This window comes from Papaver somniferum, unplaced genomic scaffold (genome assembly GCF_003573695.1).
Source record: "Papaver somniferum cultivar HN1 unplaced genomic scaffold, ASM357369v1 unplaced-scaffold_43, whole genome shotgun sequence".
In the NCBI taxonomy this organism is placed as follows: domain Eukaryota; kingdom Viridiplantae; phylum Streptophyta; class Magnoliopsida; order Ranunculales; family Papaveraceae; genus Papaver; species Papaver somniferum.
The window spans coordinates 293,154-355,856 of record NW_020646860.1 but is presented as its reverse complement, the minus strand read 5'-3'; the positions used below and the strand labels follow the sequence as shown (position 1 = coordinate 355,856).

The following is a 62,703-nucleotide window of genomic DNA, read 5'->3' as shown; positions in this document are numbered from 1 at the left end:
CCCATTTGGCCGTATAGCCTCTTAAAATACAAGTCAAGAGGATTTCAAGGATCCTTCTGATGCCGAGTATAATCCTCTATTGGACATATATTCGTAAATTATGTATAGTGCTTCTATTTGGGAAGGCTTCTGCTCCATAGTAGGCTCGTGGCACTAACTAGAGTGAGGGAGATACCTATGATAGTTGATTCGCACTTCAGCCTAAAGTTAGTCAACTATAGGGTAATCCTGAAGTATAGGACATCATCTGACTCGTGGTCGAGATGGCATTACCTTAGGTCAATGTGTCCGTCTCGGGTAGCTTGAGCATTGCTCGCATCATCCTGTTTGAGGATGGAATGGTGTGGCTAGCACCTTACCATTCGTGATGGTCTTGAGAAGATGTTTCCTCGCATAGGGGTCATGCCCCTGTTACCATTCGTGATGGTCTTGAGGAGATATTTCCTCGCATAGGACTAGTATCCTGATTACCATTCGTGATGGAACAATACTAAGTGAGTGAACCTGCAAATAACATATATAATTCATGCATTCAACAGATCAAAATAATGAATAAAACAATCACATGGAAACAAATCATATGGCATTGAGAATAGGTTTTCTCGTATGGGGCTCATGGCCCGATTACACTCGTGATGGTTTTGAGAAGATATTTTCTCGCACGAGGGTTTGGTTTACCCAGATACCATTCGTAATGGTCTCGAGAAGATGTTTTCTCGGATGGGGATCGTTCCCCAATTACCATCCCGAGAAGATGTTTTCACGGATGGGGATCATGCCCCAATTACCATCGGTGATGGAAAAATTTCATATTAAGAACACTAAGTTACCCTGCAGGAAAACACAAATATGACAAGAGGAAGATATTTATATCACATTCATTCAACATTCATCAAATGTCCCTGCAAGCAAACACATACATATATAACAAGAGGAGGATGTATGTATGATACACCATTTAACCATGTAGGAAAACACATATATATAACTAGCAGATGTACCATACATACATCAAGTGTACCTGCAAGAAGACAGAAACACAATAATAACTTTATTGCGGATTACGACTAATCCGACTCTAACCTTAGTGCATGATAAGCATGCCTTTATGCATATTTCAACTAATCCGACTCTAACTTTACCTAGCACAATGCTAGTTCCTAATGCATGATACGCATGCCTTTATGCAGATTACGTCTAATCCGACTTTTTCTTTATGCGGATAATTAATCCGACTTAGCTGGATTCTCCAACCATAATGGAGATTTAATGCAAAACATGAAATGTTAATACATCATAATGTTAAAATAATTTAATAATTTTAAAGAATTTACTTTAAGTAAACAATTTCTGTTCAGTTTCATGCGATAAGGTGTCACATTATCATTTAATGTGATGCTCGTTGTGGAGCAGTCGCGCTAGATTGCGTCACTTAATTCTGGATGTACCAGTGCGATACGTATATCGGCCTGAGTCTTTGCTACTAGCTATTTTCTTAGCTTTCTCTTAAGAAAAATTGTTCCTTGGTTAGGCATTTATATATTCAATATATGAGTTAGAAACTGCACTGTTTGTCCTTAGAATGACAAGAATGATAGGAGAGCGTATTGTCCTTTATCTTTGTAGCCTTTGTCATGAGGTTGTGTTTTGCCTCTCAAATTCCTTAGCCTGCTGTTAAGCTAGATAGTTGCTTATTGGATCTTGTCCCTCGTTTCTTTGTATTGGAGACTTATTCCAACCCCTTTGTATTTCCATCAAAGGTTAATCGAAGAAGTTAAAGACAATATATCATGTTATAGTAGATTCTATTGTAGCTTGTGAGCTTGATAGATTGCATTTGTCCACTTTAGAGATCTGCAATATAATAGATTTCAAAGATAAAGAGATAAGAATTTCTCATGTTTGGATTTGTAGCTCTAACGGTGAGCTTGGTGAGTACGGATGCATCGTCGTGGATGACCCGAGATGAATGTTTTCGACAGCATAAGATTACTGGTCTTGAAATGACCATCTGAAACAGACGCTATAAAAGAGTCCTGATGTATAGTATGTTATCATGTACCTGTTGGTCATGAAATGTATCAAATTTCTCTTGATTCAAATCATTTAGGCATATAAAGCATCTAGTTATTTAAAAGAAATCAAGAGATAAGGTAAGAGAGGAATGATATCCGATTTGGTGCTCGGAGAGGGACTGTTGAGTCCGAGTTCGTGCTCCATTCACTTGGGTAGTCCGAGCTCATGCTCTGGTTGAACATCATGTGAGCCCGAGTAGATCGTGCTCGCATCCGATAACCTCGTGCGATCAGAGTTCGTGCTTCATGACCGATGACTTGGTAAGTCCGAAATATATTGAGCTATGGTTGTTCGTCCGAGCCTGAATCCATACCTTAGCCCCTCTGTAGAGCATTTCATCATGCAACTGTTGGTCATGAAATGTATTAAATTTCTTTATATTCAAAATATCAATCATTTGTTGAATGTGAAGCGTTTAGCTAAAACTAATCTAGCAACTCATGTATGCAAATAGAAAAGTAATTCAGAAATAGATGTGGGATATAGTGTTATCCGAGTTTTGGTTGGGTGACAAGTCTGAGCTGATGCTCCTCGTCCGAACCCAATGTACGATCCGAGTTCGTGATTCTAGACCGATCAACTAGTGATGGTATTTCAAAAGAGATTGTAGTTGTAGTGGTAAAAAGGGGTTTTTTCAGACTTGTGAAGAAAACAATTTTTAGATTTAAATTAAACAAGCAAATAAAAAGAGTTGTTCAAAGTTACAGAGAAAAACACCAAGACTTGGATTCCACCATTGACCCATTAGATTTTTGCAACGCTGTATAAATGTTACAGCGTCACTGTTATAATGTTCGAATAAGACTGCCTGTAAACGATACTTCTGAACTGCAACAAAATAACGACACAGTAATTCTGTTGTAGGTACTATTGAAGACGACGCTCCAGAAGCGTCTGTTCTTCGTTCTTCGTCTTCCTCCTTGAACAGCAGCAGCAACAGCAACAATCAATGTTATCTTCCTCGTTTCGGCTCTGAACTCTCTCCTATTTCTCTCTAAACTTTTCTTTGATGTAAACCAACACTTATATAGCCCAACAGATCCATAAATCTCGACTAAATATGCGATTATTCTTTTTCTTCTTCTCATGCAGTTGAAACGATAATCGCTTCTGTTGAGCTTTTTCACGTGTTGTTAGCTATAAAATAGCTACCAAACTCTTCCATATTCTTGAATAGGACCATGTACATGTTAATCCATCGTCAAAGTCCTCCAGGAATCTCTCAAAAATATTCTAAAAACCAAACAGAGAACACGTACTCTGTTTTCCCTTTCTTTGCTTCTCACGGGTATTCCAGCCCAATTTTCCGGGTCCAATTGATTGTACTGGGCTTGTAATGTCTTCTAGAGTCCGTAAGTACCAAATATGCCCATTGAATCTCCTCCTAAGTCGCTCAAATCTCTGATCAAAAACTGCTGTCGTTGCTGCCTTTTTTTTCCCGCCAATTTCTGTTTTGAATTTTGAAGATGACCTCCCCCTATCCAGTTCCGGTGTCACTTTAGTACATGCCCTGAAATGGGGTGCCTCTTATCCAAATTAGGGGTGCCTTTAGCAATTCTTATGGGATGTTTTTCGCACTTTTCAAGGTTTCTCCGGGGTATTTCCGGTACACTTCTGGGGCATTTCCGGCACCTATCAACGACGATCCAAGGGCCACATTTTTAGCCAATTTTTTCCTCAAAGCCTTATTTATCCAAAAACACCTATAAGGAGATTAAAACCAAAATAAGTACAACAATGGACACTAACAATATACACAATTGAGATAAATTAGACAGTCTATCAACTAGTGAGTCCGAGATCATGCTCTGACTGACTCCCATCGTGCTGGTTGTTCTGTTAATTGTTTGTCCGAGATTGGTGCTCGGAGATGGACTGATGAGTCCGAGCTCTAATAGGCTCCACGAGTTGGTCTCGAGCTGGTGATTCATATGTGATTTCGACCACCATCGTTTTTGTGCAGCAACAAGCCAACTAGATTAGTAATCACATTATCTATTGATTTCGTTTAACAATTGCTATGCAAGACATCACGAAGAGAGAGTGAGGAAAAAGGCCCAAAATCAGGCTAAGATAGTGAGACATCCGAGTTCATGCTCTGGTTGTCTTGTTGATTTCTCGTCCGAGATTGGTGAGTACGAGATCTTGCTTTGACCGGCTCCCCTCGTGCTGGTATTTTCTTCACGAGCAGATAGGAGGTATCTTTCCGATCTGAGGTTGCGGCTCTGAGTTGAGCAGTACTGCCAATACGAGTATGGTTCGTCCGATTGGATGCTCTTATCGTTTTCCGTCCGAGATTGATTCTCTTGACTGAACTGTACGAGATGACTGGTCTTCGTTCTGACGTTTGTCTGTTGCTTTACTATCCAAGATGAATGCTCTAAATTGGTCTCCGAGTTGAGCTGTACGAGGTAACTCCTCGAATTGGTCACGCTGCTAGTGAAGAGATTTTATCCCGATTATCATCTTGTTATAGTAACAAGTCAATTCAGTGAGTAATCATAATATGGAATAAACTCTTTTAGGAATTAGAACGAGAAGAGATTAAAGACAAATGGCCCTAAATCAGGCAAAGCTGTTGATGGCAGCCGAGTTCATATTCCTGTTGATTGTTTTATCTGATATTTGTTCTCGTCCGAGTTTATGCTTTGTCTGAGATGTACGAGATAGTCTGTCCGATTGGATTAGAGGTATCGCCACGAGTTGGTCTCGAGATGGTGGCGATGTTGATGATGACCTATGTTTCTGAGCTGCTGTTGCTGCTCCGATCTTACTCGTGAAACTTCTTCCATCTTCGTGGTACAGCTGCAATCAGCAAATCGTTTGGGTTATTAAATCGTATGAAGAACGAGATATATCATCAATAGCTCATTGAATTTCATTCACAGGGGAAAACTAAATCAGGCTAGAAATCCCTATTTTTGTAATATTTAGAGAAAATCCCTTAATGGGTTTGTAGAACAAGGTTTGTTTACTGCGGATCTACAATCAAAACTTGTTTTCAATGAAGACTTTGAAAGAAATTTTCAGATTTTCATGAAATCATATTGAAATTTCCCAGAGATATTTTTCTCAAAACTTATAGATCTGAAAGAAAAAGAACAATAGAAGAGAGATAGGAAAAGAATTTTCGATTCCCAATCGATTGTTGACGATGAATCTGCTGATTGCAGTGCTTGAAGAAGTTTTCTTCATCTTCTCCGTTACAGCCTCTGGTTTTCACGCCTTTCTCTTTCTCTTGCTTAAGCTTTGTTTGGATCGGACGAGACGCCTTGTTTTCTGAAAATTCTCGATCTTTGACAAAAATGCCCTTAAAGCACTTCTTTCAGCTGGATCTCTTACAGAACTTGCTGGTAGTGAAGTATTGATCTTCTAAGGGACTAGGTTGGATAAATCCATCACTCTAGTCCCTGTTTATAGCTCCAAAATGTAGTTGCATATTTTTTGATGTTTACACCCATGATGATTTAAACCATCAAAACATACATTAACACACATAAAAAGATAAAGTGCAGAAATATAAAGGGAGACCGATCTTTTTACGTGGTGCGGTCAATTGTGACCTACATCCACGGACTTCACTATGTTGTGAGGTGTTTACAAGATCTACATTGGAGAGGCTATCATGGAGCTCCAAGGAAAAAGAAGAAGAAGACATATGGAGGCTATCAGAGAGAGAGGGGGCTAGCCTTAGCTAACATACCATCCCTTCTAACATATTCCTCTTTCTATTTTATGGGGTAAGTGTTTACATTAAATTACATATACGCCCCTACACTAGTAAAAAAATGATGTTCGGTAACAGTTAAAAACTGTTACTGTATTATTTTTGTAACATTTTTAGTTTTTTCTGCGGTGTTCCTAAAGCCCCTGTTACGGAAAGTTTACAAAACCTGTTACGGAATGACTATGGAAAAATGACTCATAAATTCTAAAACTGTCTCTGTTAGTAGTTTTTGGTAACAGTTTATTCAATATGTGTTACTGAATAATTGTTGCGATAACTGTTTTTCATAAAACTGTTGCTATTGTCTGAATAACTGTAACAATTTTTATGAAAACTGTCATAAAAACAGCATAAAGGTAAAAATTTATAGTGAAACTACCATCACCTCCAACACCAGCACCACTAGCGACACCATCAGGCCACCATTCCACAACCATAAGTTGGGCTTCTTGAGCTTGAAATATAAATTTTATAAAATTACTCTTCACATGATTCGACCTTGAGACCTATTACACCTGACTATAACTCTTGAACCACTATTCCATGCTTTATTTTTGGTTAATGTTATCCATATAAAATATTTATCCTCATTAAACAATAAACTATCGACCTCCACCACAACCTTCGTTACCACCACCTTCGTTGTCACCGCCCACCTACAACACATTATATTGTAGTATTTCTACATATCATACCACTTGTTTATTATTTTTATTAGATTTGAGTTTCTATTAAACCTGAGATAACCATCCATGATCTAGTGCACGAAATTGAATCAACAAGTGACTTGTGTCGGTCTAGAGGTAGGTAATCCTTTTGAAATGGATTCCAGATAACTAGTTATGTGGAAAAATAGTAACAGTTGTTTTATAGAAATGTCATGATAAGGTCAACAATAGTGACATATTAAATATGTTACAGTAACATTGGTATATAGTAACGGTTGGTATAAAAAATGTTACGATAATTTCAACTACGGTGACATATTAAATGTGTTACTGTATCATGGGTATATAGTAACAGTTTGTCTAAATAAATGTCACGATAATGTCAACTATGGTAACATATTAAATCTGTTACAGTATCATGGGTATATAGTAACATATTATAAAAGCTGTTACAATATACAACCTAGAAAACATTATGTAACAGTTCTTACAAAAACTGTTACCATTATTTAACAACCTAATATTTAGTAACAGGTAATTTACGAACTGTTACCTTATGAAAGCTTGAACTGTTACTAAATGTCACTTTTCTACTAGTGCTAGGGCTGACTAGATAGGTTAAGACTAAGTGGTTGGGTGTACATTGTGTAGTACGTTGTATTATAGTAGGATAATTCGGCTCTTAATCTTGCGCCACGTAGCGAGCTCATCTTTTGCCCTCACAGTACCACCTGTTGCAACTTCATCGGATATTCAAGAAGATATAGTTACGGCTTCAGGTGTCCCAATAGCTACGGCTCCTGCTCCTACTACAACTGATACAGGTGCACATGCAACATCTACTCCTTCTGTTTCTTATGGACATCCTATGATTACTCGAGCTAAGGATGGGATTTATAAACCCAATTCTAAATATGATCTTGTAGTTAATTTTGAGCCAACCTGTTACTCGCAAACTCAAACAGATCCAAACTGGCGTCAAGCAACGGACAATGAATACAATGCGTTAATTCAAAACGGTACGTGGATTTTGGTACCCTATCACTCGTCCATGAATCTTATTGGGTGCAAGTGGGTTTTTTCGTATTAAACGTAAAGCTGATGGCACTATTGAACGTCATAAGGATCAGTTAGTTGCTAAAGGATACAACCAACAAGAAGGTGTTGATTACGGTGAAACTTATAGTCCGGTTGTCAAACCTTGTACTATTCGTATTATACTTACTTTAGCACTTTCTAATAATTGGTCGATTAATCAGTTTGATATTCAGAATGCTTTCATACACGACAAGTCTTTTAGAGGAAGTTTATACGAAACAACCCCAAGGTACATTGATCCTAATTTTCCTACACATGTTTGTAAGCTACAACGCCCTCTTTACGGTCTGAAACAGGCTCCAGGTGCATGGTACCATAGACACGGTACATTTTTAATGCATAATGGGTTTCTTACTTCCAAGTGTGACCCATCTCTATTTCTTCGACGTGATGACACTGGCATTGTTTTATTACTGGTTTATGTTGACGATATTATTCTCACTGGTTCCAGTATCACAGGCATTGATGCAATACGTACTTCTTTACAAACTGGGTTTGCAATTAAGGATTTTGGTCCACTCTCCTATTTTCTAGGTATTAAAGCCACACATACTTCTTCAGGATTATTCCTTACACAAAGAAGATATGTTCATGATCTTCTTATACAAGTAAAAATGGATGGTGTAAAACCTATTCAAACTCCACTTAGTACAACTAGAGATATGTCATCTGATCGTAGAACTTTCCTCACTGATGCTACAGAATATCGCAGTATTGTTGGTGTCCTACAGTATCTAACGTTTACTCGTCCTGATTTAGCCTATGCTGTTAATAAGGTCTGTCAATTCATGCATAATCTAACTGAACATCACTTGGGTTTGGTTAAACGTATATTACGTTATTTGAAACACACTTCTACGTTTGGGATACATCTTAAACCAGCAAACAATATACAATTGTCCTTCACTGCTTATACAGATTCCGACTGGGCTGGTTCGTTAGATAATCGTCGTTCTACAAGTGGTTATTGTATTTTCTTGGGTGGTAATCTTATTTCCTGGAGTGCTCGTAAACAAAAGACGGTATCTCGTTCTAGTACTGAAGCTGAATATCAAGGTCTTGCAATTGCTATTGCTGAGATCATGTGGATTCAATATATTCTTTCAGAGTTGCACGTATCCACTCAATCTCCTCTTTTCTTATGGTGTGATAATCTTGGAGCAACTTATCTTACTGTTAATCATGTTTTCCATGCTCGAACAAAACACATAGAGATAGATTATCATTTTGTTCGTGATCAAGTTGCTTCTAAACAGTTGGATGTTCGATTTATTTCTTCTAAGGATCAAGTAGCAGACATATTCACTAAACCTTTGTCGAAAGACCGGTTTAATCTTCTACGTTTCAAGCTGACGGTTCAGGATGACCCATTGCGCTTGCGGGAGGGTGTTATGACATAGAATGTTCTAGAGTTTGTTATGTATATGTTTTGTATTCTGTTATGTATACGTGCACGCCAAGTCTTTTAGAGTTTGTATATACATCTGTTCCAATTGTACGTTCTCCAATCATTGAAATCAATAACAGAACAATTATTCTAAACCTCTTCTGTTCTTCTCTAAACCTCTTCTGTTCTTCTCTATACCTAAACAATATCAAATCTCGACTCAGTATGCTACACCATGTTCCATCACAACAAAAAATTCCAAATATGGTCAATTAATTATCTTGATCACAATAAAAGTGATTTGGGTAGCTGGAGCAATGCTTTCATCATCTCATCACCTAAAAAGGTTGTTTCATGGTCCCATATTGGTAACATGTTGTTTGCTGAATTACAAACTCTTACAACTTTTGAGTTATTTCCCATTGATTCAACTCAGGCAATCTTTCATGTGGATGAAGATTTTTCCCGTGTAGATTTGGAATTCAAGTTCACATCAAACGAAGTCACCTATTCTGTCTTTAGATGGCATGATAAGATTTGGGGCTCTCCGGCTATTCACCAGAATGATTTTTACATAGAGATTTTCGGAATTCCATTCCAGTTTTGGTCCCTAGACGTCATATATGCCATTGGTAAAATATGTGGTGAGTTACTCCTTGTCGATGCCTCCACTTTAAAACTGTTGAATCTTCGTGCTATGCGTATGAAGATAAGAAATATGAATGGGATCAACGCTATCCCCTGAGTCATCAAGATCTTCTCTGGAAAACAGGTGTTCATAAGTTCATTGCCCATGTCAAAGTTACAGGAAAGTCTCCCATCGTTGACTGCAATTTTCTTATTAAACCTCCTGCTAATCCGGATCTGGTACATTCAAACTTCAAAAGCGTAACTGTGATTCCGGACTTGTTGGAAACCAGTAATGCAAAAAAGAGAGTTTCTACAGAGCAACTTTAATATAGCTGCCACATGCAAGGATTTGTCAACTCCGGTTGATTCTTCAGCAGATTATACGGACAACACAACAAAGTTAACTCGACCTTTGGTGTGTCATGTTTTAAAAAAGAAGAAGTCCAAAAAGAAGAGGAAGTCCAGTAAGAACAGGAAGCCCATATCAAAACATGTTACACAGATATGGCAGCAGGTTCATAAACTTAGCTTATCCCCTGGTAGTTCCGGTGATTCCGGTAATTCTGTTACTTCAACACACTGGGCAGATGATGTGGCGTCTGACATGGATATAGATGAGACACATCCTTCAGCTGCCTTCAGAATTTCTATCCCTGAAAACTGCGAAGAACCCATCAACTCTATTCCGCAAACAAACACTATAACACAACCTTCATTCACATCCCCTCCACTCAGTACACCCTTCAAATCCATCATTGAGAACTTCATCCGTTACCCCAACCCTTCATCGCTCCATATCCCTCATACCTCTACATCCATCGTGCCATATCAATACTCACCTCATTGCCCAGATATGTCTTTGCAACCTGCTATGCAACTACAAAGGTCTCAAACCACTGTCGTCAGCTTCAAGTTTCATGCAAGTGATATGCAGCAACATCATCATCTCACAATTCCGACCCGAATAGTGAATGAAGTTAACAGGCTATTTGATCTTGGGGTAAAAATTGGCATTAGTTTTACTTCTATGCCAAATCACTCTAGGAAATTCCTATTTTCCAGAGTTTCAACTTCAGGACCTATCCTAAAACCTATACCAATTTTGCCAACCAAGAAGCATATTCACAAAGATTTTGCAGTTCAGACATTTGTTAGTATTGAAGGGGTGAACAACATAACAGTGCATGAAGAAAAGCAATCAGTAACACCTCTCATGGGACTTGAAGACTCTTTTTTTGAGCACATTGATGATACTGGTTTTTCATCTTCAAAAGATACTAGCACTCCAACGTTTCCTCCTGGTTTCGAGCCCATCGGTCCAGACTTGTCAGACGATGCTTGCTCAAGCATTAGTCCGGATAATGAACCTCAAGCTGTCATACCTGTTAGGTTGAGGAGTGAATATAAAAGACTAGGTATCTCGGTGGAAGTACTGAATTCACCTACTACCAGGACAAAAAGAGCTGCTGCTACTATGGACATTTATGGTTCAAGATGAGTCTTAAAATTCTAACATGGAATGTGAGAGGATTGAATTCCAGTACTAGAAGAACGGTGGTTTATAAAATGATAAATCTAATCAGGGCTCCTTTAATCATTTTGCAAGAAACTAAAATGATGAATTGCACTGCTTGGGACACTACGCAGATTTGCGGGTACAAGAATGTTGGTTGAACAATGCAACAATCTGTTGGGAGTTCTGGTGGTATGTGACTCTCTGGGATAGAGATTTTGTGGAAGTTCATGACTCTCTTGTAGGTGATTATACCCTTTCTATACAGTGCACCAATAAGTTTGACAACTTCCAGTGGGTACTTACAAACGTTTATGGTCCAAATAGTTCAGTTGAAAGAACTGATTTTTGGATAGAGCTTGATAATGTCTGTCGATATTCTCCCAATCACCCATGGTGTATTGGTGGAGATTTCAACACAATCACCAAGTGTGATGAGAAAAAGAATTGCAAAAAAAAAATCACAAGAAGTACGAAGAAATTCAACAAGTTCATTGTGGATCATGATCTAGTTGATTTTCCTCTTAAGGGTGCTGGATACACCTGGTCAAATGGTCAAGCAAACCCTGTTATGTGCAGATTAGACAGGTTTCTTATTTCTCCTTCTTTTGAACAACACTTCCTGTTTGTATCCCAACTAGCCAAAGCCAGACCTACCTCAGATCATATTCCCCTTCTCTTAGACATTTCTGACCCATCTTGGGGACCTAGTCCTTTTAGGTTTGAAGTTATGTGGTTCTTGGAGAGTGGATTCTTACAATTGCTAGAGGATTGGTGGATTTCTTTTTGTTTTGCAGGTACTCTTAGCATTATGTTGTGGTTGAAATTAAAAGTTGTTAAAGAAAAGTTGCGAGTCTGGAACAAGGAAGTTTTTGGCCACACTAACACAAAGTTGAGTTCTATTCTCTCTGAAATTCTATCTGAAGAGGAATTGAAAGTTAAACTTCAAAATAAAGCTGACTTTAAGAAGATTTCAAAAATGGAAGAGACTGCTTGGAAAATCAAATCTAGCACAAAGCGGCTGCATGAAGGTGATAGAAATACTTCTTTCTTCATTAGTAATACTGAAAAAGCGGGGGTACAACAACTACACCTAATATTTCGCTTAACAATATGTATGGACAAACTCTGATACACTTTCTAGAGAATCAATTAGACAGTCAGACTCAATCTAGAATAAAAGTATATCAAAGAGTTTATATCTCAATCTCTCGATTTGATACAGACTCAAGCAAATAGAAATATGAGAGTCTTTATCAAATACTAGAGAGATAACTTGGATGGTACCAAAGACCAATATCCAAGTGTCGATCAATTTAAATCAACAACCAAAAGGTCGGATTTTCTAATTGATTGAACAACACAAAACCTGTGATATTTCAATTATATAACAAAATAAAACGCGGAATAGAAATAACACAGACACCAGAATTTTGTTAACGAGGAAACCGCAAATGTAAAAAAATCTCGGGACCTAGTCCAGATTGAACACACACTGTATTAAGCCGCTACAAACACTAGCCTACTTCAAACAAACTTCGGTCTGGACTGTAGTTGAACCCAAACCAATCTCACACTTATCCAAGGTACATTTATGCTCCTACGTCTTTGATCCCAACAGGATGCTACGTACTTGATTCCCTTAGATGATCTCACCCACAACTAAGATTTGCTACGACCCAAAGTCGAAGACTTTAATAAACAAATCTGTATCACACTGGAAAGTCTACGGTAATAGATAAATCCGTCTCCCACGAATATACCTACGAGTTTTGTTCCGTATTTTGATAAATCAAGGTGAACAGGAACCAATTGATAAACCAGACTTATATTCCCGAAGAACAACCTAGTATAATCAATCACCTCACAATAATCTTAATAGACGCAGCGAAAAAAGATATTGTGGAATCACAAACGATGAGACGAAGATGTTTGTGACTAGTTTTCTATCTTTCCTATCGGAGATAAAAATCTCAAACCAATCGTTTCGATTGTACTCAAAACGATATAATCAGCAAGATCAGATCACACAACTACAAGAAAGTAGTATCGGTCTCGCTTCACAATCCTAATGAAGTCTTTAAGTCGTTAACCTGGTTTTAGAAGAAGAAACCAAAGGTTAAAGGAGAATCGACTCTAGCTTATGCAACTAGTATCACACGTAAGGTGTGGGATTAGGCTTCCCAGTTGCTAGAGTTCTCCCTTATATAGTCTTTCAAATCAGGTTTTGCAATCAATATTAGCTTGGTAACAAAGCATTCAATATTCACCGTTAGACGAAAACCTGATTAGATTCAAGCTAATATTTCTCAACCGTTAGATCGAAAACTTAGCTTGTTACACACAAATGAAATGTACTATTTTGGGTTTATGTAACCGTACCCAAACATGAACATTTGTTGGTTCAACAATAATTAACCAAATGGTTAGCCATATGAGTAATTTCATATCAACCATATTCTTCTTCACCATAACTAGTTCAAATGACTCAAATGAACTAGTTAGAGAGTTTTTCAATTGCTTAGATCTTATGTAACTACACCAGACACAACTGAAACAAAAACGGTTTGATTCACTCGAATCGGTTCATGAACTTTATAGCCACGGTTTGCAAAAGCATTCCTTAGTTTATATAAACATGAGTTCAAGAACAACCGTTTTTAGATATAACCAACTCAAGTTCGCGGACTTAAGTTCCCGGAAGGAGTTCACAAACTCCAGCAGATTTTCTCGGGCCGAGAACTTCCGCCAGTTCGCGGACTGAGTTCGCGGACTTGGATCACGCCACTATTCCGGTTCTCTTGATCAATAATTTCGCAACCTTCGGTTCAAGAAATAAGGACTTATACATATCTGTGTTTCCACACCAATGCTTATATAATCTAAACTCTCATTTCAATCATTGAAACATTCTTAGAGGACGTTATATAGTTGTTATTCACAAACCATTTTTCGTCAAAGCAATTTTCAAAGTGATTGAAACATAACATGACTTTCTTCACTAGGTAAAGATGAAATTGGCTAAAGCGAAAGCTTACCAACACATATTTCGAGAAATAGATAGGCGAGATAAACTCGGATCGAAATACCAAATGTGTATAATCAAAGTCTATATAGCTAAACGACATTTGTATCAAGAATATGAGATAGAGTAAATAGAATTTTGAGTGATAGATAAGTTCAAGTCTCCACATACCTTTTAGTCGATGAAGTTCTACTAGTTCCTCGAGTAGTCCTTCGTCTTGTATGATGATTTCCATGGAGTTCTTGAGCTCAATTACACTTTTTATCCTAGTCCGAGACCTTAGCTATAATAGGCTAGAAATCAATAATTATAGTTTTGATCACTAACATTGACAAACATGCTTGAGATAGCAACGCATGCGAGTTTGACCGAGCAATGATCTAACAATCTCCCCCTTTGTCATTTTTAGTGAAAAAACTATTAATACATATGGAATACAAAAAATAAATAAATTAACTTTTATAGATCCTATTCCACATGTTTAATCTTCAACATTACTCGAAATCTTCGTCACTTCCAAGTACTCCAATGATCCCAAAGGTTGTAAGTTCAGCATTATCGTTGTTGAAAATCCGTAGCTATAACAACGAGAAAACAAGAGTTCTCAATCATTATTATACAGTGCCATAGTATCATTATACAACGTCAAAGTTCAATTGTATCACAACTTCAACAACAATACTATGGTGATATGTATCACTCCCCCTTAGTTAATACTCCATCTCACATGGAAACCACTCCCCCTTACATAATGATCCGAAAACCATATGTATTTGTACTGTGAACTACATATTAATTCTACCCCTTTTTGTCAATAAAATTGGCAAAGGTACAAGAACGGTATCCTAATGAAATTTCCGAAATAGATATTTCATGACCAAAAGAAAGCAAAATATCGGCTTATTTAGATGCAATCATAAAGCCGAAACTAAATGCATTAATCAAGGAGTTTAAAGATACAAGATAACCCCTATAATATTCCACAGCCGTACTCCCCACAAAGATTTGGCAATTAAGCACAAGTTCAATTAAGAACTCTCCCCCATAATATGTCATTCCCGAAAGAACAACAAGAGCGACTTTAATTTCGAAAGAAAAGAAGGGTTTCTTTTGACACAACACACAAAGAATTCTGACAGAAAAATAAATCATACGGAAACAAATACAGAATTGAAGTAAACACTTATTGGAGTTTCAAACTCAATTGCCCAAAATATCGAGATAAGCACAGGGGCAAGAGTCATAGAAACGATTAATGAACCAAAACAACACCAATAGACTATCGTAAGTGTTGAAAAGTAGCAGTGTCTAATGGTTTGGTGAGAATATCAGCCAATTGTTGTTCGGAAGGCACAAATTTCATACTTATGATACTATTTTCATAGAGATCTCGAATAAAATGGTACTGTTTGTACCCTTAAATATTCTACACCAAAAATGGGCTAACTTAGGCCTACAAAACTCCTCCTATTAGCTAGGTATGGTTCACTGGGCCTAATATGCTCATCTAGTTAGCCAAGTATGGCTAACTAGGCCTTACAAATACCTTATACAGAAGCCCATGTGCATAGGTCCAAATCAAGCAACTAAGGAGCCCCATCACCAGAGCCACGTCATCGTGCCACACCATCAATTTTGACCAACTGACAACTGCCACTTCAGCAATATAGTGCCACATCAGCGTGCCACGTCGCAAAGGCTGGCCTACCAACAACTGCCACGTCAGCACGAAATGCCACGTCAGCATAATTAACACGTCATCAACACCACAACACCGGTTTTCTACCGACCGGGGGTTGCCACGTCATCAGCATGACACGTCAGCTTTTCCACATCACCAGGACGGACCAACCAAAGACTGACACATCGTCAGCATGAGCACGGTCAGCAGCTAACTGGACACTGACGTCAGCAGATGCTAATTCTGACAGAATATTCCGTTACAGTAAAGAGACGCCGTTAATTTTTCCGTCATGACGTCATCATCGTCAGCAGCAGATTTCCAACGCCGGTCACCTTTTTCGGCAACGGTCGTCTTCTCCGGCAACAGTTGCAGGTACAGGTCACTTGCGGCCATTGCCGGAGGCCATTACCGGCGTCCTACCCCGACCGGCGAGTCAGTTCTGCTTCAGTATATCCCAACACAAGTTAATCTCATGGCCCTGATTCCGTGCGTCTCAGAGCAAGTTAAGCTCATGGCCCCTGGATGTTTACACCCCGATCATTTACATTAGAAGATGTTTACACCCACCTAGTCGAACCGAGTCGGCTCACCGAGCTAGCCGAGTTGAGCCGTTTGCTAATAGATTTTTCATCCCACGTCCATATGGCTTGCGGATTTGTACGCCCCTCTGTAGGCTTGAGAATATTTTCTTTCTTGGGCTAGGCATTTTGCACTACTTCTTGGGCTTGATATTTTTGTGCTGGTCTCTTGCATCCATTTTTGCTTGGCTACCTCTATAACCTAAAAGGACATTCCAAAAGGGTCTACAATATATTCTGGAATATGCAAAGATAATTAAGTTTAATTTATGTTAAAGAGCCATGCAGGGAAAATCAATGTGATTTATGCCAGGAGGCATGCAAGGGCCAGTTATTGGAGGAGGCATGCAGGGCCAGTTATTGCAATTAACGCCTACCACGAAATTAGAGAAAAAACGAAAATTCACACCATATAAATACAGGGGTTCACAACCCCAAAAGGTATGGAATCTTCCACACAAAATTATCTGTGAAAAATCCTAAGCTAACTTAAGCATCAGAGGTTTTTTTTTTTTGCAGATACCCCCCCTACACTGTTCAACTGGAGAATAAAACAGCGGATTTATCTTCAAAAAAATCATCATCAAAATCGTATGGGTAAAAGTAATTTTACCATCCAAACATTGGCGCCGACCAAGGGTTTCGAGAAAATATAATCGTGTTTTACCAAATCAAGTTATGGCGATAATGAAACAGATTGCACCAAGGGTCGATTCTGGTAGCGATTCTCAACAACACAGGAGACGCGAAGCTGAAAGGCAGAGATTGAGGTTCAATCAGCTCCAGCAGTACCCACTGGAAACATGCAGGGTCAAGATCGTGCTCATGACAGAGCTCTGGATCGTGATCGAGATCGAGATGGAGATCATTCTCATAACAGAGCCCTAGATTGTGGACGAGATCGAGATCGTTTCCGTGATAGAACTCCAAATATGAATCGGAGAAGAGAAAAACAACCAGTGATCGAAGACGAAGTAATGGATGTTGATGGGGAAAACCCACAAGTTCGAGGAAATAGAGATCGTGTATTCGGCAGTCCGTTAGGGAAGAATAACGATCGACTGGACCCGCGAGACGGACGAACTGCAACTCCTAGTATAGAGGAAGAATTATTGCGCAATCGGCTGAACGAGGTGGAGAAAGAGAACACTCTCTTGAGACTAGAGCGTGAGAACCAGTCTCGACCTAGGACTGGTAATCTGAACAACCATAACGGTAGGTCTGTATGGCAGCGCCTTGGAAGTCGAGTTAACCCGCACGCTGCTGACCGAAACATAGAAGTGATCGATCTTGATCGGTCGGAGAAAAATCTGTTGGTCACTGGAGATCTACTTAAACGAAGGCGTGTACGACCCCGGCAAGCAAGGACCCGGCCAGCTGCGGCTCAGCAGAGTGCGGCCAGAACTACCACCCATTCAAAACATCTCAGGAATGATAAAGATGAGGTTCGAGATCGTCACGATGAGAGAGAATCTTCGCCCGATTACTATGGTCGTTCGGATCAAGGCAGAGCTGGAAGAGAACCCACTGGACCCCAAAGGAAAAGAATGAGATCTAAATCTCATATTCCAGAGGACCAAGATTATGAGCAGGAAGACAGTTCCTCAGATGGCGATGTGGACGCAATAACAGAAGCTCGCCTTTGCAAGATGACCGATAAAGTAATGTCGAAAAAGCTTTCCAGAGAGGAAAAGATGGACAGGTTTCATCGAGCCGCTGGGGATCCCTTCAAACTTAATATATGAGAATTCAGACCGCCAATAAATTTTCAAGTTCCCAAGCTGCCAGAATTCGATGAGAAAACAGATAATCCAGATCAGCATGTTTTACACTATGAAACTTCCATGTCCGTATGGCAATACAGTGATGAGTTGATGTGTAAGATGTTTTCACAGTCATTGACTGGAAGAGCAATAACGTGGTTCAATCATCTTCCGACACAGTTGATCGGGACTTACCATAAACTGAACGACGAATTTTTCTCTAACTACAAATAAAACAAACTTGATCGGAAAAGATGCCATTCATTGTTCCTTTTGGGATTTCGGAATGACGAAAGCATCAGACAGTTCACTCGACGCTTCAAGCAAGAGTTGGCCGACGTTGGATGGAGCCAACGATCAAGTTGTCATTTCAGCCTACAAACATGCATACCAACATGATCAAAGAGATTTGTATGGTTCCTTGGTCAAGAGACCACCAAAGACTTTGGAAGAACTATATGATCGAGCAGAAGAATACGCCCGAGTGGAGGAAGATTCTAAATCTCGAGAAGAAGTTAACAGATCATCCAATCATCCAAATGATGGGAAGAAAGACAAGTCAAAGAACCGTTCGAACGGACAGCATAACGATCGAGGTGAAGTTCGAGAGAAAAACCAGGGGGGACGAATGGAAACTGGATATCAGAAATATCATGATATGAAGCTGAAACCGTTGAACATACAACTTACAGAGTTGTTTGAGAAAATAAGCAAGGATTTGAGCCCCCACGAAGACACGTGATAAACGTGATAAGAGAAAATACTGCAATTATCATAAAGATGTTGGTCACAAGACTGAGAATTGTCGCTCTTTACAAATCGAAGTCCAACGAATGATAGACGCTGGAAAGCTACAAGAGTACGTGAAAAAGGATTTTGGAAAGGTTCGGGATAATTTGGCGCATCACATGTTATTAATGCACATGTGATTAACGTCAGTCATGCCAGGATCCATTCAATGACCAGACGGGCATCAGAAGATGAGACCAGGAGAAATCTCAGGCAGTTAAAAGAATGATACGTGATAAATCACATCGATTTTGTCAGTAGAAATGGAGCATAAATTCGGGAGCTTGGATGAACAAAGATCGAGTTCACTGAAGCAAACATGATAGGTGTATATGCTCCCCACAATGATGCTATCATTATCACAGCTTGGATTGGCATGTTTCGTGTACACCGTATTCTGGTGGATACAGGAAGCTCAGTGAGTCTGTTGTTTTCAGGAGCTTATTCCTCAATGAATCTCTCACACGACTTGATCGAGGAGGATGAAAATCCAATTATCAGCTTCAACGGTGAAGTAACAAAGGAGATTGGGAAAGTAATGATGTCAATAACAGTGGCTGACAAGTCCGTTTTAGGCAGTTTCTTGTTGCTGGATTGTCGAGCTCTTTACAATGTGATCGTTGGACGAGACTGGCTGCATGGGATCGGTGCAGTCACATCCTCATATCATCAATGCCTGAAGTTTATTACCCCTGAAGGGGTTGTGAAGGTTAGAAGCAACCATATGGCCGCCCACAAGTGTCACGAGAATGCTATGGATGAATACAGAAAATCAGAAGTTAGCGGGAACCAAATCCTGCGAGTCGAACAAAAGTAGCAATTACAAAATCCTCTCCCTCCAGAATCATATATGGGAGAGGACGCGGTTGAACCCCCAACGGTTGAGAAACTGATCGAGGTGCAGATTGTGGATGAGAAGCAAAAAACCACGTTTGTAGGGGCAGATCTACCCACGCACGAACACGATGGTTTGATTAAATTTTAAGGGCGAACGCTGACGTTTTCGCGTGGAGTTTTGCTGAAATGCCTGGGATAGATCCGAACGTAGCCTGCCACAGGCTAAATATCGATGAGAAGTTCCATCTAGTTCGTCAGAAAATTAGGAATATGGCACAAAGCAAAAGAGATGGAGTTTCAGTAGAAATCGAGGAGCTGTTGGAAGCATGCTTTATTCGACCGGTACAGTATCCTCTGTGGCTGTCCAATGTTGTCCCCGTTCCAAATAAGAATGGTATAATTCGTGTCTGTATCGATTTTACTGATTTGAATAAAGCATGTCCGAGTGATCCGTACCCACTTCCGCGGATCAGAAATTTGGTGGATGCAACCTCAGGGTACGGGAGACTGTCATTCATGGACGGTTTTTTGGGGTATAACCAAATACCTTTGTTCGAGGGAGATCAAGAGCACACTGCCTTTGTGACCGATAGAGGATTTTACTGCTATACTGTAATGTCGTTTGGGCTAAAGAACGCATGGGTGACTTATCAGCATTTGGTAGACCATATGCTCAAAGATTTGATTGAAAAGTCGAAGGAAGTATATATCGACGGTATGGTAGTAAAATCTTTGCAAAAGGAATCACATTTTCTCAATCTACAGAAAACGTTCGATATCTTGAGGCAATATCGTATGAAGATCAATCCAGCAAAATGTTCATTCGAGCTATCGTCGGGAAAGTTCCTTGGATACTTGATGACGCACAAAGGAGTTGAGGTGAATCCGGAGCAAATCAGATCCATCAAAGAGATTCCATCCCCAAGGATGAAGAAGGAGGTCCAGAAGCTAGCATGGCGATTAGCAACTTTAAATCGCTTCATTTCACGCTCGTCGGATCGATTCAAACCATTCTTTGACGTTTTGAAGAAAGCAATGAATTTTGGTTGGACGGATGAGTGCGAAAGAGCCTTCGATGAGATCAAACAATATTTGTCAACTCCTCCAGTATTGGTGAGTCCAAAAACTGGACAACCTGTTGGAGTTTATCTGGATGCAGCAGAGAACGCTGTAAGTGCAGTGCAATTTGTTATAGATCCACATGAAAAGCCTGTTTACTTCGTCAGCAAATCTTTGACGGGGGCGGAAACACAGTCCAAAAAGATTGAAAAAATAGCACTTGCACTGTTCCATGCATCTCGTCGCCTAAGACCTTATTTCTAAGGGAGGCAGATCGTAGTCTACTCGGAATACCCGCTGAAGAGAATCCTGGAACGTGCTGATGATTCCAGCCGACTAGCCATATAGTCAAATTTTCTGGGGGCGTATGAAATCAAGTACGAAACCAAAACTGCAGATAAGGGACATGCCCTGGATGCATTGCTAGCATATTTTCCTGTGGACGACATAGAAACAGTTACCGAAGAAGAAGAGGAGCCATTGAACAAACCCACAAAGTCAACCACTAGTCAGACTGGGGGCGAGTCCGCGATGGAGGTTGATACACCTGAGCCGTTGTGGACTGTATTTACTGATGGGTCATCAAATGTTGGCGGAGCTGGAGTTGGATGCGTCATCCTTACTCCCGGAGGTTCGAGGATCGAGAAAGCGACCAGATTGGGCTTTCAAGCATCAAACAATGAAGCTGAATATGAAGCAACAATTATAGGTTTCAAGGCTGTCAAACAGTTAGATGCGAGGAACGTGAATCTGGTAATTGATTCCATGCTAGTAGTTAACCAGTTTCTGGGGACCTACAAAGCCAAGGAACAAAGGATGGCCCTATATTTGGATCATATGAGACAGCTGGAAAATGAATTCGACCAATTCTCTATTAGGAAACAACCACGGTTGGAAAACAGGCACGCGAACGCTTTAGCGTATCTTTCTTCCACAGTCGAAACTGATACCACCCGTTTTGTTGTAGTGGATTTCCAGGAGTTACCTAGCATCTCCGACAACCACCTTGTTCTGGCTCTCGAACATGCTAATAGGAGCGAGAGAGAAACTACATCAGCACAGGAAAATATTGACATCAATATGGATGTTGACAGTCCAGTGATAGATGATTCAAGCAGTCCTGCTGAAAACACTTCAGACTGGCGTCAACCTTATGTTCGGTATCTGACAACCAGTGAACTCCCAGAAGATGAGCATCTCGCTTCAAAAGTGATGAAGAATGCTTGGAGATATTCAATGATCGAGGGAAATCTATATCGCAAACCTGTAGCTTTGGAGCCATTTTTGCGGTTCATATCAGCCGAAGAAGGGCAACAAATATTGGTGGAGGCTCATGAAGGAAAATGTGGCAACCATTCTGGAGGGCACAGTCTCGCGCACATGATACTTTCCCAGGGATACTTATGTCCATACATGCAGAAAGATGCTAAAGAATTCGCACAGAAATGCGTTCCATGTCAAGAGCACGCTCCAATTCCTAAAAGGCCCGCCAACGAATTGCATCCAATTTTTAGTCCCTGGCCATTCTCTATGTGGGGACTAGACATCGTCGGACCACTTCCCAAAGCTCCTGGAGGCGTTAAATTCGTACTAGGCGCTACTGATTATTTCACCAAATGGGTCGAAGCAGTGGCATTGGTACATGTTACCGGATATGATGTGAAAAGGTTCATATGGGAGAATATCGTCTGCAGATTTGGAATCCCAAGCGAGTTAGTATCAGACAACGTGAAGCAGTTCGATTCTGGGGTGATCAAAGAATTCTGCAAGAACCTGAATATTCGCCACATTTTCTCATCTCCTTATTATGCTCAGAGCAACGGGAAGGCGGAAGCAACCAATCGCGTTATTATGGACAGTCTCAAGAAAAGGCTGGAGAAATCGAAGGGAAAATGGACAGAAGAATTCCCTGGAGTCTTATGGTCCTATCGAACGACCCCAAAAATATCCATTGGATTTTCACCATTTTACACTGGCTTATGGGACATAGGCAATCATACCCACCGAGGTACATCTCAAGACTACCAAAACTCGTGCTGTCAAATCTGGGACAAACGACAACATACCAGCTTTGGATAAAGAGTTGTTGGAAGAACAAAGAAAAACATCCTTACAGCAGTTGGTCCGATACCAGCTGGCAATCAAGCTGCGCTATGATCGTAAAGTCAGAGAACAATCATTCAAACCAGGGAAATATGTCTTGAAGAAAACCCGAGCAGCCACGATGGAACCAAACTGTGGAAACCTCGGAGCAAACTGGGAAGGTCCATACATAGTGGACAGGACAGCGTCTCGTGGCTCCTACTACCTAAAGGACCTCGATGGTACTCCAGATTCAAAATCATTGAAACCATGGAATTCGTTCCACTTGAAGAAGTTTTATCATTAGGAGTAGTTTCAAATCCTGCTATTATGCACTCTTTTTCCTTTATGTTGGTTTTATCCCACTGGGTTTTCCACGCAAAGGTTTTAACGAGTCAGCTGTTGTCGAACAGTAGGTATTTATCTTGTTATTTCAATTCAAAAATTTAATTCAACATTATTTTGGTATTCCACACTTTATAAAAATTGTTCGTGTTTAATTATAAGCTGATGCGGACGTTCAAACCCGCAGTCAGCCCTAAATGGAAAACAATACCGTTCGAGTCTATTGTCAGCGACGTCGCTGACACCTCGCAGATAGGGTGAATGCACAGTTCGATCATTTTTGCCCTATTCCAATTGTATCCCCATCGTATGGGATATCAACAAATGTGGCGAACATTTTCACCTGTCCAGGCATGTGAAAATGTACACATCTCGACTCTGCGCGCATCTTGAATAGTAGGATTGGCCTCCTGTGCGAATTCAAGATAGCAGAAAAACTCAACTTTTCATTCCATGCGCGAGCAAAATGCAGCAGGGAAGTGCACCCTTGCGCGAGCATTGAGCAGCATGACACATAATATACTGAGGGCGAGTTATATGTCACCTCAACTATTTGGGGGCGAGATACGTGACACTCCAGCGCATTCATTACATTCCTAGGGGCGAGTTTCATAACACTCCGAGCAACGCGGTTGGGGGCGAGTTATGGAACACTCCAGAAAATTACAAATTCAGTAGAATTTGGGAACCCGAACTTCTTAACCCATAACTAGCTATGGTTTAAGAGGGGGCGATGTTTGTACCCTTAAATATTCTACACCAAAAATGGGCTAACTAAGGCCTACAAAACTCCTCCTATTACCTAAGTATGGTTCGTTGGGCTTAATATGACCATCTAGGCCTTACAAATACCATACACAGAAGCTCATGTGCATAGGTCCAAATAAAGCAACTAAGGAGCCCCATCACCAGAGCCACGTCAGCATGCCACGCCATCAATTCTGACCAGCCGACAACTGCCACTTCAGCGTGCCACGTCGTAAAGGCTGTCCAACCAGCAACTATCACGGCAGCACGAAATTCCACATCAGCATAATTGACACGTCAGCACACCAAGTCAACGGTTTTCTACCGAGCGAGGGTTGCCACGTCATCAGCATGACACGTCAGCTTTGCCACGTCACCAGGACGGACCAACTCGAGACTGACACGTCGTCAGCAGCTGACTGGACACTGACGTCAGCATGACATCAGCAGATGCTGATTCCAACTGAATATTCCATTACAATAAACATACGCCGTTAGTTTTTCCGTCATGAAGTCAACATGACGTCATCATCGTCAACAGCAGATTGCCGACGCCGGTCACCTTCTCCGGAAACGGTCGTCTTCTCCGGCATCGTCATCTTCCTCTGCAACGTTGTCTTCTCCGGCAACTGTTGCAAGTACCGGTCACCGGCGCCCTACCCTGGCGGCCTCATCCGGCGACCTAAACCGGTGGCCTACCCCGACGACCATTACCGGCGGCCTACCCCGGCCGCGCAGTCAGTTCTGGTTCAATATATCACGGCACAAGTTAATCCCCTGGCCCTGATTCCGTGCGTCTCGGATCAAGTTAAGCTCATGGCCCCTGGATGTTTACACCCCGATCATTTACACTAGAGGATGTTTACACCCACCTAGTTGAACTGAGTCGTCTCACTGAGCTAGCCGAGTTGAGCCTTTCGCTCATTGATTTTTCATCCCACGTCCATATCGCTTGCGGATTTATACGCCCCTCTGTAGGCTTGAGCACATTTCCCTTCTTGGGCTTAGCATTTTGTACTACTTCATGGACTTGATATTTTTGGGCTGGTCTCTCGCATCAATTTTTTGTTGGCTAGCTCTATAATTAAAAGAACATTCCAGAAGGGTCTACAATATATTCTGGAATATGCAAGGATAATTAAGTTTAATTTATGTTGAAGAGCCATGCAGGGAAAATCAATGTGATTTATGCCAGGAGGCATGCAAGGGCCAGTTATTGGAGGAGGCATGCAGGGACAGATATGAAAATTAATACCTACCACGAAATTAGAGAAAAAACGGAAATTCGCACCATATAAATACAGGGGTTCACAACCCCAAAAGGTATGGAATCTTCCCCACAAAATTGTCTGTGAAAAATCCTAAGCTAACTTAAGCATCAGAGGTTTTTTTTGCAGGTACCCCCCTACACTGTTCAATTGGTGAATAAAATAGTGGATTGATCTTCAACAAAATCATCATCAAAATTGTGTTTGGGGTAGAAGTAATTTTACCATCCAAACATGTACCTTATATCAATGTGCTTTGTTCTTGAGTGCTCAACGGGATTCTCAGTGATTGGAATCGCACTAGAGTTATCACAAAAGATCTTCATTATTCCAGTATCAATTCCATAATCCGCTAGCATTTGTTTTATCCATAGAAGTTGAGTGCAACATGAGCCAGCAGCAATATATTCTGCTTCACACGTAGACAGAGATTGTGAATTCTGTTTCTTGCTATGCCAAGCCACAAGATTCATTCCTACATAGTAGAAACCCCTAGATGTACTTTTTCTATGTTCTATACATCCTGCCCAGTCAGCATCTGAATAAGCAGAAAGATCAGTGTTAGTATCAAAAGTGTAAGATAAACCATACCCGACAGTGTGATTGACATATCATATGATCCTTTTTGCAGCTGCAAGATGAGATTCCTTTGGATTAGCCTGAAATCTAGCACAACAACCAACACTAAAAGAAATATCAGGTTTAGTGGTTGTAAGATATAAAAGGCTACCAATAATAGATCGATACAATTTTTGATCTACTTTTACTCATTTCTCATCTCTGTGCAGTTTACCAGTAGTGGGCATAGGTGTCAGTTTCAGACTTGACTTATCTAGACCGAATCTTGTAACAAGATCCTTTGCATATTTTTCTTGAGATAAGTAGATTCCATCCTTATGTTTTTGAATTTGTAATCCTAAAAAAAACTTTAATTCACCAACATTGCTCATTTCAAATTCTTTAGCAAGTGAAACTTGATAATCCTTTGCAAGCTTCTCAGAAGTTGAACCATAGATGATATCATCTACATAGACTTGAGCAATGACAACTTTTTTCCCACTCCATTTGGTAAACAAGGTTTTATCAGCTTCACCTCTTGAAAAACCTTTTCTAATAAGAGAAGTGGTAAGTTTTTCAAACCATGCTCTAGGTGCTTGTTTTAACCCATATAATACCTTTTTGAGATTAAGAACATGATCTGGGAAATCAAGGTTTTCAAATCCTTTAGGTTGAGTAACATAGACTTCCTCATTTAGAATTCCTTTTAAGAATGCGGATTTTATATCCATTTGGAAAAGCTTAACCTTGAGAAAACAAGCATGAGCTAATAAAAGTCTAATGAACTCAAGGCGTGCCACAGGAGCGGTTTCGTCAAAGTCGATACCTTCAATTTGTGAATATCCTTGAGCGAAAAGTCTGGCTTTTTTTCTGACAATTGTGCCAAATTCATCAAAATTGTTCTTGAATATCCATTTTGTTCCAACAATATTAACATTGGAGGGACAAGGTACGAGTTCCCGTACGTCTTGTCTTTGAAAATGATTTAACTCTTCATGCATTGCGTTCACCCAAAAGGGATCATTAAGAGCTTCATCAATATTTCTTGGTTCTACTTGTGACAGATAACAACCAAAATTGCACATGTTTTGAAGTTTCCCTCTAGTATTAGCTGTAGAATCTCTTCCCCCAATAATACTGTCGGGATCATGATTCCTTTGAACCCAGAGGTTTCATGGAGGGAGACATTCTTGTTCGTCAGGAGTATCCTGATCAGTGCTCTTCTCCTAGTCACTAGAAATATCAGGATCAAAAACAGTTGGGATAACTTCAACTGATTCTGGTATTTCTTTGACTTTCTCAATTGTCTCGGCTGGAGGCAATTCAGCAGGAGGATTATCATGATGGAAATCACTAGTATCATCGATGATAACGTTAGCAGATTCCATCATGACCTGGGTTCTGAGATTAAATACTCGAAAACCACGACTATCAGAAGCATAGCCAAGAAACATACTTTCATCACTTTTGGTATCGAATTTCCCTCTCTGTTCTCGATCTTTTAGAATGTAGCATTTACTTCTGAACACTCTAAAATAGTGTAGGTTTGGTTTTCTTCCATATATACCACAACTCATAAGGAGTGTTTAGGGTTTTAGACCGTAAGTAAACACGATTGATCAAATAACATGCTGTAAAAACAACTTCTCCCCAAAACCTTAGAGGTAAGTTTTTGTTATGGAGCATTACCCTGACCATTTCCTGAATGTTCCTATTCTTTCTTTCTGCAACTCCATTAGCTTGAGAAGTAATGGGTGGTGAGTATTGTTGAATAATCCCCACTTCGTCACAAAATCCAAACACCTTAGTGTCCTTGAATTCAGTTCCACGGTCGCTCCTAATTTTCTTTAGTTTGCGACCTTGTTCATTCTGGATTCTTTTAACAATAATCTTGAATTCATCAAGGGTTTCACTCTTATGAGACATAAATGCAACCCAAGTGAAATCTGGTGTAATCATCTACCATACCTAAAGCATACTTCTTACCAGCAACCGTGGGTTGTTGAATTGGTCCGAAGAGATCCCTATGAATTAAATCAAGTGGAGCTTTAGTGAGAATATCTCGAGATGATTTATGGTGAACTTTCGTTTGTTTACCCTTTTGACAGGCACCACATACACCTTCAATCTTTGCATTAATTTTGGGAACGCCTCTAACAAGTTCTTTGTTAATGATCTTAGCTAGAAGGCAATAGTTGATGTGACCAAAACGCTCATGCCAAAGACGTGTAGATTCCACCTTAGTCAAATTGAAATAATTGATAAACTAAGTATCAAGAAGATAACATTTGTTTTTACCACGAGTTCCTTGAAAAATTACTTTCCCAGTTTTGTCTACAATGTCACATCCATTTGCATTGAAGTCAATTCTATGGCCTTTGTCACGAATTTGACTAATAGAAAGAAGATTTGCAGTCATACCTTTTACGTATACTACATCATGGATTTCAGGTATGTCGGGCAATTTGATCGTCCCTTTCTTGCTAATGTAGCAACAACTCTCATCTCCGAAAGTTACTGGTCCTCCTTCATAGTCGTCAGAAGAAACAAACCATGTGAGATCACCTGTCATTTGTCTGGTACATCCACTGTCAAGAAACCATTGAAAGGGTGATGTTGATTTTAAACCAAAAGCTCCCATACTATTATTACTTTCATGTTTAGGGTTTCCTGATAGTTTTGTACGTCCTTTTAGAGAAGCACTAAGTTGTTTAGTTTTCGTGTGAGGATTACTTGCAACTTTCAGGCTCTTTTGGAAGGACATATAAGTATGTTGAAAGTGATTAGAGGAATCACAAAAAAAAAATGGGATAACACTTTTAAATTCGTCAGAAAAGTTCTGAGTCACATCAGTTTTGACAACATGCGAACGTTGTTTACTACCTGACTTATGGCTGTTCTTCAGAGAGGAACAACTGGAGTTATTCAGATCCATTAAAGGGATATTGACAGATTTCAAATCCTTAAGCATTGCAATTTCTGCTATGAGATCAGAGTTGATCCGGATTTGTTCATCCAACTTTTTCTGGAGAATAACCAGTTTATTAAAACTTCTTCTACGATTGGTTTTTAATCCTGGTGAAGCGTTTCTAGAGACTTTTCTGTGCATAAAGTCAGATCGCTACAAACACATACTTGTAAGGTCTTGAACGTGTTTGCCTGCTCTGATACCAATTGCAAAAGCGGGGGTACAACAACCACACCCAATATTTCACTTAGCAATCTGTATGGACGAACTCCGCTATACTTTCTAGAGAATCAACTAGACAGTCAGACTCAATCTAGAATAAAAGTATATCAAAGAGTTTATATCTCAATCTCTCGATTTGATATATACTCAAGCAAATAGAAATATGCGAGTCTTTATCAAATACTAGAGAGATTACTTGGATGGTACCAAAGACCAGTATCCAAGTGTCAATCAATTTAAATCAACAACCAAAAGTTAAGATATTCTAATTGATTGAACAACACATAACCTGTGATATTTCAATTATATAACAAAATATAATGCGGAATAGAAATAACACATACACCAGAACTTTGTTAACGAGGAAACCGCAAATGCAGAATAACATCGGGACCTAGTCCAGATTGAACACACTATATTAAGCCGCTACAGACACTATCCTACTTCAAACTAACTTCGGTCTGTACTGTAGTTGAACCCCAATCAATCTCACACTGATCCAAGGTACATTTATGCTCCTACGTCTCTGATCCCAACATGATGCTACGTACTTGATTCCCTTAGCTTATCTCACCCACAACTAAGAGTTGCTACGACCCAAAGTCGAAGACTTTAATAAACAAATCTGTATCACACAGAAAAGTCTACGGTAATAGATAAATCCGTCTCCCACGAATATACTTACGAGTTTTGTTCCGTCTTTTGATAAATCAAGGTGAGCAGGAACCAATTGATAACCCGGACTTATATTCCCGAAGAACAACCTAGTATTATCAATCACCTCACAATAATCTTAATCGACGCAGTGAAAAAAGATATTGTGGAATCACAAACGATGACACGAAGATGTTTGTGACTACTTTTCTATTTTGCCTATCGGAGATATAAATCTCAAGCCAATCGTTACGATTGTACTCAAAATGATAAAATCAGCAAGATCAGATCACACAACTACAAGAAAGTAGTATCGGTCTGGCTTCACATTCCCAATGAAGTCTTTAAGTCGTTAACCTGGTTTTAGAAGAAGAAACCAAATGTTAAAGGAGAATCGACTCTAGCTTATGCAACTAGTATCACATGTAAAGTGTGGGGATTAGGTTTCCCAGTTGATAAAGTTCTCCCTTATATAGTCTTTCAAATCAGGGTTTGCAATCAATGTTAGCTTGGTAACAAAGCATTTAATATTCACCGTTAGATGAAAACCTGATTAGATTCAAGCTAATATTTCTCAACCGTTAGATCGAAAACTTAGCTCGTTACACACAAATGAAATGTACTATTTTGGGTTTATGTAACCTTACCCAAATATGAACATTTGTTGGTTCAACAATAGTTAACCAAATGGTTATCCATATGAGCAATTTCATATCAACTATATTCTTCTTCACCATAACTAGTTCAAATGAATCAAATGAACTAGTTAGAGAGTTGTTCAATTGCTTAGATCTTATGTAACTACACAAGACATAATCGAAGCAAAAACGGTTTGATTCACTTGAATCGGTTCATGAACTTTATAGCCACGATTTGCAAAAGCATTCCTTAGTTTATATAAACATGAGTTCTAGAACAACCGTTATATAACCAACTCAAGTTCGCGGACTTAAGTTCCCGGAAGGAGTTCACAAACTACAGCAGATTTTCTCGGGTAGAGAACTTTCGCAAGTTCGCGGACTTAGCTCACGCCACTATTCTGGTTCTATTGATCAACAAATTTCGCAAACTTCAGTTCAAGGAATAAGGACTTATACATATATGTGTTTCCACAACAATGCTTATATCCACCAATGGTTATATAATCTAAACTCTCATTTCAATCATTGAAACATTCTTAGAGGACGTTATATAGTTGTTATTCACAAACCATTTTTCGTCAAAGCAATTTTCAAAGTGATTGAAACATAACATGGCTTTCGTCACTAGGTAAATATGAATTTGGCTAAAGCGAAAGCTTACCAACACATATTTCGAGAAATAGACGGGAGAGATAAACTCGGCTCGAAATACCAAATGTGTATAATCAAAGTCTATATATCTAAACGACTTTTGTCTCAATAATATGAGATAGAGTAAATATACTTTTGAGTGATAGATAAGTTCAAGTCTCCACATACCTTTTAGTCGATGAAGTTCCACCAGTTCCTTGAGTAGTCCTTTGTCTTATATGAAGATTTCCACGGAGTTCTTGAGCTCAACTACACTTTTTATCCTAGTCCGAGACCTTAGCTATAATAGGCTAGAAATCAAGACTTATAGTTTTGATCACTAACATTGACAAACATGCTTGAGATAGCAACGCATGCGAGTTTAACTGAGCAATGCTCTAACAAATGCTACTGCTAGAAGACACTTTTTACTGAAGAAAAAATTATAAGACCTGATTTAGAGGGAATTGTGTTCAACAACATCACTTCGATGGAGTCTTCAATTCTTGACACTGATTTCACTGAAAAAGAGGAAGTACAAGCTATAAGAGATTTAGGCGACGACAAGGCTCCGGGTCCGGATGGGTTTCCAATAATTTTCTTTGAGAAATGCTGACATTTCATCAAGGAAGAAATTATAAGTACGGTGAAGGAATTTTGCATCTCATGTACAATTGATTCTAATCATAATTCAACTTTCATTACTCTCGTCCCAAAAAAAAGACCACATTGAGACCATAAAAGATTGTAGATCTACTAGTATCCTTATTAGTGTATACAAGATCATTGCAAAATTTTTGGCTACAAGGCTTAAACTTGTTATGGATAATCTTATTTCTCTGGTGCAATGCGCATATATTGAAGGCAGGCAGATTATTGATGGGACTTAGTTGCTATTAATTGGTAGATTCTAGACTAAGGTCTGGGAATGCTGGAATTGTATGTAAAATTGATCTTGAGAAGGCTTTTGACAGAATTAATTGGCGATATCTTGAGTTTGTGTTGACTTAGATGGGTTTTAGTAGGAAATGGAGAAACTGGTTGAAATTTTGCTACTCTACTTCTTCCTTCTTTGTTCTTATAAATGGTCCACCTTTTGGTTACTTCAACAGTTCTAGAGGTGTCAGACAAGGTTGTCCAATATCTCCTCTTTTGTTTAATATTTTTTTTTGACTTGAAAGGGAAAAGTATATTAAAAGAAAACTCAGTCACCAGATTGTGACCAAGCTTAGAAAGTTACATGGATGCTTGCATCAGAGCATCCCAATTACATAAAAGCATAGACAAACCATATTTTTGAAAAATATCTGTGTTTATTGTACAATTGAACAACAAACACTTGGCTTCATTTATGATCTGTTCATTATTCTACTCCAGATTATTGCGAAGCCTTTTATTGCGCTCTTTCCAGATGCACCACCATATTGCAAAAGGCAAATAACTCAATAATCTCTTAATTCTAACATCACTACAATGTACCCAAACAACACCAAAACTCTTCAGAATGTAATCACACACAGTAGAAGTAATGTCACAATGCAGGAAAAGATGAGAATTAGTCTCAGTGTGACTGCATTGTACATATAATCATTTGTTGGAGCACCATCATAGCATAGACACCAGACCAAAAAAGCTACTTTCAAAGGGATTTTTGGGTTCCAAAAATGATTATATGGAAAAGCAAGTAAACCCTGAGTCTCCAATGCCTCATAAACACTAGCCACAGAAAAACCTTTCCCCTTACCGTAGCTCCAATGCCTGTCATCTTCTACCACAACTATATTAAGCCTTTCTGCAGGGTGCCCAATCACTTCCAACAAATTATCAACCTCTGGCAGCTCAGTTTCTGTCAAAACTCTTGAAAAGTTTAGTTTCCAATCCCCTTCAGCTGAGATGCGATCCTTAATGATTGCATTTTTCTTCTTTGAAAGATGAAACAATGAGGGAAATAGAGTTTTTAGTGAATGCTCTCCCACCCATACATCATCCCAAAAATAAATCTTGGTACCATCTCCCACCACCACAAAAGACCCTATTTTAACAAAGTCTCTTTCCTTCAAAATTCCAGACCACAAGTTAAAACAAACAGATTTGTTTGTCTGATTAGGAAACAAAGCTTCAACTACCCCTCCAAATTTTTGGTTAATAATTCTTCTCCACAAAGCATTTTTCTCACTCTTATATCCATTTTGACAGGCTTTGTTCACCAATTTCAACCTTCTTTATCCCTATACCTCCTCTTTCCTTTGGAAGATTCACTCTAGACCAAGAAACCCAACTTCTTTTGTTTAATATTGCAATGGAGGGTTTCTCAAGATACATGGATAGAGTTGCTAATCAAGATTTGTTTAGGGGTTTCTCTGTTTCACCATCGAGTATTTCCATTAACCATCTTCATTATGAAGATGATATTATTTTTTTCATTGATCATAAAAAAGAGGAGCTCCACAACTTGTTTTCGTCACTTCAATGCTTTGAGTACATTGCCGGTTTAAAAGTTAACACCTCTAAAACCAGGCTTATTGCAGTGGAGAATGTACCAGAATTACCTATTTGGGCTGAAGAATTTGGTTGCCCGACTGATTGCTTACCTTTCATGTATTTGGGTATGCCACTTGGTGCAAAGTCCGTCTCTAAAAGCATTTGGGTAGCTATTATCGAGAAGTTTGATTCTAGATTATCCCCATGGAGAAAGATATCTTTATCCAAGGGTGGAAAATTTGTTCTCCTAAAGTGCATCTTATCTTCTTTGCCCAGTTACTATTTCTCTTTATTTAAGGCTCCAGTTTCTATCATTAAGATTTTAGAGAAAAAGATGCGTAATTTCTTGGGGGAACACAAGGAGTGAACAAGGATTTCTCACTTGGTAAATTGGGATTTGGTTCGTGCTACTAAAGAAAGAGGTGGACTAGGTGTTTGCAATCTTATAATGATGAATCTAGCTATGTTAGCTAAACGGTGTTGGCGACTTGGCATAGAGAAAAATAAATTATGGTACCGGATCATAGTAGATAAATATGGTTCGGAAGTCTCATGTTGGATTCCTGGAAAGGTTACTCAAACTTTTGGGGTTTCATGTTGGCGAGCTATTGCTAATTCTGCATTCTTAATAAATAAAAACTCCACTGTTTATATGCATTCTGGCAGGGTTATCGCATTGTGGAATGATATATGGTGAGGACATGATCAGTTGGCTATTTTGTATCCTAATCTATACAAGTTGTCTAGAGATAGGAATGCAAAGATTGCTGATATGATTTCCGTTGAGGGGAGCTGGAAATTTAATTTTAAACGTATCCTCACCAATACAGAGGCTGATGATTATGCAGCGCTCCTTACTCTAATAGGAGATACTCCTCCAATTGCAGATGGTTTGGCAGATACTAGGCGATGGTCATTACATGCTTCAGGTGTGTTCTCGGTTAAATCTTTATATTTAAAATTGGTTGAATCAGATGGTATAGACGATTTCCCCTTCCTTTTTATTTGGAAGGCAGCAATACCTGGAGTCTGATACACGGAAAACTAAATACAAAAGATGTTCTTCAGCACAAAGGAATTCCGTTGCATTATTCCTGTGTACTATGTGGGGATGCTCCAGAGTCTCAAAATCATTTATTCTTACATTGTAAGGTTGCATTCAGAGTATGGTCCATGTTACTTCCTAGCTCTCACTATGCTTGGGTCATTCCTAGAACTATACAGATGTTAGCAAGCAGTTGGCTTCACACAAACTTTTCAAGTAATGGAAATTTCATTTGAAGCCTAATGCCGGCAGCTATCTTCTGGTCTTTATGGAGAGAACGTCACTTTTGATGCTGCTCATATATATAAGACCGATGATGATCTAGGTAATGAAGCTAAAACAGCGATCCTACTTTGGGCTGCGGCTGCTGGGAAACGAGTACATATCAACTTTTCCAGTTCTGTACTTAGAGATTGGGACTATTTGTTTCTGATGTAGCCTTTTCATTTTCACTTTCTTTCTTTCCTTTTCTTTTTTATTCTTTCTACTGTTGGTAGAACTCTGTACATCCTCTCATTCTAATATATCTTCCTTTCCGATCAAAAAAAAGTTTGAACGGGGATATATAAGGAAAGAATGCTTGCAGCTCATGGTTATTTATGAACTGTATATAGTGGTCAACTAGTATACCCAGACTTGACTGTTCTGTCATTTTTTTTGCTCATGGTTATTTATGATATCTTCTTTTCTTTCTTAATCATTCTTTTATTAACATGAACAACTCAAAGATTACAAAGGAGTTCAGCCAAGGCCAAACCCGATTAAGCAAAAAAAAAAAAAAAGTACAAAACTATACAACTTCATTCAGATGGCTTATATAATCCTTATTTGATATACGGACGTAACTAATCAAACCACACACACATAATGGCAGAACACTGAGTCACTGACACTGAAAACGTATATAACACACACAATCATCAGCCAACGGGGTTCATGTATAGATAGCATTTACCACTTATACAGAATCGCATAGGTATTTGTTCATATCTATAATGACCTGATTGCAGAAAGGTAGATAAGCAAAGGGAGCTGGAGAATCCTTGTTCATCTTCTCATACTCAATAGTCCATGTGACAACGCATCCTTTTCCAATAGGCTTTGGATTGACTTCAATTATCAAATCAAACTTCTTGTAATCCTTCATCAAGTCTCCTTCAAATATACTGTGATGTAACGTTCTTGTTTCATCATTATGTGTTGTTTCCGACACTGTGTTAATCGTCTTAGCGTCTGCATACATGAAGACTAACATTTTAATGCAAAGTTTCGAAGCGTAAGTTATATCTAATCAAGCGCGAAATATTATTCATGGAAAACCGGAAGTATATGAAGTAAAATGATTAATTGCTCAAGTGTGTCTATGCATACCGTGAATGAAGTTCCATTCCTTGATACAACCAGGACAGTTTGCATCTCCATCGATAACTTTGGTACTGGCGTAATGCTGAGGAACTGCCTTTTGTGCATCTTCTGCATACTTATAAATTTTGTAATATCTGTCAGCGTCGCAGCTGACCTCCAATCCAATCGCAAGTTTCCCAGCTGGACCTGAAATACAATGATGCGCCATTGATGTTGATGATGAATGTTCCCCTATTGACCTATTGTTTGCACAGAACAGGCGATAATGAAAATCAATGTCAGTTGAACGGGTTTATATAGGGAAAGAATGCGTGCAGCTTATGGTTGTTTATGCTCTGTATACAGTGCCTTACCACCTACTAGTGTGCTGAAACGTGATTAGTCTGCTTAAAACTAAAAGAGGCACGTAAATATGTGGAGCAAGTTGTTCGACTGCATTTTCTATCCAAAAAAAATAAAATGGTTCAACAGCTGTACATCTTGAAAGGAAAAGCAAATTCGTTTTAGAAAATTTTTAAAGAACACATGGCCGGTATTAGTAACCACTTACATGAAGTCGAGCATACAGTGAAAATGAATATTGAATCCATGTCGGTTAAACGAGCTTATATAGAAAATAAATAAATAGATTTACGGTTCACACTTCACAGTGGCATTATGAGTTGTACATGTCTAACTTTTCTTTTTACTCGACTAGTACATCGCGGGCCAAATTTACAAACATTGCCATAGTCCTATGACTCCTATCCTATAGATCTACTACTCCAGTCCATATCTGCCGGTCAAATAATAGAGAAAGTTGTTGAAATATAGTACAGCAGGCACAAAAAAGCCGACTGACCGGAGACCGTCAAATTATCGTTCGTTAAACAGTCATTTTTAATTTTTGTAAAGTGACCGTCACTGGAATATCGTTGACTGTTCGAATCAAACATTCAAATCTCATCTTGTTTCTTAGCAAGCCCACTGCTTATACGTACGTCCATACCAACAACGACATCCAACCACCACCATTTCTTGGATCCATGTAACATGCATTGTTTAACCAAGAATAAACATATCTATCCATGTAGCATTCCTCTTCCTCCAAAGGCTCTAGTGATCCATGATATTCAGACCGTAGGACTCTCCACTTCCAAATGGTTGATTATCTTTTTTTAGGAGCCAGTCACCCAAGGGTGCACAAAATCTAGCCAAATAGCAATGTCGATATTACTTGTTGGAGCAAATTAGATGGAGGAAGTACCTCATGAGCCACCATTCTTTTCTTTTTTTTGGTTAAGCAAAAACATGAACAAAGACTAAATACTATCCATATTCCAGAGAGCAGCTATGTTGCTTGGAATGTTTGAGTCAGTCCAATCTTGTTGGACTTTGTGGGAATAAGCATGTTTAGCTAAAGAGTGTGCTGCAGTGTTAGCAAGCTTCTGCACATAATTGAAGTTGCAGTTGTTGAAACAAGTGGATTGCTTCTTTATATCATCTCTTATCTTCCAGATTCTCCAGGGGGTGTACGACTACCTGGTGGTCTCCTTCAACGATAATAGAATCCAGATTCAACTTGATTGCTAGTTCTGTTGCGAGTAGAAATACATCTGCTTCAGCATAGTTAACCGTGTCAGAATAGCCATCCTTATTCAACTCTTGAAAATCTAAATTTTTTAGTAGTTTACAATTTATTTTTTTCAAAATTAGGGGTTTCAATGGTACTTGATTGAATCGGAAAAGGTAGGGAACAAATTTTGATTTTGATCTAAGACAAAATCAAAGAAATAGATTTGGCACGCCTTCACCATGCTACCTACTTGTCTACTACTGAAAACAATTTGAATAACCGTTCTGGAAATTGACTAGACTATACTTCTAACTAACCATCCCATTGATCAAGCTAGGATGCAAAAATGCTAAGATCACTGATTAGTGATGCAAAATGCTAATATCATTAATTAAGGATGCAAAGATGCTAAGATCACTGATTGGGGGATGTGACCATGCATGCAGCGCTAAACCATTAAAATTTTGTATCAAAAAAAAAAGCTAAACCATTAAAAAATGCGCGTTAAAACAGTCGTGGCTGATAAAGAAAACTCATAGAACTACCATTCAAGACTGACAGAGATATATCCTGAACGATAATATTTAAAGTGGATCCTTATCGGATAGATTTAAAAATGTGCGTTAAAACAGTCTTGGTAATGGACTAAACTGGATCTCATCATTCTCTCACAAAAGATAATATTCCTGAGAAACTCACGGTCAACCTAGCATTCATAAAACTTGAATGATTAACTGGACCAAATACTTGTTATAATCCTTCATCAATTCTCCTTCAGGTATGCGGTGATGTAAAGTCCTCATTTCATCACTGCGTGTCGTTTCCTCCTTAGCGGTCATTGCCTTACCCTCTGCAAGTACAAAAGCAAACAAATGAAGGTAAAATTACAAAGTGATTAATCAATTCATATAGATGGGATCATCGATTGCAATATTTTGTTTAGCAAAAATACCATCTCCCTGGACAACTTTGACGGCAGTGAAAAGATGATCAGAACATTTTCATGGTGCTTAAAAATTCTACAATATTCAGCAGCATCCGCAATAAACCTCTATTTTAGTTATAAGTTTCCCAACTAGACCTGAATCACCATGATTGACCATCGACAGTCAGTGATTCTTGCACACAGTATATGGAACTACGAATCCATAACTATGAATTTTATGTTGGTCTAACGAGTTTATATACAAAAGGAATTAGCGGACTAAGTTCATGGTGACATTGTGAGCTGTACATGTCAAACTTTCCTTTTACCGGCCAACGTTAGATGGTACGAAAATGGGGTACTACAATTATGTCCTGGATGGATAGTTCTATGTATCCGTTAGTCCACAACATGGAGTCAAATAATTTGTAGAGGATGTGTTTGAACCTCTGTAATAGTAATACTGTATGTATTTTTTATTTTTTATTTTTGTACTGAAACAAATACTGTATGTATATAGTAACTGAATCTTAGGGGTTTTATCTGTAGCTTGTTACTAGAAATTAACAAGGGTCATTAGAAATTAATTTTACACAAGCCCTTACCCGATTATTCTCTTACTACTTATATGATCTCTGATTAATTAATGTTAATTAATTGTTTTAGGCGTTAATTAATCGTGTTAGACAACTAATTTAAATCGATCTTCAAAACATCAAACAACTAAAAAATTTTGATATTTTTTTTTTGAAAACACTACTGGAATTAGTTTACGGTCATTGCACTCGTAAACCGGTTCTGGGGTGGTGTTTTGGTTTTTACGTAGGACATCAACAATCGGCTAAAATATGCATATAGAATCCGATCTTTTGGCTTCATATATAAACCGATTGTTTCATTTTCGTAAGAGAAAAAATTCATTCATACTTCTATTCATTTCAAATCTACTCATTTTCATAAAATCCAAATGAGACCCGCGTTTAAGAGTTTTAATATATTGAAAAACTAAAAGTATGGTTGAAAGGCTAAAAATCAACCGTTCAAGCAAACGAATTCCCAAGCGGCTAATCTTCAGTCTCTTAGTCTCCACTTTCACTCACTCTTTCGTTTGAAAAAGTGAGCGAATGAGTTTGGTTGAAAGTGGACCATTTCTTATCCCATACTATAACACCTAATTTAATCATATTTGATCAAGCTCTTTCAATTTGAACGAGGTTCTCATCCCATAGCCCTTAGTCTTATATATGAGGGACGGAAGTAGTTATTAAATTGTTAAAAAATAAAAATGAAAATAATTTTAACCAATTATAGCCTAAAAATAAGTAAAAGAGGGATACAAACTTTATAGGTCGTAGATAAGACATTCAACAATGATTTATGGCACCCAATTTAAGTGCACCCAATGCACCCAACCTTAGCTGGCAAACACACGTGGCGTTCTTCTTTAATAAAAACTTAATAACCGTATATTTTTTATTTAGATTTTTGACTAATTATTGATGATGGCGATGATGGTTCCTTGTTATTGATGTTGATGATCTCTTCTCATTGTTGCAATCGTTGTAGCTAAGTCACTATGAAATTTGAACTGAAATTTTCTTGAATCAATGTCTATCATTAAAGAAGAGGTTAAAGAGATGAAGCAATTAGTAGGGTTTTGAACTGAAAATTATTTTTTTCTTGTACAATCTGTATAAATTACATCAAAACAAAATTGATCTTGTATATATATCAACATGTTTAGTATTTTTTTTAATTTATTAGGACTGTGGAATACATGGTATTTGATGTTAAGCCACAAACTCATCGATTAATGGAGTTAGATTCACATCAATCTCACAATTTACTGCGCACTAAAGTATTCATGTTTCAGATTATTCTATCTGTTGTGTTATCCTTGCTTGGCTTGAGGTTTCTATATTGTGCCAATCTCTGGTTGCTAACATGGCAACCTTTGATACTTGGTTGTTCTTCATCAGAACCAGGCGTAAATCTCAAACGAAAATACAATCGAAACAAAAATCAAAGGAGAATGCAACGTGTCTGTGCCACCTAAAGTTGGGTGTATTGGGTGCACTAAAATCGAGTGCCACAAATCATTTTCGTAAAACATTTTATCTTCTAATATTAGAAATTTTATACCCATAGGATGTCTTAAAAATGATATCACATAAAAAATGATATATTGTACTGTGTTATGCCATGCCAGATCACAAATCGTTATGACGTGCTTTTTCTACATATCGTGTGGTGATGTGCCGCGTGTTTATCGGCGCCGCATGTTGTGCTATGCCTATTAGTTTGACACAGTACAACACCCTAAGCTTACATGATGTGTTATGCCATGCCAGATCACAAGTCGTGATGCGTTGTACTTAGATGTTAACGTGCTGTGTTTTGCAACCCTGATTAACAACAATGATTTGAAAACTGGTTAAATATGATTGGCTGATAGGAAACAAACAAAAAAATTCAATGACTTGTGATTTATTCAGGAGGGATATCAACAGAGATGATAGATATCATAATACATGCAAGTACCCATAGTGCTCTTTATTTTTACAAAACACACACATAGTGACTTGGTAAGATAACCATCAAACATCAAGTGTTCCATTACTGAGATAGAGTACCTAGACATAGGTATACTGCAAGAATGACAAACGCAAATGATTAAAACAACACATATTGACGTAGTTATGAACCTGCATACATACACCTAACACTAAAGCCGTGTTTGTTAGCGATATATCTGTACACGGTTTGTTTAGTCTACTAGGTTTACTAGGTTTCCCAGTTTACTAGTTCTTTCCTAGCTTAGTCTTACGTAAATATAGTTCTTTCCTATAATATCTCTATTTGTTGTAACTTCTTATGTAATATGATTCACTATATATATCAAGAAGAATAAACCAAATATTCACAGTTGTGAAAACCATTAAACACTGTCTTCTAAATACAAATCCAACATGGTATCTTCATGCTAGGTTTTATCTCCCACAAACTTTCCTTCACAACATTGTAACAATCTCAGTTGCTTCAATCTACTGAGAAACTTTTCCTCACCTGCCGAAAACAGTTTTTCTTCACAAGCTTCAATGGGAGACGTCACTGATCCATCACCAACCAACAACACCAATGGTATTGTTGATTCTAATCCTTACCTTCATCCATCTAGTCCATATTATGTTCATCCAGCAGACAATCCTACAACTATTCTCTATCAAGCAGTTCTCACAAGTGAAAACTATGCCACTTGGGTTCGCGGTTTTCGTAAGGCTTTGAGTGCTAAAGCCAAACTTGGCTACATTGATGGCACCATTGTTAAGCCAGAAGTTACAGCTGATATACCTTACTGGCAATGCTGTGATGATCTTGTTGGCAGTTGGGTTTGCAACTCCTGTGAATCAGAGATTGGTCGTAGTGTGATGTCTTTCGACACTACTCATGAGATGTGGATGGACTTGAAGAGTCGTTTTGCTCAGTCCAATGCCACAAAATTTTATGCCATCAAGCAATCGATTTCCACCTTGAAACAGGAGCATAACCCTGTTGCTCAATACTACACCCAACTCAGAACTCCTTGGGATCAATTGGATTCTTTTCGACCTCCAACACCTTGTATTTGTCATGCTGGTAAGTCTATTATTGAACAATATAATCAAGATCGTGCTATGGAGTTTTTACATGGTCTTCAAGATCGTTTCTCTGCCTTGCGAAGCCAACTCCTAGTCACTGAACCGTTACCATCGGCTGCCCAACTGTACAATCTCGTACGCCAGGAAGAAGAGCAGCAAGGCATCAACTCCGCTGTTGTTCCAATAGTTGAATCTGTTGTTTTAGCTGCTTCTCACACAGACGCCAGATCACAGCGTCCTTCCTCGCAATTCCGTCCAGTTCCTGGAAACAGCTCCTATGGAAACAAACGACCCCGGCCCTTTTGTGATCACTGTAACTGGCATGGTCACACACGACTGGTCTGTTGGAAGCTACACGGATATCCTAATGACTCTTCAAAGGCCGCTGCTCACAATGCTTTAGCCACAGTTGCTACACCTGACCAGCTTTCCGCGGCTCCGTCGATCACTGCTGAGTAATACGCTCAGCTCCTGAACCTGCTCAATCCGAACAGCAACAGTGTTGTGTCTCCTCCAGCGGCAAACTGCGTAGGTACGTTTTCTCCTTCCCTGTTGTCTTCTTTTCCACACGTATTTGCTTGTTCTTTGTCTACTTGGATTGTAGACAGTGGTGCTACGCACCATATATGCTCTTCTATATCGTCTTTCACTACTTATGCGGTGGTTGATAAAACAATTGACGTACAATTTTCAGATGGATCGTTTACATCTGTGAGCCATATTGGCAATATTGATTTATCACCTACAATCAAATTAATTGATGTTCTTCATGTTCCCAGTTTTAAATTCAATCTCATATCGGTTAGTCAACTAACCAAAACAACAAAGTGTTGTATTACATTTTCTCATGATTCATGTGTCTTCCAGGACCTTCAAACGAACAAGCAGATTGGATGGAGTAGGCGCATTGCGGGCCTATATCATTTTAGCTTCTGTCCTTTTGTTTTTTCTTTTATTGCAAATAAGAAGCCAATGATATGTGGCATTGTCGTTTAGGCCATCCCAGCGAGGATTGTTTTCGTTTATTATCTCGTACTTTTAATTGCATTGACTCCAAGAGTACTCACTCTTGTATTGTATGTCCCTTGAATAAAAAAACAAGGTTACCATTTAATAAAATTACTTCTTCATCTTCTTATGTTTTCCAGCTAATTCATGTTGATATTTGGGGACCATTTTCCGTAGCATCCTGTACGGGTGCCAGATACTTTCTCACTTTAGTTGATGATTACACTCGATGGACTTGGGTTTATCTCATGGTTGTAAAATCAGAAACCCTAACATGTTTACAAAATTTTTTCCAATTTGGAATCCGGAAATATGGACACAAGATTGCTACCATATTTTCTGGGACTCACACTAAATTCATCCCTCAACTTCAAACTTTTCGTTCTGATAATGGTTATGAATTTAAATCTAAAGGACTACAATCTTGGTTTCACCATAATGGTATTTTGCATCAGACAAGCTGTGTCTACACGCCTCAACAAAATAGCATTGTCGAACGTAAACATAGACATCTACTCAATGTAGCTCGAGCTTTACCTTTTCAGTCTAACGTTCCATTGAGTTTTTGGGGTGAATGCATATTGACTGCGGCATATTTAATCAACAAAATTCTGACCCCAGTTTTATCACACAAATCTCCTCATGAAATGCTATTGTAAACATTACCATCTTATTCTCATTTCCGGGTTTTTGGTTGTCTTTGTTTTGGACGAAACTCACGTCCATCTCACAAATTTGATGCCCGTGCTAAACCGGGCATTTTTGTTGGCTATCCGGATAATCAGAAAGGCTATAAAATATATGACCTGGAATCCAAGTCAATTTACACATCCAGAGATGTTGTATTTCATGAAACGATTTTTCCATTTCATGACCTAGGTTCTCTTCCGCAATCAACTACCACTCAACATATACACGACTCTGATATTGCTTTCTATGACTCCATTTTAATTCCCCATGAAGATAACTCTAGACAACAATCTGTTATTTCAAAGACATCTCCGGTCCCAGTGGAACAGGATTCTACTATACATTCTCGACCTGTCTTGACTAATGCTGAAACGCCATCCCCAGACAATTATGTGATGGAAACCACAGCCTCCCATTTGCAAACTGACAACAATTCTTCTGCACTATCACATTGCAACTCACCATCATCTCCTGCGCCGGATATATCATCATCACGGCCAGTCCTTACAAAGTCTGCTCCTTCGTACTTGAAGGATTATCACTGCACTCTTCCAAAATGCAATTCCACTTCAGTTTATCCAATGACTGAATATTTGTCATTTGACAAATTTTCCCCTGCTCATAAAGCTTTCCTAGCTAAGGTGATTCTTACTGAGGAACCCAAAACATACTCACATGCCATGCTATGCCCTAAATGGAGAGCAGTTATGTCCAAAGAAATTCTTGCTCTACAAGCCAACGACACTTGGATTCAGGTTGATCTTCCACCGGGTAAAGTGTCAATAGGCTGTAAATGGGTGTTTAAAATTAAATTTAATGCGGATGGTACAGTGGAACCATATAAAGCTCTCTTAGTGGAAAAAGAATATACCCAACAAGAAGGAATTGATTTTTATGATACTTTTGCTCTTGTTGCTAAACTAGTCACAATGCATGTGCTATTATCCATTCCCGCCATTCGAGGCTGGTCCCTCCATCAACTTGATGTAAATAATGCATTTCTTCAAGGAGATCTTGATGAGGAAATATACATGAAATTACCACCTGGTTTAGGTTCTGAGGGCCACTCCAAAGTTCTTAGATTAAAAAAAAAATTATATGGGTTGAAGCAAGCTTCTAGGCAGTGGTTTGCCAAATTTTCTTCAGTGTTACTTGCTGAAGGTTTTCAAAAATCATTATGTGACAATTCTCTCTTCACATATCATAAAGGAAACACATCCATCTTTGTCCTTATTTATGTAGATGATATAATTATCACTGGTACTGATAATATTTTCATCACCTCTCTCAAATCCAGACTTGCGTCCTATTTCTCAATCAAAGATTTGGGAAAATTACAATACTTCTTGGGAATAGAAGTTTCTCGTTCTTCCAAAGGAATTTTTCTCTATCAACGAAAGTACATTCTGGATATCTTAAAGGATTCTGGACTCACTGGATCGCGCACCTCTTCATTTCCTATGGATGCGCACCTGAAACTGACATCCGAGGCTGGTACACCTTTGCAAGATCCTAGTATTTATCGGCACTTAATTGGTCTTCTTTTATATCTTACAGTCACACGACCGGATATCACTTATGCACTGAATTATTTAAGCCAATTTATGCAACGTCCTCATTCTTCTCATCTGGATGCTGTTAATCATGTTTTACGATACCTTAAAGGTACTATTGGTCATGGAATCTTTTTGGCGTCTTCCACTCCTTTGATACTCAAAGGATATACCGACTCTGATTGGGCAGGATGCCCAATGACCCGACGATCCACTACTGGCTATCTTGTTACTATAGGTAACAACCCAGTTTCCTAGAAATCTAAAAAGCAACCAACGGTTGCTCGATCATCTGCTGAGGCTGAATATCGTGCCCTTGCACATTTAACTGCAGAACTACAATGGCTTCGTTATTTGTTTCAGGATTTAAGAATTCCTTGCATTCTTCCAATCATTGTTTCCTGTGACAGTCAGGCAGCTATTCACATTGCTCAAAATCCAGTGTTCCACGAGCGGACAAAGCATATCGAAATTGATTGTTATTTTGTACGGGAAAAACTGCTCAACGGCTTAATCAAACCACAACATATACAGTCTTTTGAACAACTTGCAGATTTATTTACAAAACCTTTAGGTGTCAAGCAATTTCAGCATTTCGTTAGCAAGTTGGGTATTCGATCTGGATCGACTCCTCCAACTTGAGGGGGTGTGTTAGCGATATATCTTTACACGGTTTGTTTAGTCTACTAGGTTTACTAGGTTTCCCAGTTTACTAGTTCTTTCCTAGCTTAGTCTTACGTAAATATAGTTCTTTCCTAGAATATCTCTATTTGTTGTAACTTCTTATGTAATCTGATTCACTATATATATCAAGAAGAATAAACCAAATATTCACAGTTCTGAAAACCATTAAACACTGTCTTCTAAATACAAATCCAACAGTGTTCGCCAGAAGTAACACCCACCGGTGAAACCGGTTCATGTGTAGATGGCAACCATAATTCATTCAGAAGCACATAAGTGTTTGTTCATGTCCATAATGCTTTGATGCACGAAAGGTAGATAAGCGAAGGGGCTGGAACATCCTCGTTTCTTTTCTCATACACCATCGACCAACTTACAATGCTTCCCTTTCCATCAGGCTTTGGTTTCACCTGAATCACCGAATCAAACTTCTTGAAATCCTTCATGAAGTCTCCTTCAAATATACGATGATGTACTGTCCTTGTTTCATCGGTATGTGTTGATTCCTCAGTAGCGCTAAATGTCTTACCATCTGCATGCGCAAAAATAAACATCTTGATGCAAAGCCATGAAGCGTAAATCAAATATAATAAAGTGCAATGGGATTTTTAGTGAAAGTGAAACGGGATATTGACTGCAATATCTTCTATACATACCAATGACCTTGACACTTCCAGAGCAGATACCGTCTCCTTTGATAACTTTCCAACCAGTGAAAAGGTGAGGAACTGCATTTGGAACATCTTGGTGCTTAAAAATTTTATAGTATTCGTCAGCATCGCAGTGGACCTCTATTTCAGTTACAAGTTTCCCAACTAAACCTGAAATACCATGGTGAGCCATAGATAGGTGAAGATTGTTGCCTTATTGTTTACACCAAACAAAGGAAGGATACAACAGTGATAATGAAAATCAGTGTTAGTTGAACGGGGTTATATATATAGGGAATAGTGCTTGCAGCTTATGAACTGTATATGGTGGCCAAGTAGTACACCGAAACTTGATTGTTCAGTCATAAAGAGGCAAAGAATATGTGGAGAGGGCGGTTCGATCGACTGCAGTTTCTATTAAAAAATAAATAAAGTGGTTCAACTGTACATCTTAAATGGAGGCCAAATCCGTTCTAGTGGCTAGCAGGACCATGCATGATTGTTCATTGCAATAAAAAACAGATAAAGGAAAATTCATTAGCGTTTGAGAAAAGCAAGTGACGAAATTGATGCTAATTATTATTTATTTTTTCCGAAGAAAATGTTATATTAAAAAGAAGAAAAAAAACGGATCACTCACTCATGAGAATTTTCCAATTGCTCCAAATGAAATTAGGGTGCTAACTATGTTGTAAAAGGCGAGCGTCTTTGGCGCTTAAGCCTAAAATGCGCACTAAGCCAAGGACGGGCGCCTAGGAAAAAAAGGCCCCAAGGCGAGGCATGATGACCAATTTTATTTTATTTTTGGCGCCTACGGCGCATAGAGAACGCTTAAGCCCTAGGCGAGGCAATCGGTTTGGCGCCTCGGCTCGCCTAGCGCCTTTTACAACATAGCTAGAGGGTACAAATTTAAAGTATTATAAGACCATAAAATTACAAGTTGCTTAACAAAATCAATATTTTCCTCAACACTTTTATGACGACCACCAAAAATTCTTTCATTCCGCTCCTTTCATAAGATCCAACAAATAGCATAGTGGATAATCTTCCACACCTCCTTTCACCTTCCTTGAAACACATTGGTAACCCAAGCTTCAAACAAAAGGAGTAAAGTTATAGGCATCGGCCTTGCTATTCTGAAAGCCTTGATAAATTATTGATTTCAATAAATAATTTCTTTCTCCTATAATTCTACCTCAACTCTCCAAAAGATCTCTCCCTCAACACAAGGGTGGTTGGTCCTATATATAGGCGTTTTACATAGTAGAGGACAGCTAATAAAGCCCCTATTTTCGGATCTGACGTGCGATGTCTTCGCACCCATGTATTGGATCTTCTCGCACGTGCTCTTTAACTTCGCACTGGCTTCACACGTTACTCGTGAGTTCATGACATCATCAACTTCGTCATACGGGATATAGTACATGCGAGTATAATAGTACTACTTCGCATAATTCCTATGGGTGCGATATTTAACCCCTACATTTTTCCTCTTCTCTTAGCGATGTTTATTATGGAAAGAGCGGTGAGACAAACTGCTCTTATAATCCTCTTCGCATCTCTTATGCGATGTGCCGCACCTTATCATCTTTTCATATTCTCTTTGACCGACAGATTTCCGGATTTTTAGCATAACCGTTCACACGTTTTCACTTTTTCACCTTTCACCGACACGTCTCCTCTTCCATCTGGTACAACCGGTCAACTTCTTTTCTATTTAATCTTTTCAAGAGAGTAGATCTTTCTTTCTTTAGTCTTTTCCTTTCCACAAAATCTCTTTGAATTTTCGTCTCCTCTGGATCTTCATCTTCATCTTCTCCTTTTTTGGTAGTGTTTACACTCCATGGATTCCTCCCAAAGGTTTGTTTTATCCCTTCTATTATGATTTTTGTTGTGTACGATTTGTCTTTGTTGTTGTTTGTAACTAATCACTATCATCGTTATTCTGCTGCTACTGTTCTTCCTGTATCGTCATTATTGTTCTGTTGTTGTCGTTTATACTTCCCATACTGGTATTGTTGCAGCAAAACTTTTTCCTTTGGAGCTCGTTTCACCATTCCAAACCCTGATTCCTCTTCCAGATCCAAAGACGACACGTCTCTCAAGAGGAAGCATTCACATGACAAGGTATTAAGAAATACCTTACTCTTTAAACAGTATTGTTGCCTCTGTTTCTTATATGCATTGTTATTCGTAGGATGATGCGAGAGAGAAAGAGAAGAAGTCTAGAAAGAGCAAACAACCTCCTATTATTGATACTCGCATGGCTCTTCCAAGTCTCAAAAAGAAACCTAGTTCTAGACAACAAGTATCTTCTGGGTGAACTGACCCTATCATTCAAACAAATGCGGTCACTTCTGATCAAGCGATCACTATTACCTCTTCACCGTCTATTACTTCTTCTCAAGCGAAGACTTTCGCATGTCCGTTATCCTCTGCTCCTTCTGATGATCCCGTTCAGAACACCTGTAAGGACCTTCTCCTTTTAGCTTCTCCGATCTTTCTTCTTTTCCAAGGATTACTCCCACTTCCCAAGATTTGGGTGCTACCACTGAAGCTATCACCTTTTCTACTGAGGAAGTTATTGACTCATTGCAAGATATGCCCATATCTGCCTCTTCGACCATCCCCACATCTATGGAGTTTTCTATTTCTTCTCCTTCGAGAATTGCTCCAGCTGTTCCTTCCATGAGTATAGTATTAACTACCTCTCCTCTTCGCACAGCTGCTTCATCTCAGGCGAATATTACTATTTCTGAGGAAGGTGCCCCTGGTGTTGCTGGTTCGAGTACGAGACCTCTCCTTGACATTATACAGCTCGCGCATTCAGCTTCCAATGATCCTTCTCAACTTCGCATGTGCGAGTATCTTCCAGATAAGTTAACTAGGAACGAGATCTTCACTCAACTGGACCCATCAGTCAATGCTGCCTTTGACTGCTTGGAATCTCGGCGCTGCTTCATTCAAGCTGAAGGTTTTTCTGAATCTAGTTTCATTATTCAAGAACTTACTTTTCAGAATGCCAAAATGAAAGCCGACGTACATGCTGGGAATATTCTAGCTGAGAAACTTCGCAGCAAGAATCAAGAGCTCAGAGGTATGCCCTTTTACTTCTCAATTGCTTTGTAATTTTCCCCTTTCTTCGTTCATTCTTTAAGTTTTGTTATATGTATCTCTTCGCATGTATTTTCTCTTCTTTGCCTTTGCTTGCGCGAATATAAATATTTAAACCAAAGGCGAGTCATGGAAAGATTTGATATCAGCATTCTGCTGAGGATGCTTGTGCGAATAATAAAGAGTTGCAACATCAATTAGACCAATTGATTAATAAACACTCGTATTTGCTTGATAAAATTGATAATTTGAAAAATGAGAACCATGGCCTTAGTACCCAGAATGACTTCCTAAATTCCCAAGTATCCTATCTTTCTGGGTTGTTGTATAGTGCTGACTTAAGGAATCAAACTCTATTAGAGGAAAATCGCACCCTTATGGAAGAAAAACAAACCTTCTTAAGTGAAAAGGAGAATTTTACTCAGCAATATCTCACTCTTCGGCGAACCTGTATAGAGCAAGAGGATTCCCTTCGTGTTCTATGGAACCAATATGATAGAGATGTGAAGAAAGTGTCCTTGGAAAATGAGAAGATTGTCAATAGAAAGATAAAGATGTCTGTAGAAATGAACAAGCTTCGCGAACAACACACTCGATTGGGAAGTTCGCATGATATTTTAAAGAAGGAAAATGCCTCTCTCGCTCAAGATGGGAAGAAAATTCGCTCCCGTCTTGAAGGCATGATAGGTGATGATTTTGATAAACACTTGGAGAGTATGAAAAATAGTGGTCTCGCCTTGTCTCAATATTTCCTTTCTCATATGGAAGGTAGTCATGTCAAGATGACTGCCTCACTTAATCTTTTAGCTTCCCTTGAATATTGTAAGCTTCGCGTGACTTTATTATTTCTGAGTCGGTTTTGGTATTATTTGTTTTTGCAGTTTCTGAGAAATCCAACCAGCTTACTAATCATAAGTTAAGGTATGATCTGGCTAAAGCTCACAACAATCTTAGAAACCTCTCCTCCAGACTTTCAGCTTCGCGTAATAGGGCAGAAAGAAGATGCATATACCTTGAGCATTTGATGAGGATTTACGTTAAGAATGCTCAAAAGGATGTTGCACGCGGATCTCACCTCAAGGATAAAGATTTCTCGGATGATATATGCATTGCCAATTTGCTTCCTATGGTAGAAGTGCAACCCCTTGATATCTCTGATTATGAGGCCATTCCTGAACCTGATAGTGACTATGATTATGATAGTTGTGATGAAGAAATCCTTCTTCCTGGAGATCAGCCCAAGGATAATGAAGCTGGCAATGTTGGAGCTCAAACTATTCCTCATGTTGAAGTTCCTGTGGAGACCTCCATCCCAAGCACTGCTCCTGATGTTGAGGCTGACACTGGAGCTATTGGTTCGCATGATGAAGTTCCCCAGAATGATTCTTAGTTTCTTTTCGTCTTTGGATTTTTCTTTATCTGTTTTTTGCTGCACATTTAAAGAAAAGAATTTTTTTTGCTTCTATGTAAAGTTATTTTCTAGATATGCGAATAATATTTTCTTTCTTCACTTCCCAAACTTGCCTCTATTATTATCATGCTAGATAATAACATTTTCACGAAATATTTGTCAAGAGAAAAAAGCTCCTTTAAGAAATATAAGTTATATGTGATTTCAAAACATAGCTTACGTGAATATAAAACAAGGTTTATAAATAGTACGTACGCGAATCCCTATGATGTGTTAGTTGTGCGAAAACAGTTTACTTAAGAAAGAAAATGTTTTTATGCGAATACAAATTTTCAAGAGATAAAATCACATGCACACTTGCTTAGGTCTCTTAGTGTTTATTAGTGAGGTCTTATTGAGCCTCCCTAAGTAGAGGTCTTAATCAGCCTCTCCTGCTAATATGACTTATTTTTTCCTCAGGATATTATCTTGGCCATGCGATAGAGTCGCATGACGTCTTTACGTTTTCGCGCATTGACCCATTGACCCTATCTTATCATCTTTCGTATTATTTCCTCTACAACATATACAAATGTGCGTCAATATGACAAGACTAATTACCCCCATGAGTAAAAGTCTTGTGATATTAACGTCTTTGACACAATCCAACTCCCTAGTGGAGGGTGCCGTCCTTATCTTCCCCCTGATTTCCCTTTTAAGGAAGCGTACCTCTACAGGGTTAGGGTGGGCTCTTCCCATTCAGTGATGCAACAACCAGTTGTTTTCGCGGTATCGTATTCCTCAGCCTATGTGGCTTATGGTACGAGATCACACTTTAAATGGGGTATCTTGAGGACCGAGTGTATCATAGCCAGGACTTACCAAGAACGGTGAGGTACGCATCAGACTCCCCCGACACCCTTGGCTCAACCGTGTACCGCGGCGCCCTGGTCGAGTTTCTACACTCCATGATAGAGAACTTAGTACCTCAGTTTTTATACTAAGGAGTCTCTACCAGATAGGCTTTTGTTTCGCCCCTACTATCCATGACTCAGGTCCCAGGAATGGTATGGATTTCCCCCAAGTCATGCATTACTAGGTTTTCCTTAACTATGACGCGCGTTAGGGATTATTTATATTGCCTCTTGCACAAGTGCGAACTAGGGTGCACACCACAATTGGATACCTAGCCTCCATAGTTAGAGGTTTTAAATTTTGTTGCCCCCTAGTGAGGTCTTATTTTTGCCTCTTTCTCTAGCTTGTGTATTTTTATGGATCATTATTGAGAATACTTTCTTTACATTCATATCTTCGCGTATACATCATGAATTTACTTTTTCTTCTCTCGCACGCATCAATCTACTAAATGTCCTATGGATAATACTTTTTAAGGTACATTCTGTTCCATGGATGATCAAGTTTTCGCCCAACATTCTTTCCATCCTTGTCCATTAGCTCGTATGCTTTAGTCCCTACAATTCTCTTGATTATATATCAATCCCATTTCTTCTCCAGTTTTCCATCTCCTCCTTTTTGATAAGATGGCATCTCTCTTAATACCAACTCCACTGGTTGAAATTCCCTTAGTTTGACACGCTTGTTGTACTACCTCGCCAGTCTCTTATGATAGTTTTCCATGTGCTGTAAGGCAATCTCTCTGTTTTCCTCCAAGTCATCTAATTTTTCCAGTATCAAGTTGGTATTCAGATTCCTCTTCGAAGTCTCCTTATTTGTTGTTGGTATGATGACTTCAGTTGGTAATACAACTTCCACCCCATATGTTAAACGGAATGGTGACATTCCTGTTGCTTCTCTTCGTGTTGTTTGATATGCCCCTAAGACATTGTGGATATGTTCGCACCATCCTTTATTATGCCCTTCTAACTTGTTCTTCAATGTATTCACAAGTGTCTTGTTAGTTGCCCCTGCTTTATTATTACCATGTGGGAATAATGGAGTTGATTTTCCAATCTGGATCTTGAAGGCATTTAATAGAATTTCTATGTTTTCACCCTCGAATTGTTTTCCGTTGTCTGACACCAATTGTACAGGGATTCCAAATCTGCAGATGATATTCTCAAATATGAAGGTGAAGATGTCCTTATGCGTATGTGCTGGACTGCTTTCGTCTCTGACCATTTTGTGAAATAATCTGTTGCAACAATCAAATATCTTCTTTGGCCTGACACTGGTATGAATGGTTCCACGATGTCTAAGCCCCATCTTGCAAATGGCCAAACACTGGTTGATGAACTTAAGTCCGCTCCCGGTGCATGTATTTTGTTCCCATGTCTTTGACATTCTTCACATCGCCTAGATACTTCTTTCGCATCCTTATGCATGTAAGGCCAATAATATCCTTGCATCCTTGTTTTGTATGCCAATGACTTTCCACCGCTATGGTTTCCTGCATCTCCATAGTGTATTTCCTTTAGGATTTCCATTCCTTATTTTCGTGTGAAGCATCTGAGAGAGGGTTCAAGGAATGATCTTCAATAAAGTACTCCATCTCTTAATTCGTAGTTTGTTGCACGACTTTTTAACATGTGTGCTTCCAATCGGTTCCTTGGTGTATCTCCCTTCTCCAAGTATCAATGAAGTTGTGATCTCCAATCCTCTTCATCAACATTATTATCTCCTTCTTCGCCTTCTATCATCATTACGGCTGCCTCCTCTTCCTTTTTGATTGACGGGAAACAGAGTGTCGTGATATTTAAATGTCGAGCAGTGGGATCCTTTAGCATTGACGTGAGGAATTCCAGAGCGTCTGCAAATCTATTGTCTTTCCTGGAAATGTGTCTCCATTCAATATTCTTTATTTTTGCTGATAGCTCTTCTGGGAGTAGCTTGTACTTCTGTAATGATGGTTTATTCACACTATATATCCCTAATATATGTCGGATCACCAACTGTGAGTCACTAGTTATTCTAACGTTATCTAGATCCATTTCAAATACCAATCGCAACACATGTATTACTCCTTCATACTCTGTTTTATTATTGGTGGATGCAAATTCCAGTCTGAATGAATATTCCATTCTTGCTCCGAGTGGCGAAATAATCACTATCCCTATACCATTTCCGTCTCCATTTACAGATCCGTCAAAGAGTATCTCCCATCTTTTGGAATTTCGCTCTCTTAATATATTTTGAGGATTTCCCTGGTGTTCGTCTACTTCCATCATCTCATCTTCTTCCAAGGGGAACTCTGCTAAAAAATCCGCAATGATTTGTGATTTCGGAGAGGATAATATTTTATACTTGATTTGAAAGTTCCCCACTTGCGCATTCCACCTTTCTATTCTCCCAGATCTTTTCGAGTTCTTCTTAAAGATTCAATTGGTACTTCGGTAAGAACTCTGATCTTATGTGCCTGAAAATATGTGCGAAGCTTTTGAGATGCGTACACCAGTGCGAGGATTAGCTTTTCAATCTTCACATAATTTTTCTCTACTGCATTGTAGGTTTTGCTAATGTAATAAATTGGTTTTTCGACTCCTCCATCTAAGAGAAGTAGTACGACACTCAATGCATGCGGTGTTGAAGCCAAGTATAATAATTCCTCTCTATGATTCAATTTTATGCTTTGAAGCGCTTTTTCACTTTCAGCTGTCCATTCGAATTTGGCTCCTTTCTTTATAATGTTGAAAAAATTCTTGCATTTTTCTGATGAGCGCGAGAAAAATCGTCCCAATGAAGCTAACAATCCATTCAACTTCTGCACATCCTTAAATGTTGCTGGTGTTGGTATGTCACGAATTGCTTTCACCTTCTCTGGGTCCACCTGTATTCCTTCTTTTGATACAATATATCCTAAGAATATTCCCGATGCCACTCCAAAAATACATTTCGCTGGATTGATCTTCATTTTGTATTGTCGCAGTTGCTCGAATATTTCTTCTAGATGATCAACATGATCTTCAGCCTTCTTGCTCTTCACTAGCATGTCATCCACGTACACTTCTAAGGTTTTGTGAATCCACTTCTCGAATATCTTTTTCACCATCCTATGATATGTAGCACCTGCATTTTTTAAACCAAAGGGAATTCTGGTGTAACAGTATAATCCTCTTGGTGCGAAAAAAGCTGTGTGTTCCTGGTCTTCTTCTGACAATGGGATTTGATTGTAGCCTTTAAATTCGTCCATTAGTGATAATCTGTCATTTCCTGATGCAGCTTCGACTAGCTGTGGTATATCTGGTAGTGGAAAGTTGTCTTTTGGATATTCTTTGTTCAAATCGCTGAAATCGATGCAGATTCTTATCCCATTGTTCTTTTTTGGCACCACCACCATGTTCGCTATCCACTCTGGATATATTATGCTGGTCGGATTATTCCTGCTTCTAGCATCTTCTGCAACTCAGCTTCTATTTGCGGGTGGTATATGGTTGATATTTTCCTTATTCTCTGATTGAATGGTCGTGCATCCTCCCTGAGATCTAACCTGTGACATGCAACATCAGGATCAATACCTGGCATTTCGACCATGTCTCATGCTAAGACATCGTTATATTTTTTCAGAAGTTTAATTTTTTTTTCTTCCTCTTCTGCCCCCATACCAGTTCTTATCCTTATCAACTTGCGCTCCTCTTATGTACCTATGTTGACCTCTTTAGTCGGCTCAGCTGCAATAAAGGTTGCCTTTGGTTCACCTAGCGGGGATGTCTCTTTGATCTCTTTCGCTGGTGCTCCTTCTTCGTCTATTTCGCTTGGTATTCCTCGGCATTCTTTCGCTCGCACCATGTATACCCTGAGCTCTTCTTCTTTCTTTAGATGATTCGCCTTTCTCCATCTATCTTTTCGCTTTTTTGCTCTTCCCTCATAGTTCTTGACATCTAACTGGTTACAGGATTTCGCTTTCTCTGTGTCACCTGCAATTTCTCCTATTCCGCTCGGCATCGGAAAACGTATGCATTGATGTAAGGTTGATTCCACGCCTTTTAAACCATGCATCCACGGTCTTCCCAAGACCATGTTGTATGGTGATTCCACATCCCCTACACACAATATGGCATGCACTTCTATATCTCCTAGTGGAATATTTATAGTTACCTCCCCTTTTGACTTTGTTGTTGCTTTGTTGAAGCCGTGGATGTTGTACGCAGATGGCCTTAAGTATGCATCGTCATATCCCATGTTCTTGAACATTTTATAAAACAAGATGTCGGCTGAACTCCCGGTATCTATCAAAGTTCCTTCGATCGCCCATTCCTCTGAAGCTTTCGCATCTTTACCCTTCTCCATCTTTCGCGCGGGTATAGTTACTACCAATGGATATGTTCGTCCACAACATCCTTGTGGTATATCGTCCGCTTCGAACATGATCTTCTGTTTTTTCCTTTCGTGCAAGGGAGACATCTTCTCGACATTCGAGATCTTCCTTCCTTCGTAATCACGCTTGTGGATCTGCCCTGTAAGTTCTGTATGAAAATCTGTGACATCCACACCTAATTTTATTGTCATACTACATTGTATATGCCCACTTTCTTTCATCGCTCCGATGGTGTTTATCACTTTCGTAGATTTACTGGTTTCCTGTTGCATACACATAGTTGTGTGCTTTGTTTTTCGCATCAACTCTTCCCCTTTTGTCTAAAGACGGTCTTGATTAGATTGCTCCTGAAACATGATTAGTTTTTCCAAATATTTATTAAGGAAATATTTTTTTAGATCTGTCAAGTTTGTGCCTGGATAGAAAACTTATAATCCTTATGATTATTCCAAAGGTTCGAAATCAGCAAGTGCTCAAGAACAAACTTATGAACTTATTTGTTTTGTAAATCAAAACTAAGCGAAAATAATCAAAAATCTTTCATAAAAACAAGAATATAAGAAATCTTCGAGAAATCAAATCAAAACTTTTACAAACAGGTGGAATCTCTTCCCCGAGCTGTATTCTAGCGCCAAAATGTAGTAGTGAAAAATCTCACTACTACACCCCTTAGATAATATATATAACAAACTAGGAAATCATCATGAAGAATACATATAAGAATTTTATTATGTTTAGAAATCAATACAAGAAAGAAGAAGATAAAACCCTAACTTGGGGAGTAAATAACTTCTCTCTCCTATAGTTCTACCTCAACTCTCCAAAAGAAATCTCCCTCAACACAAGGGTGGTTGGTCTTATATATATGCGTTTTACACAGTGGAGGACATCTAATAAAGCCCCTATTTTCGGATCTGACGTACGATGTTTTCGCACCCATGTACTGGATCTTCTCGCACATGCTCTTGAACTTCGCACTGCCTTCACACTTTATTCGTGAGTTCATGACATCATCAGCTTCGTCATCCGGGATATAATACATGCGAGTACGTTCACCCCCTTATAATAGTACCACTTCGCATAATTCTTATGGGTGCGATATTTAACCCCTACATACGTGCTTACCATTAAGGCATGAATATTGAATTTCCCCATTTTTCAAACATTGCAGTATTGTGGAGCCGGGCACAAGGAAATAAAAAATCAAAAAGGAAGATATAAATTCCAAAGAAAATCAATTATCAGCCAGCAAAAAACTTATTTATCTTTTATTTTTTTCATATTTTATTTTTGAAATCGACAAGCAAGTCGAAAAGTTAACGGGATGTTTTAATACATCTTCAAATTTTACATTTCGCCTGAATTAAGTTGAAAACCAGAAACTAGTTTGACGATACAATTTGAGAGTGATATTTATTCTCATAGAAGACAATAATTATACAAAGTAAACTTCTGTGATTTGTTTCTGGCTTCTTATATCGATATCCAAACAGATTAAGAATCCCTTTTTTACTCTGCAATTGGTTCATGTTTCTGCTTCTGAGCAAAAGCTATAAGAATAGTTAGGTCAAGTTTGTTTGACTAAAGTCTTATTGGCATACACTTTTCTATCACGTGTGTACCTATACAGTTTCTATATATACCTTGTAATAACTTTTGTCTATTCATGGCATTAAGATTCTACTCAATACAATATTTTTTCCTTTATCAGAGATTTCACATGGTATCGTTCGTTTTCGATCAGTGACGCAGCCAGACATTTTTTCAAATGGGGCGAATTCATATAATAAACTTCTGTGCATTATAGCGCGTAAGCGGTCGTAGGCCGCTCGAATTTTTTTTGACAAATTAATTTAGTTTTTAGTTTTTATTACTAAGTGAAAATGAAATCACAAAATATTTTAATTACATTAAACATAGAAATTTAGACGAATTTTTATTTCTAAGTCACACATTTGATATATTTTTATTAATTTGATATGAGTTTTATAGTATTGATTCCATTAAAAATGAAAACGAAAATTCTATTAAGCATATTTTCCCTCGGCAAGATTCGTAAATTACAAAAATGAAGTGGGGCTGGGGACCCATTTGTCCCCATTTCCCTCCGTCCCTGGTTTCGATCCAAATCCATCAAAATTTCTCAATCTTGATCTGTTTTTTCTTCACAAATTTCCTAATATTCATCAGATCTGTGACATCTTTTCAATAATTTTTTGATCAATATTTTTTTTCAATACCCTAATTTTGTTTTTCCTGTTCGTCAATCTTGATCTCCGTTCTTGGTCAATCTTGATACAATTTTTGTTTCTTCTACATTTTATGATTAGAAAAACACGAGAACAACCAATTCAACCTCAAAATATGTCTACTTCCGCTGATGATTATATTACTTTCACTCTACCTTTTACAAATATCACTAATTTTGTTTCACTCAAATTAGATTACACGAATTTTTTGCTTTTGAAAGATCAGTTTGATTCAATCTTGATATCGACTGATTTATATGGATATGTCGATAGAGAAGTGCAAGAATGACCAACTCAAATTCAATCTGATGGTGTTATGTTAAGGAATCAGTTACATAACTTAAAGCGAGAAAATATGTCAATTACGGTTTATCTTCATTCAATTAAATCAATAGCTGATTCTCTTGTTGCTATAGCTAGGAGAGATAGTAAGTGAATATGATCCTATGATAATTATATTGAATGAGTTAGGGAGAGATTATGACAATTTTGTCATTTCTGCATGTAATAGAGACATTCCATTTACCTTTGCTGAAATTAAGGCTAGGCTGCTCAATCATGAAAAATGGCTTAAGAAATAATTATGGGTTCATGGCTCGTAAATGATGCATTGGGTTGACTAAGTAAGAAAAAAGAAAAATACAGCGTAAATCATGAGTTTCAGTCTCCTTCTTCATTTTCTTAATCATTCTTTTATTAACATGAACAACTCAAAGATTACAAGGGAGATCAGCCAAGGCCAAACCAGATTAGGGAAAAAAAAAACCCCAAAGCTATACTACTTTCTTTGATATACAAAAGTTATACAGTTTTTATTTAATGTAATACATAAAATCCATTCAAATGGCTTAAGTAGTTATATGATCCTTATCAAACAAAACACACATAATGACAGAACACCGAGTGATCACTGACTTGAAAACGTAGATAACACACACAACCACTAGCCAGTGACACACACATATACAGTTTCTATCATTCATTCAGAGTCGCATAGGTGCTTGTTCATGTCTTCGATGACCTGATTGCAGAAAGGTAGATAAGCAAAGGGAGCTGGAGAATCTTGGTTAATTTTCTCATACTCAATCGTCCATGTAACAACGCATCCATTTCCAGTAGGCTTTGGATTGGTTCGATTATCAAATCAAACTTCTTGTAATCCTTCATCAAGTCTCCTTCAAATATACGGTGATGTAACGTTCTTGTTTCATCATTATGTGTTGTTTCCTCTACTGTATGAAACGGTTTACCCTCTGCGTGTATGAGACAGACATTTTAATACGAAGTCGCTAAGTATAAGCCAAATCTAATTAAGCACCTAATATTATTAAGGAGAACATGAAGTGCATATAAAAGTAAAATGATAAATTGCACTAGTGGGTCTATTCATACCATGAATGAAGTTCCATTCCTTGATACAGCCGGAACTCTTTGCATCTCCATTAATAACTTTGATGCTATCGTAATGATGAGGAACTGCCTTTTGTACATCTTCTACGTGCTTTATAATCTGATAATATTTATCAGCATCGCAATTGACCTCCAATCCAATTACAAGCTTCCCAACTAGACCCGAAATACCATGATGAGCCATTGACGGTTGATGGTTAATGCTGCCTTTTTGTTTGTACAGAACTATATATGGAACTATGGAAGGATACAACAGGTGATAATGAAAATCAGTGCTAGTTGAACAGGTTTATATAGGGAAAGAAATTCAAAGAATTTCAAATGCACGCAGCGCATGGTTATTATGCGCTGTATAGGGGCCTACAACAGTGCTGAAACGTGATTAGTCTGTCTAACAGGAACGGAGCTGTTAAGGGTCCAGTGGGACAGTAGTCCACACTGGATGTTGTGATTTTAACTCTATAGGATTGGTAATTAGATAATTCTGCTACACAGAGGAACTAATTTATGGGGGAATGACGGAAAATAGGTTAAATAATGTGATTTCGTATTCTTCTCTTAATTGCCGGTAGTTTTTCTCCGTAAAGAAAGAAGAAGATTAACTGGGTAATTTATAATTGATGAAGCTCCAATGTATTCACCGGCAAATTCAAGCATCAAATAGGCAGCTATGCTAATATGAAAACAATAACATAATTCAAAAACAAAACAGAAAAAGGCAAATCATTTGATAGCATGTTTATTATACTATCTGGTCATGGAATTTCTGCAAATTCACGTATTTAGTGTTTTATACGCAAAACATGTTAGAATTTAACAAGTATTTCAACGTTTTCACAATCCAAGATATAGTTAAAGGTGGAAAAAAACGATTTAGATCATACTGTTAGAATATAAATTTGTCCCCTAACCAAAATTTCTAGCCCCGTCCCTGCTGTCTATAAGAGGCACATTACATGAGGAGAAAGTGGTTCCATTGTACTTGATATAAAAATGAATAAAGTGGTTCAACTGCATCTTAAATGGGAGCATATCTGTTCTAGTGAATGTTATAAACGCGATCCAACAAATGCTGAAATTGGACTGAACATTTTTGGGGCGACAAGTTGTGTTTAACAAAAGCAGATCATGAACCTGGTGCCAATTATTGATTGCAATAAAAAAGTAGCCAACAGTAGGCAGGGCCGGCCCCATAAGGTAACGGGGGAAAGGCCCAGTTTAGGGCAGCAAAGCCCAAGGGGTATTTTTAGAAATGAAAGAAACTTAGGGACTAACTGATGAACTACAAAAGTATTTGGGGGCAGGAGCTTATTTGATACTAATGTTTGGGACTCATATCAATGATTCATCTTTAAACTTGTTAAATATTTTTTAGTTTTTGGCATACATTTTTTTCTTTTTGCTTTTCTCTTTTGGAGCCTAAAATTAAAGAAGAAAAGTGTTCTAAATAGCTATTTAAATTTTTTGTATTGTCTTAAATCATTGATGATCAAAAAATGTAACTTAATAACTCCTCTTCATTTTGCTCTTTTTCTAATTCTAATACACATTTAAATAGAGAATAATAAGGGTTATATTTTGGTCCGAAGATGTTGGTTATTTTTGATCGATCTATTTTACCATAATTAATTCAGAATTTTTTTTTTATTAATTCCAAAATTCAGAAATCTTTTTACGATATATTGGCGCTGTTTTTAGTTATTTTTGGTGTTTTTATGAAAATGTTAAGTGATAAACCTTTGAAAGATTGGGATTTAGGGTTCTAAAATAAAGAATGATGATCTTTTATTATCAGAGTTGTGTAAAAAAATGTTTTGGAGGGGCATCAAAAAAAAATTCTGCTTTAAGGAAAAAATTTCTCAGAAATGGCCCTGCAGTAGGACATGACCATACTGCAAGTCTTAATTATCATAAGACCATACATTAAAGACTAGGAGGACCATGCATGTTTAAGGTCGGCACCGACAGTATGTTCAGAGAACAGCCTTGGAAAAACGTTTTCCATGATTGTAGTTCGCGTTTGAATTTCCATGCCACTCAAGGGGAGATCGACGCTCAGGCCAGCAGATGTTTTAATTTTTGGGTGGGCTAACGGAAAACATGCATGTGTGGATCTTACTAGGGTTTTTCCGTTAGTAGGAATCGGACATGGTGCGTTTATAGTTGGGCAAGCGGTGTTGAGGGCTGCCTCAGGTAAGATAGCGAAACATGAGAAAGCGTGTCTTGATAAGGGGCATGCATTTATTCCTTTTTCTTTTGATACTTTTGGTTTTTTAGTTCCAGAGGCGGTTGGACTCCTCAAAAGAGTCCAGAAAGTCATGCACAATAATGTCATGACTCCTGGTTTGAGGGAGTTTGTTTTCCATACGTTAAAATTTGCAATTCAAAAAAAACTTGCGGCGCAGCTTGTTGCGTGTTTGCCTAGTTCGTCGATGTAATGATATTGAAAAAAATAATTGTTATCTTATAGGTTAAAAGGAGAAATCAAAAAAATAAATAATAATAAAATAAAATAAAAAATAAATCCACAAACAATAATGCTATACCTTCAAAAGTCTATACCTTTAAACTCAATTTATGATATTGGTCGATTGACACAGCGTGAAGGTGTAACGGAAGTCATAGATTATATTTTATTTTAACACATGCAAGTATAAACAGTCACTATAATCTATATAAATCTATGACTTTCGTTTCTCGGAGAACATCTCCAACGGTGGATCAA

At 38.5% G+C, this 62,703-nt stretch overlaps 5 protein-coding genes, 1 long non-coding RNA gene and 1 pseudogene across 6 annotated transcripts; 2 read left to right on the top strand and 5 right to left on the bottom strand.

Moving 5' to 3' along the window:
* The first annotated feature begins 17,189 nt into the window (after window positions 1-17,189).
* Window positions 17,190-18,131, top strand: LOC113342541 (serine/threonine-protein kinase prpf4B-like). Its single transcript, XM_026587053.1, has one exon. The coding sequence runs from the start codon at window positions 17,190-17,192 to the stop codon at window positions 18,129-18,131; it is 942 nt and encodes a 313-aa protein (XP_026442838.1).
* Window positions 18,132-33,248: 15,117 nt separating this feature from the next.
* Window positions 33,249-34,711, top strand: LOC113342540. The gene is made up of 3 exons (XM_026587052.1): window positions 33,249-33,768; window positions 34,261-34,359; window positions 34,443-34,711. The coding sequence occupies exons 1-3, from the start codon at window positions 33,249-33,251 to the stop codon at window positions 34,709-34,711; spliced, it is 888 nt and encodes a 295-aa protein (XP_026442837.1).
* Window positions 34,712-35,319: 608 nt separating this feature from the next.
* LOC113342530 (major latex protein 146-like) lies at window positions 35,320-36,054 on the bottom strand. Its single transcript, XM_026587045.1, has 2 exons — window positions 35,847-36,054; window positions 35,320-35,708 (listed from the first exon to the last, which is right to left on the bottom strand). The coding sequence occupies exons 1-2, from the start codon at window positions 36,046-36,048 to the stop codon at window positions 35,434-35,436; spliced, it is 477 nt and encodes a 158-aa protein (XP_026442830.1). The 5' UTR covers window positions 36,049-36,054; the 3' UTR covers window positions 35,320-35,433.
* A 1,824-nt stretch (window positions 36,055-37,878) lies between these two features.
* LOC113342564 lies at window positions 37,879-38,532 on the bottom strand. Its single transcript, XR_003356732.1, has 2 exons — window positions 38,348-38,532; window positions 37,879-38,245 (listed from the first exon to the last, which is right to left on the bottom strand). It is a non-coding gene; the product is annotated as an uncharacterized LOC113342564 (long non-coding RNA).
* Window positions 38,533-46,177: 7,645 nt separating this feature from the next.
* On the bottom strand, window positions 46,178-46,736 carry LOC113342558 (major latex protein 22-like). Its single transcript, XM_026587068.1, has 2 exons — window positions 46,550-46,736; window positions 46,178-46,425 (listed from the first exon to the last, which is right to left on the bottom strand). Exons 1-2 carry the CDS (start codon window positions 46,734-46,736, stop codon window positions 46,178-46,180), a joined length of 435 nt encoding a protein of 144 aa, XP_026442853.1.
* A 6,902-nt stretch (window positions 46,737-53,638) lies between these two features.
* LOC113342539 lies at window positions 53,639-54,229 on the bottom strand. Its single transcript, XM_026587051.1, has one exon. The coding sequence runs from the start codon at window positions 54,227-54,229 to the stop codon at window positions 53,639-53,641; it is 591 nt and encodes a 196-aa protein (XP_026442836.1).
* A 5,317-nt stretch (window positions 54,230-59,546) lies between these two features.
* LOC113342532 lies at window positions 59,547-60,162 on the bottom strand (annotated as a pseudogene).
* Between the last annotated feature and the right edge of the window lie 2,541 nt (window positions 60,163-62,703).

Coding starts and splice junctions, on each gene's coding strand:
- LOC113342541 (XM_026587053.1), top strand. CDS start 17,190: ATGCAGGGTCAAGATCGTGCTCATGACAGAGCTCTGGATCGTGATCGA.
- LOC113342540 (XM_026587052.1), top strand. CDS start 33,249: ATGGAGGGTTTCTCAAGATACATGGATAGAGTTGCTAATCAAGATTTG. Junction 33,769..34,260: donor GATTTTAGAGAAAAAGATGC/GTAATTTCTTGG, acceptor TCACCAATACAG/AGGCTGATGATTATGCAGCG. Junction 34,360..34,442: donor ATGGTCATTACATGCTTCAG/GTGTGTTCTCGG, acceptor TTTATTTGGAAG/GCAGCAATACCTGGAGTCTG.
- LOC113342530 (XM_026587045.1), bottom strand. CDS start 36,048: ATGGCGCATCATTGTATTTCAGGTCCAGCTGGGAAACTTGCGATTGGA. Junction 35,709..35,846: donor GGAATGGAACTTCATTCACG/GTATGCATAGAC, acceptor TCATGTATGCAG/ACGCTAAGACGATTAACACA.
- LOC113342558 (XM_026587068.1), bottom strand. CDS start 46,736: ATGGCTCACCATGGTATTTCAGGTTTAGTTGGGAAACTTGTAACTGAA. Junction 46,426..46,549: donor TGGAAGTGTCAAGGTCATTG/GTATGTATAGAA, acceptor TTGCGCATGCAG/ATGGTAAGACATTTAGCGCT.
- LOC113342539 (XM_026587051.1), bottom strand. CDS start 54,229: ATGGAAGTAGACGAACACCAGGGAAATCCTCAAAATATATTAAGAGAG.